We start from the raw sequence: 72089 nt of genomic DNA on the forward strand, positions 1-72089 counted from the left end.
TTATTTCTAATATTACAGGTAAAATACAAAAAACATGAATTGTTTCTTTTTCACCGAAATGTGCAATTAGTAACTAGTAAAATAGGTGAAGTACAAATCGTCTTAGAAAACAAGTTAAAAACTACCTTATTATTGTGCGTCACAGAACATGGTCTTGATGAGGACAAGTTACATATTGTGTCCCTACTTACTAGTTGGTGCTAGGTGGTTATTTATGTAGAATAATTCTTAAACATGGTGGCAGTTTGTATTCGTAAGAAATAATATAAACTTTGTAAATATAATACTTCCTGTTGGAATAATGAAGGAGAAAGATGTAGAGCTCTCAGGAGTTGAGATAGTGGACACTAAATTAGCCCTTATTTGATTATACAGAGCTCCAACTGGTTACATAAATATTTTTCTAAAATGTTTGGAATATTCACTTAACAGGCTAACAGAAAGAAACCGAGGTGTTATTCTATGTGGTGATATTAATACTGACAGAAAAAATGGATAAATGAATCTATTGCCAACTTTTAACATATAATCTACTGTAGAAACACCAACTGTCCTCACAATGACACCCTCTACCAGCAGATATTGGTAAACGTAGGAATAAAGTATCAAATAGAAACACTAAACACGGGCTTTGGGGATCACACAGCTTACAAAGTCTACTAAGGAATGGGAAGGATAGCATCATGATTGCAGCACAGTGGGTTGCGCATAGCTGCACTATAAAACCATGACATCTCCTTCAGTCAGAGTGGTGGACAGCTTGATGTCAACACCACATTCTTGTAGAACCCATAGTCTTTCATAAATGTAGAATTAATGCAAAAACCAAATACAGTGCTCCATGATTATGGGGATGGTCAGGACATACGGATATCGAAGTAAATGCTGGTAATTAGGTCAGAAGCTGAAGGACATTAAGTGTTTTGCTAGTCATCGTTCAGAACTACACTAGTGTATCATCTGATTTGAATAATTATTGGCACTCATTGGGCAGTTACAAAGCATTTATGTAGTATTATAGAATATTATTCAGAAGTCATTCATTACAGTAATTATTGGCATCATAAGTCATCTCATTACAGCAATTGTTGGCATCGTAAGTCATCTCATTACAGTAATTATCGGTACACATTGGCCAGTTACAAAGTAATTATTATGTATTATTCAGAAGTCATCATTCAAAACAGGAGTTACTGCGTGTAGCACCAAGCTCCTAGTGATTATATTTGATATTGTGCAAGTGACATAAGACAGATTTAAAATGTAAGACAGTGGAACCAGTACTCAAGGTGTTTAGTCCAATAATACATAAACATAATCGAATCAGTACATCAGAAACATTCGCATTATATTTAGGACGCTAAATATATCTTAAACTGATAGTATTATTCGGTTGTATACTGGTAATAGTTGGGAATGGTAATAATAGTTTTTGTTTGTGCTAGCAATGCATTGCATTGGGATCGGTAGTCAACTGCTGGGGCATGAAAATATTTGCTTTAGACTTATTGCTAGAAATAAGGATTAACAACATCATTCGTCATGAGTCAGCTGTAGCAAGGTTATGGAACAAGTAGAGTGTATGTGATTACATTAATGAATGATACACACAACTGGGTACAAGAATGCAAGTACTAGAACATGTTTAGTAACTAAGTGCTGGTAGCATATTATTATCATGAAAAGCTTCTCCTGGAAAGAATACAAAGTGTATTATTGACCTGAAAGAACAAATGTATATTATGCTGAAAACTAGCAAGCTTCGAATTAACAGGAAATGAAATGTGTACTTAATATGTATGTGCTCTAGCTGTCTTTCCCAAAACATTCAGTCTTTATACTATGTGACATACTACATACTGTCAAAAAGAACTGCAACAAATACTTAAATAACTACATAGCATCTATTAACTAATAGAAAATATATAAATTCATCATTATCATCATCTGCAAAAATTCTCAGTGTTTGTATTAACATATTATTCCTACAACTATTAATCATCATTTATTATCATCTGCAAAAATAGACATTGATTATTTATGTCATATTACCATTTTTCCTCATACAACTATTCATTATCATTCATTATATCATATATTAGAGAGTTTCTTACTTGTAGCATATTTCATTACAATAATTAACATGTGAAGTTTTGTCTGACAGCCTCCTACAATAACCTCGTATTCTGAAAGAAAAATAATTAGTCAAGACTGTGTATGGTATTTTCTTGTTAATGCTTGTTAATTGTGATCCATTTACTCTTCATGACATGATATTTCATTTTTTTCGTTCATTCCAATTGTGAAATTTCCATTTCATAGTAAAACACTGTGGTTGTTTAATTTATTTATTTTATAAGTAGGCTGTTTAGGTTTTTATATTGGTAACGCCATGTAGCGCTCTGTATGAAAATCACTGGCTGTGCTGTGGGCAGTCTGTGGCTGGGTGGCATTGTTGTAATATTCGATATTGTAGTGTTGGGCTGTTGGGTGTTAACAGTGCGTAGCGTTGGCAGTTGGAGGTGAGCCGCCAGCAGTGGTGGATGTGGGGAGAGAAATGGCAGAGTTTTGAAATTTGTAAGACTGGATGTCATGGACTGCTATATGTATTATGACTTTTGATGACTATTAAGGTAAATACATTGTTTGTTCTCTATTAAAATATTTCATTTGCTAACTATGCCTGTCAGTAGTTAGTGCCTTCAGTTGTTTGAATCTTTTATTTAGCTGGCAGTAGTGGCGCTTGCTGTATTGCAGTAGTTCGAGTAACGAAGATTTTTGTGAGGTAAGTGATTTGTGAAACGTATAGGTTACTGTTAGTCAGGGCTATTCATTTGTAGGGATTTTTGAAAGTCAGATCGCGTTGCGCCTAAAATATTGTGCGTCAGTTTCAGCACAGTCTTGTATAACATTTCTAAGGGGATGTTTCAATTTTACTCGGTATTGCTTTCTATACTCACTAAACCAAAACTTGTTTCTAGAGATATAACTAATCATAAGGCATAACATGACGGAAAATGAATTAGGTCAAAACCATTGACAATTTTCAACTGCAAAAATGTACACACAATATTATAATGTAGTAGCAAAAAATGTAAAATATCGAGATATTGAGATATCATAAGGCAAAACTGTCAAAGTCAATAGATTTTTGTTGTATGTTAAAGATTTCATAGTGCATAGAGAAAATTCTACTTTCGATAGGAAAGTTATCATATATACATAAAAAAATGAAAAATGTTCACGGTCTGAGGTATAACGACAAGAAAAGCGACCTGCTAACCTTACCTTGCCGGGAACTTGCCAAGAAAAAGTATGATTATCATCAGTAGGTGGTCATATAATATCAGAAAATGGCATTATAATGTGATATTATAAGGTATTTGACTGGTCAGGATAATTGCGGGTGGGCGTGAGGGTCTTAGGGCGAGCCGGTGATCGGCATTTGAACACGGTCGAATAATTTACTTTAACTTTTATTAAAAACTCGTTACAAACATACTCAGAAGCGGGCAGTGTCCTCGCAGCCTACCGACCCGAAGTCGACGCGGAAGCCCAGTGTCTGACGACGCAGCAGGGTGTCTGACGACAACAGCCGCCCGGCCGATAGAAAGACCCACTTTTATGCAGCGACCCGGCAATGCGGAACCAGCGGTGACGGGAATATGTGCACCACGCTGGAGGGTGAACTATCGCTTGCCATCTTCACCCGTTCCCTTACAATATATCATTAAGTATTTTTATTCAATAAAGGGTTTAATATTGGAAATATGGTGATTGCCCTTGGTTTTTCTGGTTCTCAAAGTTGGGACATGTACTACATTGGGGTGAGGAATGCTGCAAACTCTATATGGACCAGGGTATTGAAGCTCAAATTTACTGCATCTACCCTTTTCTCTGTTGCATAAATAGTGTGTGCTTACTAATATCTTCTGTCCTATGTGAAATTCACGGCTTGTACGAACCTGTTTTTGCTGTCTTCTTCGGCGCTTGAGGCACGTTTGATGTTGTTGAGCGCAATGTCAAATATTTTATGGTGTCGTAGTCGACGAGATGTAGGAAAAGATTCTAATTCTTTAATTTTGTTGGGTGGTTCAACATTTTTCAATATGACTTTCGGAGATAGCATAGTAGATTCATTTGGTATTGAGTTAATTACATCCTGGAATGAGAGTATGTGTGTGTCCCAATCAATATGTTTTTTATGGCAGTATATTCTACATAGTTTACCAATTTCTTTCATCAGCCGTTCAGAAGGGTTCAAAGAAGCGTTGTACCTTGATATATAGATCGGCGAAATGTTTTTAGCTCGTAACATACATGTCCATATCACAGACCAAAATTGTGGTCCATTGTCTGGAATTACTTTCAATACATGTCCTACATGGAATAAAAAATGTTTTACAAATGCTTTCGAAATAGATTTAGCAGTAGCTTTGCGTAACGGAGAGAAGGTAAACATTTTCTGGCTCCATAATGTGCGTAACTTAAATGAGTACGCCTAATTAATTTGGTAACAAGTTCGTGAGGAATACATAATAGTAACTAGTTGTTGCTGTCAGGGAGAGAGCGGCGAAACAGAATGTTATTGTGTACAGAGCAATGGTTTCTAATGGTAACGTTATTCCTATGTTGCTAAAGGTGCTTAATTTCTTTCCAGACGTTGTCTTTGTTCTGCTCTAGTGCTATGTCTCGTAATGACGACGAAATGAAATTTTCAAATGCAACTTGTTGAATATACATGAGGCTGAAGTTTGCTTGGCAGAAGTTGGTTGCGATGTCTTGTTCACTGTTGCTGAGAGAACGGGATAGTGCATCTTCTACAATATTTTGTATACCGGGAATGTGAACAATTGTAAAATTAAATTCCTGTAAATAAAGCTTCCGTCTGCTTAACCTGTCATGTGTAAATTTAACGGAAAGTAAAAACTGTATAACTCTATGATCTGTATAAACGGTAGTATGTCTTCCATAAAGAAAATGCCTAAATCTGGTAAATGCCTATACAACACACAGTGTTTCAAGTTCTGTTACAGAATAATTGCGTTCAGCAGGTGACAGAATTCGACTTGCAAAGGCGATGTTTTTAATTACTGTAGTACTGTCTTCTTCAATTTCCTGAAAAATGTGTACCCCTAAAGCGATGTAAGAACTGTCGGTGGCAATGGAAAAATTTCTGGTACGATCTGGATGTGATAAAAATGGTGCGTTCAACAAGGCATGTATCAGATTAACAAATTCAGACAGTGCTTGGCTATCCCAGGACCAAGAAGCGTTTTTACCCGTCAACTGGCATAATCTAGGGGTATCTAAAGAAGAGTAATGAATAAATTTACGGAAAAAGTTAATTAATTCCAGAAAGCCGCGTAGATGTTTCCTCGTCGTTAGGACAGTAATGTCACGTAAGGCTTGAAGTTTTTTGTCAGGCGTAATGCCTTCTGCTGACATTACATGTCCAAGAAATTTAATTGAAGTTTTGCCGAAGTGCGATTTGCTAAGATAAACTGTGAGTCCTTGTGCACGAAGAGTTTGCAACAATTGTTCAAGAATCAAACTGCGTTCAGACCAGTTAGCTTCTGCGATAAGGATGTGGTATACATACGTTGTGATTCTCTCTTTAAGTTCTGTCGGAAGTATAGTATCCAAACAGCGAATAAATGCTGCTGAAGAAATTGTTAAACCTAACGATAATTTGCAAAATTGATAACAATCATCAAAACAAAGAAATGCTGTGTACTTTCTGCAGTTCGGATGGAGCAGAATTGTCAAAATCCCGATTTCGAATCTAATGTGGAATAAATAGCGGTACCTAGAAATTTCTGTAGAAGTACTTCTAGAGTGTGTGGGCGGTCTGTTTCATTAATAATAAAGTCGTTGACATGATGCAAATCAAGTGCGAGGCGAAGGGAGCCATCCTTCCTCTTAACGATAAGGAGCGGGTTTATATAAGGACTGACAGCCGGTTCAATAATTCCTTGGCAGAGCATAGCTTGCAATTCCTTTTTGACTTGTTCTCTGTGGATATAAGGCATGGGATAATGTTTGGCTTTAAACGTGTCATGCTGTTTAACTTGAAATTCATACATAGAACCGGATATAGTACCAGGGATGTTGTCAAAAACTGGAAAAAACTGGAGCTTGCTGTAAAAGAATGTTGGTTAGTTGAGTACGTTCGCCATCTGCATTTGCGTTGCTCTGTTTTACTTTATCAGAAATCATTTGCATAACGTCATAGTCGGCTTCGTCTGGTGTATTGTAATTGTGTACATACGTATCCGTGAAGAATGTGGAATGACAGTCTATGTTATGTGATGTGGAAATGACCTCTGTCTGACTAACTGCTTGTTCTTCTGCAGATGAAGCGAGTTGAAATTCTGATGCCAGTTGTACCTTTTCATCCTTTAACATTAAATAGGAATTTTGAAGTCAATAACTGTGTCATGTTGTACCAATAAATTCGTACCTAAAATAACGTCTGTTGTCAATAAGGGAACATTCCAAAAATTTTAGTGGAACATATAATCTGCAAGAAAAAATAAGTGTGTATGTAATTTTACATCTACTCCTTCGCCAGATACTACTCCTTTTCCTTTCGTTTTGCCTAGTGATAACGTAGAATAGGTATTCTCTTTGTTACATTTGTTGAAATTTTCTTCATTTAAAACTGACATAGGTGATCCAGAATCGTTACTGCTGTAAATGTGGATGATCCAATCTTTACTTCAATAACAGGGTGGGAAATGGTATTTCGTATAACTGGTTTTTCATGCAAAAGTGTGTCTCGGATGTCGTCAAAAGTAATACATTTCCTGTGTATCAAAAGTATCGCTTACGTTGCTGGAAGATTCAACCTGTACTGTATCTAGTCAGATTCTTTCTGACATGCTGTTATTCGCAGGAGGATGCTGTGACATTTCAACTATCTGTACTGCTCTGTTACTTTGTCCTGACGTATTAGGTTCAGGATGATATCGACTGTCTGGTTCATTCATGATAATCTGTTGTTGTGGATGGCCGGCCGAAGTGGTCGAGCGGTTCTAGGCGCTACAGTCTGGAACGCAAGACCGCTACGGTCGCAGGTTCGGATCCTACCTAGGGCATGGATGTGTGTGATGTCCTTAGGTTAATTAGGTTTAAGTATTTCTAAGTTCTAGGGGACTGATGACCTCAGATGTTAAGTCCCATACTGCTCAGAGCAATTTGAACCATTTTGTTGTGGATGATTCTGCTGCTGATAAGATCCACTGTTATTAAATGTGCGCTGAAAACTGTGCTCATTACTTTTACGTCTGTCATGATAGTCATTACTATACGGCGCGTTTCTATAAGAGTTGAAATGATGTGTCTTCTGCACATAGTGATTTCCTTGTTGCTGTGTGTTACTATTTGGCGGAGCCGATGGTATATGTGTAGGCGGCGAAACATTAAAGCTTGGTTGACCTTGCACATTATATTGTTGGTTAGGTATGCTAACCGGCTGGTTTCGCTGCTGTTGTGGGGAAAAGCTTCTATTGTTGTCAAAATGTGTTTTCAGTTGGTGATAATTTTGATGATACTGATAATTAAATGTTTGTCTGTTATTAAAGTTCCTTTGGTTGTCATTCATGGAGCGTCTATCCCCTTTGCTATTAAAATAGCGTGGCGCATCGTAATTACCATATGCTTGTTGGCCTTGGTTATGATGTGAAAAATTTTTGTTTATGAAGGAATAATCTGATTGCTGAACTTCCAACAACTGTAACAGATCTCTAAAAGCCGAAATGTTTTCTTTTGCTGTGCTGTTAAAAGTGATACTCTTAACGATCGTGGTAATTTTGAAATACATAGTAGGATAAGTGCTGACTCACTGTACGGCTCACATAAATATTGGTTTTGTTGTACCATGTGTTCAAAAAATTGCGTGACAGTGAGAAAATTTGCATTCTCATAATTCGATAAGCTAATTAACTGATCATTGATTCTGCACTGTGTCGTCTTCGACCAATACGCTAACAGAAAAGCATTCTGAAATTCTTCTACCGAGTAACATTGTCTCGCGATCGGTCTCATACGAGTTGCTGGTTCGCCTTCCAAAAAACTGCAAATAAATTCGAGTTTGTGTTATGGGCCAAGTTAGTGGAAAAGCAGAGCTAAATTGTTGTATCCAATCCAAGGGGTGAATCTGTGTTCTATCATTTATAAATACCTTAAATTTCCTAACGGATAGAAAGTGCTTATAATCAAAATTATCGTCTCTGAATGTCTGAGCAAGTTCAGGATTGTATGATAAACTGTTTGTCTATGAGTGTTCGGAATCTAAGTCCCATACTCTCTGTAAATTACCTAAGTTATTTTGGCTGTCTGAGTGTGACAAATATTCAGGATGTGGAATATGCTGTGACGTGTTAGAGGCTGAAATATTTTTCATTTGTCACTTCTTGCTGTAAAGATGACAGTTCTCTACAATAATATAATATTGGACGAACCTGTCTCACTAATTGTTTGCTACATGTTTTCTAATTCAGGTGTTTGAACTAAACTGGTGACGTATCGTATCATTTGGTGTCATTCTTATTTTCGATAAGGTCAATACGACCGGCCAACTCATCATATTTTTCAGTCAATGGTTTTACCTGATGACCATTTTTAGTGTCACATGCCTTAATTGGTTTTTGCGTTTTACGTGTGGTTTTGTTCAATTTCTTAACGTCTGCTTTAATGGCATATGGATCCTGTATTAATTCTACTTGTTCGAGTCTGTTGGTCACTGTCTGAAAGTCTACTGTGTACTTATTTTCCAAAGTCTGAATATCAGGGTTTGTTTCTGTTGTTAGATCAGAGATTTCACCATGCAATTCAGTGTTCAACTGTTTGATAGTTCTGATTTCGTCTGATACTGTAGCAATGTTGTTGTCTAAGAATTTTTTTGCTTTCGTAAACAACTTACGCTTGTCTTCCTGTCTTTGTGTAGTAGTTGTTTGATGACTTCTTTCTTTACGTTGTTCTGTTCCAGTATAAATTTGCGGTAATGCGTTTCATTATTTTGTCGATGGTGATTAAAACGTTCGTCAATTTGGCTGTTCTGTTGTTCAAATTCTCGTCTACTTTAGCATCCAGTGTGCGTGAAAGTGCTGCTGACATTAATTTAAACCCGTCTCGTAAATGTGTTGCATTTTCTGAACATTGTTTAGCAACTGCACTGATTTCATCTCTAAGTAGTTTTGTTGTGTCTGCATGTGTATTACGTAATTCTTGTGCAACGGATCTAATTTCTTCACTACTCTTCCTACCAACAGCCTTAATTTCCTCATGTAACTGTTCTTTAGTATCATGACATTGCACGGCAATGGCTGTAATCTGTTCACTAACTTGTTTGTAACTCTTGTCTTGTTTTTCGTTAAGTTGTCTGTAATTGTTGTCTTGTTTTTCATTAATTTGTTTGAAATTGTGTCTTGTTTTTCATTCGACTGTTTGAAATTTTCATTTATTTGTTTATAATTGTTGTCTTGTTTTTAGTTCGACTGTTTGTGATTTTTTTGAAGTTGTAGCAATACTGCCATAACTTGATCCATGCCAAAATTAGCGACTCCATTTTTTGTGCTTTGTGGTGGTGTATGTGCATGTGACACGTGTTCTCTAACCATTGTGTCATTGTCTGATTCACGGAAAGGTTTCCTAATTGGATGTACACTGTTGGTCACTACATTGTAATCAAATCAAATTTGAAATATTTTGAGTACATTGTTCATCTTCGTTAGAAACATTTGTCTGTTCACTGTGTAAATTTTTCAAATCAGGTGTGTCAAACTGGGCAACGTTCATTGTATCGGAACGTGCCGTGTCATGATTTGTTAAATTCACTGTGGACCTAATTCAATTTGTTTGCTCATCATTTAGATTAAAATCATTGCTGGTGGTCGGTACGCACTGATTGTCTGTAATTGGAGGATTATCGTTATGATACTGAGTGTCGCTAATATTATCAGTCAAATTATTCAAGTCGGATTTTTCACTCATCATGCATCGCAATGTACTGTTAGCAGTTTTTGGCGGCATTTTCAAAAGTCAAAGGTAGGCACAACATCAAAGAAAAAGTAAAAACGGAACAAATAGGATAACAACAAAGAACAATAAATTGCCGATGATCTGTGAAAGAAGGAATGACAAATTAGTAAATGCGTTGCGCCAGATGCAAACTACATTTAACATTAGGTAGATAAGAACTGATGTATAACTCACTGCTTCTCAGAAATTCACAAAAAATTCGATCCTGGCCGGTTGTCGACAAGAGTAACCTCCCAACAGAAAAAATATGTATAAAATTATACATATAATTATAACATTCACATTTAGTGTAGCCTCCCAACAGTATATTATTACGTAATCTCGCAAAAATGACGTGACTAACCTCTTAATAAAAAAATAAGTGACGAATATATAACCTTTCAAAAATTACCTGACTGTGAATCTAAACTGGTAAATTTGGACGTCAGCAGTGCTGCGTCATGGCCCTGAAAGATCATTCTGAATAAATCGAAAATTCTTACTTCAATGAAGTCGCCGTATAACGCGTATTAGGATTTTTTTTGGCACAGACCAGTGCAATGCTGGCCGCTAGATTTTTCACGTATGAAAAGAAACAACTGATTTTTCTTTACGATAATCGGGATGACCATGGATTGCAGAAATTAGTAAATTCTTTAAATTCAGATGAATGATTGTCAAAAAGTTAATTTTATAAAAAAAGGTTATTATAAAAAGATTTTTAAAACGTTTACATGGGACTTGATATAACAATAATACAAATTGAGTTGTAACAAATTAGAAATGCGCGGCTGTTTTTACCTTATACTACATCGCTCAGGCACGACCTGCCCAACCGCGCGACTGTGAGCAACCACCACTACTACCGACACAGCTCCTACTGCAGTCGACACTGCTCTCTGCAGACGACACTGCTCTCAGGTCAGCGATTCTCGTATAGCTTACATATCGCAGACAGCGCGTGAGCAGTCCATCGAAATTACATCTGCTCGAGTTCACTAGCAATAAATTCCTTAGTCATGGACGTCTTACTAACATAACCTACAAAAACTAAAAATAAATTTCCAGAAAGAGATTTTCACTCTGCAGCGGAGTGTGCGCTGATATGAAACTTCCTGGCAGATTAAAACTGTGTGCCCGACCGAGACTCGAACTCGGGACCTTTGCCTTTCGCGGGCAAGTGCTCTACCAACTGAGCTACCGAAGCACGACTCACGCCCGGTACTCACAGCTTTACTTCTGCCAGTACCTCGTCTCCTACCTTCCAAACTTTACAGAAGCTCTCCTGCGAACCTTGCAGAACTAGCACTCCTGAAAGAAAGGATATTGCAGAGACATGGCTTAGCCACAGCCTGGGGGATGTTTCCAGAATGAGATTTTCACTCTGCAGCGGAGTGTGCGCTGATATGAAACTTCCTGGCAGATTAAAACTGTGTGCCCGACCGAGTTCGAGTCTCGGTCGGGCACACAGTTTTAATCTGCCAGGAAGTTTCATAAAAATAAATTTAATTCCTACTTTATGTAGATAGCTGACCATCTTCAAAATATACCGTGTACATTCAGAAATCAAACCAGATGTACTGTAAATAATAAATCTATTTTTTTATACCCAACCTGTGAAAAGGTAATACATACTATAATTAAAGAACTGAAGCCCAAATTCTCTTTTGGGACTGACAGTATCTGTGACTATATCTTCAAGAAACTTGCTGTCCCCATAGTCAGGCCACTTGTCGACAACTGTAACTGTTCTCTTTCAGAAGGGATATTCCCAAAATTTTTTTAAAATACCAAAAGTAAAATCTGTATTCAAGAAAGGGACAAAACAGAAATATCAGACTACAAGCCTATTTCACTCCTATCTGGATATTCTAAAATAATTGAAAAATCTATTGTAAAAGACTAATCAGATTCACAGCAGAGGAATTACTCCTCAAACACACAACACGAATTCCGAAAAATCTAAATCTATTGAGACTGCTATTTTTGCATTCATAAATGAAGCTTTAAATGCAATAGACAGCAAAGAACATATCTGAGCCATATTTATAGACCTCTCTGTAGCATTCGATGTCATCAGTCACAACATTTTGCTGAAGAAACTTGAAGCTGTAGGTATTAGGGACTCAGCCTATGAATAGATAAAATTATATCTCCAAAATAGGGAGCAAGTAGTTGAGCTTGCTATCCAAGAAGCGAACAAGATAGAGTCCTACTGCTCCGAAAAGCAGAGCATTAAGTACAGTGTACCACAAGGCTCCATTCTATGACCAGTTCTGTTTCTACTATGTGTAAATGACTTGGAATCGACTAGTCCACGCCATAATTACGGAAAATTCGCAGGTGATTAAATTGAAGAATTACTGCATGAGACTAAAAAGTGTTCTCTGGAAAAAGATTAGTAATAAATACATAAAAATCAGTTACAATGCACTTATACACAGTGCAAAATAAATGCCCACACACCAGACAGTGTAGTTTACCAGAACTCTTGAAAATTTAAGCTCCACAAAATTTCTTGGCTTATGGATCCCAGGAGATCTAAGATGGATACAACATGCAAAATGCATGGCAAATAAATTAAATACTATTTGTTATACAATTAAAATTCTTTCTGATTGCACATTGAAAGAGACAGAATTTTTACTGTGATATGGCATAATCGGTTGGGGAAGTGGATCAGTCAACAAAAGTTGTTTTATATTCCAAAACAAAATCTGGAGAGCCATAGAAAATGTTGCCTCAAGAACCTCATGCAAGCCCTTATTTAAGAAACTTCACTACCATGTCTCTATATCTCACAAGTAATAACACTTTTTGGGAAAATCTTAGGAACCAGCAACAATCTTGTATCGTCTAACCAGAGTATCCATCTGTATAACACAAGAAGAAAGCACGATATACATGTTCAACATGCATATACAACAATAAAAGAGAGTGGACCACTGCAAACAAGAAACAGACTGTACGATGAGCTACCTAATAACATTAAAACAATAAAAGACATATCAAAATTAAAAACCTGTTGTCCATAAATATTTATTATAAAAGTTCTGTTGTAGTGTACATGAATATCTTGAAACATAACAATTTGTTGCGAAATACTGAATAGGAATGAATGAAACATTAATCAGAGGATTTACATTTAAAAAAAAGCTGATTCAATTACTTGTGTTAAATATTACGGATGAGAGCTGAATTTTCAGCTGTGATAATATTAACCCTAAATCAATGTAAATATTCTTGTATAATTTAAAAATATGTATTATAAATCACAGTGTCTAGTCCAGTATCATACTGTATGCCTTATACAACAAGTGACCAAAAAATACAATAAAAATGAAATGGAAAATTGATACGAACTAAAGAGATATCTCTATTCTTTGGTAGTGTTAAGCTAAATAAAGGCAGAGTGGTTTTCATGTTTCATAAAATAAGTACTTACAGTTTCGCTAGTCTCTTTGAGATGTGGATACTGGACGCACACGAATGGAAGAAAAGACGCCAAACAGGAGAAGCTTGTACCCACTGATAATAAAAGTATGCTGTTTTAGAATGGACAGCTCCTGCCAAATTCTTCTGTTTTTAATATTGTTCACTTGATAGTCCTCACTGCGATAACGCTTGGCTCATAGTAATATTCTTTAAGTTCAAGGGGATCTATATATTGTTTTACATATTAGTGATTTCTTTCCAGTGTTCTTTTAATTTTTAATTTCAGTTTTAATACTTCATGAATGCGTAGATGTCTTGATTTTCGAACACAGCAAGGAATATAGTCTTCGAAGTGTGCGTACTTGCACACAGCGGGTATTCCATGAGTAATATCTAACAACAACAAGAGAGCTTGAGTGTTAAAGCACAAATGGTAAGCTCAAACCGTAAATGAAATTTCGTTATTGCGTCATGTACAGCAGGACGATGATTTTACTAGGTGGAGTGGAAGACGCGGTTAAGTAACCTGTAAAATGTGCGTGGGCAGCATATTATTCGGATTTTCGAGCACACGTCCGTCGATTGCAATCGCTTGAGGAACAGGAGTAGCTGTCACTCCGTCCCACTTGCACAGTAACTGGTTCGAGGAGGTGGCGTATGCTATAGCCACCGTTATAACTTCACAAATAACGTGTTTCTCGAAATCCGTCGTTCACCGTGCTTTCGCCACAGAAACCTCCATTCACAATGAAAACAGTAAGCATTTGCTCATAGTGAGACAACACACTTTATTTTAAGTCACTTGTTGATACATGAAACGCGAGATAGTACAATAAATAAAACAGAAAGCAACATACCAAAAAATGAGGGAAGTCAGATACAGTACAATAGAAAGTATTTCACATTTCGAAGTTTATTTTATTGTTCGATTAGATGGGGCGCTCATAGTGAGACAACACACTTTATATTATCTCACTTGTTCATACATGAAACGCGAGACAGTACAATAAATAAAACAACAAGCAACATATTAGAAAATGCGGGAAGTCAGATACAGTACAACAGAAGGTATTTCACATTTCAAATGTTGTTTTAAGATTCGATTAGATGTGGCGCTCATAGTGAGACAACACACTTTACTTTTTAACTCACTTGTTGATACATCAAACGAAAGACAGTACAATAAATAAAACTGCAAGCAACATATCAATAATTGCGGGAAGTCAAATACAGTACAACAGAAGGTATTTCACACTTCAAAGGTTGTTTTAATGTTCGATTAGATGTGGCGCCACAATCGAGGTTCTAGATCGGTCAGGTGGATCAGGTCAGTATGCGAAAGACAAGATTTCTGGTTCGGGTCTCAGTCTAGCATACAGTTTTGATCGACCATGAACTTTCCCAGTTGTTGATCACTACACTAATAGCAAAGGGTAAGACTTCGTGGGCAGAAATGAAAAGTACACGGAGTATTGTTAGGTATTGCAATTTATTGTTGACAGAGAATCTCGTTTTACTTTAAAGGAAATTTTTTGTGTAATGTTATTGATATTGCGTCCAGGATGCACTCTTGAGTCCATCATAAGAGGTAGTAAACGTTTCCGCTGGGTACTATCAGGTATCGCAGCTGTACCTATCGCTGTCAACGTAGGTCATCGTCACACGCAGCTCTCCGGCCTCCGTCACGTACAGCGCATACGTCATAAAGCTGTAGTAGCTGTGTAGGTCCCGAGGTCCCATCATCTGCAAGCAGACAACCAGTATGGCACGCAACTGCATTTACAACTGTGTTGCACAACCTACCGTACAGTGCCATACTCAACCAGTCTCCTTTTGCCACCATCGTTCCCCATTCACACAGTAACACCGTCCGCACACTTCAATACGGGCTAGAATTTAATATCATCATCGACGTGTATTGGACAAAGTTGTGCTACTTGACGTTATTTGGAGATTGGGTTCTTGGGAATTTGTGACCAGGGCTCTTCGCAATGCATAACGTCTACCACCATTGTTCGTTGTGCATATGTACGACATTCTCACTTCGACGAACCGTGAAATCCTGGTTCACATCTTTACTATCTCTTCCAATAAGTCAAACAAGGTAAGCGTCCCATCCTTAAGATAGCCCGTCACAACAAAGCCTCCTCTTGACGTGCAAGATATCCGCGCTTACGTTAAGATGCATGTAATAACCTCAATTCCAAAGACGGCATGTGCTGATAAGTGTGAATGTTACGGGAAGATCGCAATAAGTCATGATTACAAAACACTTACAAGAATTATTTACAGAAGAACGGAAAAGCTAATAGAATCCTATTTCGGGGAATGCCAATTTGTTTCCCGTAGAAACGTAAGAAAAAGCTAGGTAAAAACTGACCCTACAACCTATCCGAGCAGATAGGATCAAGAAAGGCAAACTTACGTTTATAGGATTAATAGATTTCGACACAGCTTTTGAGAATGTTGCTTGCAACACACCGTTTTAAGTTCTGGTTATTTATTTTCTTTTTTTGAGTAAATGATCAGTCTAGTCACAGGTTTGATGACGTCCGCTATGAATTCCTTTCCTGTGTCAGACTTTTCATCTCAGAGTGACACCTCCACCCAATATCCTCATTTATTTCGTGGATGTATTTCAGTCTCTGTTTTCCTCCACAGTTTTTACAGCTGCCTCTGGCAAAGCTGAAGTTATACCATGATGTTTTAAATGTCCTACCTTCTTGTCACTTTTTCTTGTCAGTATTTTCCATATGTTCTTTCCCTCGACGATTCTCCAGAGAACATCCGCAGTCTTTATCCGATAATTTTCAATAATATCCTGTTGCACCACATCTCAGATGCTTCGTCTCTCTTCTGTTTCGGTTTTCGCATAGTCCACGTATCACGACTATACAACGCTGTGCTCCAAATGTACATTCTCCGGAATTTCTCCCTCCTGTGGTTGACACTAGTACACTTCTCTTGGCCAGGAAAGCCCTTTTTGCCAGTGGTAGTTCATTATGTCCTTCTTGTACAATACGTCCGCAGCCACGGCTGCAAAGTACTAACACGAATTCTTTATAGACGAATGAAAAAATAGGTAGAAGCCGACCTCGAGATAGATCAATTTGGGTTCCGTGGAAATTTTGGAACACGTGAGGCAATACTGACCCTTCGACGTATCTTAGAAAATAGATTAAGGAAAGGCAAATCTACGTTTCTAGCATTTGTAGACTTAGAGAAAGCTTTTGATAACGTTGACTGGAGTACTCTCTTTCAAATTCTGAAGGTGGCAGGGGTAAAATACAGGGAACGAAAGGCTATTTACAATTTGTACAGAAACCAGATAGCAATTATAAGAGTCGAAAGGCACGAAAGGGAAGCAGTGGTTGGGAAGGGAGTGAGGCAGGGTTGTAGCCTATTCCCGATGTTATTCAATCTGTATACTGAGCAAGCAGTAAAGGCAACAAAAGAAAAATTCGGAGTAGGTATTAAAATCCATGGAGAAGAAATAAAAACTTTGAGGTTCGCCGATGACATTGTATATCTGCCAGAGACAGCAAAGGACCTGAAAGAGCAGCAGAACGGAATGGACAGTGTCTTGAAAGGAGGATATAGGATGAACATCAACAAAAGCAAAACGAGGATAGTGGAATATAGTCAAATTAAATCGGGTGATGGTGCGGGAATTAGATTAGGAAATGAGACGCTTAAAGTAGTAAATGTGTTTTGCTATTTGGGGAGCAAAATAACTGATGATGGTCGAAGTAGAGAGGATATAAAAAGTAGACTGGCAACGGCAAATAAAGCGTTTCTGAAGAAGAGAAATTTGTTAACATCGAGTATAGATTTAAGTGTCAGGAAGTCGTTTCTGAAAGTATTTGCACGGAGTGTAGCCTTGTATGGAAGAGAAACGTGGACGATATATAGTTTAGGCATGAAGAGAATAGAAGCTTTCGAAATGTGGTGTTAAAAAAGAATACTGAAGATTAGATGGGTAGATCGCATTACTAATGAGGAGGTATTGAACAGAATTGGAGAGAAGAGGAGTTTATGGCACAACTTGACTAGAAGAAGGGATCGGTTGGTAGGGCATATTCTGAGACATCAAGGGATCACCAATTTAGTATTGGAGGGAATCGTGGAGGGTAAAAATCGTAGAGGGAGCCCAGAGATGAATACACTGGACAGATTCAGAAGGATGTAGGTTGCAGTAGGTAGTGGGAGATGAAGAAGCTTGCACAGGACAGAGTAGCATGGAGAGCTGCGTCAAACCAGTCTCTGGACTGAAGTCCACAACAACAACAACGGAAATTAACAGACCTTTAACGCGGAATGGTAGCTGGAGCATGAACTATTCCATTTCCAAAATGCACAAACTCAAGAGTGTGTCGAGAACACCGAGTTTCAGGAATTATCTCTCACCACGGACAAAGCTGTAGCCGAAGGCCTTCACTTAAAGACAGAAATCAGCGGTGTTTTTTTAAAGTTGCCGGTGCTAACAAACAAGCAGCACTACCTGAAATAATGGCAGAAATCTACGTGGGACGCATGACGAAAGAATCCGTTATGACAATGGAGCGAAATTTGGCATTAGTAGATTATGGCAGCAGAACTCCGACGTGAGCGCCCTAGCTAACAGCACAACATCGCCTGTAGCGCTTCTCCTAGGCTTGTGACCATATCGATTAACCCTACATGGAAATCATGGCCAAATTGTGAACAAAGCACTGTGCAAGCTTCTGCTGCCTCCATGATGGTGTGGGCAGTGTCTACGTGGAACGCGATGGGTCCTCTCGTTACATTGGCCACTTGGAGTCCATGCAGCAATCATGGACTTCATGTCCAAACCAACGACGGTGTTTTTATGGACAACGATTCACCGTGTCACCGGGGCACAATTGTTCGTGACTTGTTTGAATAACACTGCGGACAATTCGAGCGAATGACATGGCTACCCACATCGACCGGCATGAAACTCACCGAACATTTATGCAACATAATCCAGATGTCACTTCATGCACAAAATTATGCATCGGAAACGCTTTCGAATTTATGGACGGCTGTAGAGGCAGCATAGCTCGATAGTTTTGCGGGGACATCCAGCGATTTGTTGAGTCCATGCAACGCTGAGTTTAACAAATGCAGTGGAATTACTAGTGGCTGCGACCACAGTTTGCCTGTATTGGTTTGCCTGCAGAAAAGTTGGTTAACCTCAAGAATCAATAAGATACGTTCCTGAGACGACAGCTACATACAGGCGACTGGATCCGCCAAACGACCTGTCGTCTCGGCGTTTTTGGAATATTGACGTTGACAATGTTGGTTCTGAACACTGTTTCTGTGGTTGACTTGGTGGAGGTTGTCTTTAGATGATGACTGAGAAGTAGAACACGTTCCCATCTCACAGCGACTGGTCGTGTGCACAACCGGAATCTGTTTAGGTTTTCACAAGCGGAAATACATTTTCCAGCTGGTTAAATCTTTGTTAACCCATCGAGGACAGTAAGACAGCAGCCGGACATGTAGTGCTTGAATTATGATGATTAAAACCAACAGCTTTATCGGAAACCAACGTCTTTTATTCAAAAGATGCTACCAATTTCGACGCCAAAAAGAGTCATCTTCAGGCCCAAGCTTAACTTGCCATCAACGCACGAACCACAATGACAAAGACAAACGAAGGCTTCAAATGTAAACAGTCAACTTATTAAGTTCGTATGCCAGCATGTGCAAGCAACAAAGTCGTGTGCAGCGGGGCCTAAACCACCTTGATTCAGTATCTTCGTAGCAGTAATAATCCCAGCAACGGTGAGATGATTGATAAGTAACATGTTTTGCATAACGACGTTGGTTTCTGCTACAGCTGTTGGTTTTAATAATCATTATTCAAGTACTTGTTACTCATTGTTTGAACCGAAAATTTTACCAAAATCAATTGCGCAAAGGTTTTTTTACTTCGCGGTGTGCGTTTCGTCTACTGTTATCTGTCTCTAGTCAGCGACACTGCTGTAGTTTCGTTGAACTGCCGCTGCAGAGCGTTCAAGTGATACTGGAAAGCGTGGATTTCTTCAGCCAAAATGGCTCTGAGCACTATGGGACTTAACAACTGCGGTCATCAGTCCCTAAGAACTTAGAACTACTTAAACCTAACTAACCTAAGGACATCACACACATCCATGCCCGAGGCAGGGTTTGAACCTGCGACCGTAGCGGTCACGCGGTTCCAGACTGAAGCGCCTAGAACCGCACGGCCACAACGACCGGCTTCCTTCAGTCATCGGGTGCTGATAACCTCTAGTAGTGTCATGAGCTACTGTTTCCGCTGCACCATTACGAATATGAGGATATCCACTCGAACAGTCATTTAACAAAATATTTTGCACTTGATCAGCTACATGCAAACTGTTAACACAAGTCTCCCGGTTACTCGAAGTCGCAGCAGTTTTATTAGCGAAAGGCAACTGGTTCAGATACATTTGTCCTAATGCAGCATCTGGAACTTCAGACTACGTCACTAGTGATCGTAGCTGCCACCAAATTTCTGATGGCAATTTATCACCAATAACAGAGCGCAGTGGCAACCCATTTTCATCCGACCTGACTTACAATTATCGTCACAGCATACTGCTTATGTTAACTAAATTAGCTAAGTATATATTAATCTATATACCGATCTCTGCAAAGTATTTGAGTGAACGCGGGGATAAAGTGTCAATCGTACCGTGTCTGCTAATAGAATCTGAAGTTTAGATAGCATGAAATGAAACTGAAATTGAAAAACACTAAAAGTAAAAAAAATATGTATTTCCCCATAAGTTTAATATAAGTAGTACTACTCTGATCAACTCATCATCGCGTCGGGTGACCGCTAAGTAACTAAAATGAAAACAGAATATATGAAACATGAAATTGAAATTGAAGTAACCTACCTAAGTAACTTAGGCAATTGTCAAAGTAGCAGTATCAAATCGTTGTCTAAGGCTTCATTTACTCCGAAATATTTGCATTAGAGATATAACCGTCAACGACGCCTGACCTTACGCGAATGACCCAGCGAGGTGGCGCTGTGGTTAGCACACTTGACTTTATTCGGGAGTACGACGGCTCAGTCCCGCATCCGGCCATCTTGATTTAGATTTTCCGTGATTTCCCTAAATCGCTCCAGGCAAATGCCGGGATGTTTCCTTTGAAAGGACATCCTTCCCCATCCTTTCCTAATCCGATGAGACCGATGACCTCGCTGTCTGGTCTCCAACCCCAAACAACCTTACGCGAATGGCCGTTCGGGTCGCCACAGTCGGTCACGGGCGGCGCGCCGCATACAGCAAACCGCGCGACCCCTTGCTAGCGGTTTAATGAAGTGTGAGTTACTATGTTATCAGCAAACCACTGTGAGACACAGTCCTCGTAATACAGACCAATGCTTGAAACTAAGTTCCTACCTAATTATGTTTTCTATGCAATCAAGAATTTAAAGGTAAGATGTGAGAGACAAGATGGCATCTAGGTTAAAAATTCGATGTGTAGCTCCGCGAAATAATGTGAATTATTCTGTTATAAAGAAAAACTGTGAAAGCTGTAAGGACGAAATAACAAAGCTCAAAGAACGTATGTCAAGTTTACGGTTTATTATCAGTTCATTGAAATTGGGTATTAAGAAACTTAATGAAGAATAAAGTTTATTGAACACGACAAAATCGCGGAATGGAAGTCGGGGAACTGGGTGGAAGGTAAAGTTCAAAGAGATAAAACAGGGTGTAGAGAAATGTGAAGGAAACATAAATCTAGTGTACGAAAATCACTTTCAAGTTCTTCCTATTGTGGAATGTGCCAGTGTTGTCAACAGTCCGAATGTACCACTGGTAAAACAAAACAACTTTGTTTATGAGGTAGAACATGGAATATTTCAGTCGTATTTAAGAATCATATGCGAAAGTGGTCTCAAAATATTTCCACTGATAAGCTGTTAGCCAGAGAAATTATCGACTTGTTTTAGGAAAAACGACAAAATAAATACTACCAAACAAGACGTCGCGCACAGCAAAAGTAGGCAGAAAATCGGTACGCTCCGAACAGCAGGTACATGTAAAATTTGAACTGCTTGGAGACATGCAAGGGCGAAATATAGCCACCGAATTTCGGTGGACAAGCAGTCAGAAATTTAATTGCGTAGTAAAGCCAGGAGCGGAATTCATTGCTGCTACGTCAATGAGTCAGCAAAAATTTTCTCTTTGAGCAGAAAGGACTTCTCTGTCTTCCTGGTGGGATCAAACGATGTCGCAAGGAATGAAAAACGGACCTCTTAATCTCGTTAAAAAGAAAATTGTATGAGCTGAGACTAACAAACGTTACTGTTTCATTAGCGCCACCTCTTTATGACTTGATAGAATGATCATGTGTAAACAAAGAAACTGCAATTGCAAATTCGGAAATGCAAAATATTTGCAGGTGGTTTGGAAATGTAACAAATTTTAACATAAGCAGTTTAGGGCAAAGATTCCACACAACACACGGCTTTCATCTAAATAAACTTGGGGACAACGGTATACAAACCAAACGTTTAGATGCAGTAAATAATATCTCAAATGAGCATTGTGACATCTCATGGAAAAGAAATGTGTGTGTTACCCGGAGACTCAAATCTGAAATCTGCTGTCAGGGAAGCTACAACCCTCCAAGACAAATGTGAGATTTTGCTAACGCAAGTGAACACACCAAATGCAAGCAACTCACAGAACAGCGTAGTAGATATGGAAGAGTAAACACCAGAAATAAGTGAAACAGCAGCAACACCATCATCAGAAGCAGTAGCAGTAACAGCAGCTGCAACAACAACAACAGTAGCAGTAGCAGAACCAACAACAACTGGAGAAGCAGTACAGCACACCTTAAGGAAGAACCACAGACAAAATACATCTGTGTCACTCAATGACAATTTGTTTTGGTTTCAAGCCAGGAAAAAATTAAAAATACGAAAAATCAGTGTGCCAACTGGCAGATAAATCTCAGTACCATCTTATTTCCAAACTCGCAGGGAAAGTACAAAAAATATGAGATGGTTTTCTTTGACCTAAATGTGCAATGACTAACTAGCAAAATAAGTGAAGTCCAAATCGTCTTTGAAAACAAGTTAAAAACTACCTTACTATTGTGCCTCATAGAACATTGGCTTGATGAGGACAAGTTACATATTGTGTGCCTATTTACAACTTGATGCTAGGTGGTTATTTATGTGGAAAATTTCTTAAACATGGTAGCAATTGTATATACGTAAGAAATAATGTAAACTTTGTAAATGTAATATTTCCTGTTGGAATAATGAAGGAGAAAGATGTAGAGCTATTAGGAGTTGAGGCAGTAGACAATAAACTAGAAATATTTTTGTTTATACAAAGCTCCAACTGGTTACATAAATATTTTTCTAAAATGTTTGGAATATTCACTTAAATGCTAACAGAAACAAACCGAGGAGTTATTATATGTGGTGATATGAATATATAAACAAAAAAACAATGAATTACTGAATCTATTGCAAACCTTTAACATGAAATCTACTGTAGAAGCACCAACTGTTCTCACAAAGACGTCCTCTACCACCTGATATTAGCAAATGTAGAAATTAAGTACAAGATAGAAACACTAAACACGAGCTTTGGGGATCACGCAGCTCAAAAAGTCTCTCAGAGTAAAGAAACCGAGCAGAAATTTAAAACCACCAGTAGAAACTACAGTAATGAAAATATAAATTTGCTTTCTGCGTTACTTAAGCAAAGTAAACTGGAAAGAATTTTATAACCGAAAAACACACAGATGGAAAATATAATAACTTCGTCAGTAATTTTTCCGACTGTTTTGAACTGTGCTTCCCTCCAACGCACAGGAAAATAAACACAACAAAAACAAAAAAATAAATGGATCACTGCTGGGATTCTGGTACCTTCAAGCAAAGAAAGATTATCCATACAGCTCACGTCACCAGAATTTGATACTTATTACAAAACTTATAAAAAGAACTTCAAAAACGTTGTCTAACTAGTTAAAATAATGCCAACTGACACACACATAAAAAATTCCACCAAAATGACGAAAGACATATGGAATACTGTAAGGAAAGAAATTTCAGCAGAACGGAAAGCTTTCCATAAAATTAACTGCCTAATGGAGAAGTCAGCTGTGATATCTGAACCTAAAACAATTTCAAATGAATTTAATTCCTACCTTACGCAGATAGCTGACTATCTTATAAATCAAAATATACCATGTACATTCAGAAACCAAACCAGGTATACTGTAAATAATAAATCTATTTATATACCCCACCAACGAAAAGGTAATACACTCCTGGAAATGGAAAAAAGAACACATTGAGACCGGTGTGTCAGACCCACCATACTTGCTCCTGACACTGCGAGAGGGCTGTACGAGCAATGATCACACGCACGGCACAGCGGACACACCAGGAACCGCGGTGTTGGCCGTCGAATGGCGCTAGCTGCGCAGCATTTGTGCACCGCCGCCGTCAGTGTCAGCCAGTTTGCCGTGGCATACGGAGCTCCATCGCAGTCTTTAACACTGGTAGCATGCCGCGACAGCGTGGACGTGAACCGTATCTGCAGTTGACGGACTTTGAGCGAGGGCGTATAGTGGGCATGCGGGAGGCCGGGTGGACGTACCGCCGAATTGCTCAACACGTGGGGCGTGAGGTCTCCACAGTACATCGATGTTGTCGCCAGTGGTCGGCGGAAGGTGCACGTGCCCGTCGACCTGGGACCGGACCGCAGCGACGCACGGATGCACGCCAAGACCGTAGGATTCTACGCAGTGCCGTAGGGGACCGCACCGCCACTTCCCAGCAAATTAGGGACACTGTTGCTCCTGGGGTATCGGCGAGGACCATTCGCAACCGTCTCCATGAAGCTGGGCTACGGTCCCGCACACCGTTAGGCCGTCTTCCGCTCATGCCCCAACATCGTGCAGCCCGCCTCCAGTGGTGTCGCGACAGGCGTGAATGGAGGGACGAATGGAGACGTGTCGTCTTCAGCGATGAGAGTCGCTTCTGCCTTGGTGCCAATGATGTTCGTATGCGTGTTTGGCGCCGTGCAGGTGAGCGCCACAATCAGGACTGCATACGACCGAGGCACACAGGGCCAACACCCGGCATCATGGTGTGGGGAGCGATCTCCCACACTGGCCGTACACCACTGGTGATCGTCGAGGGGACACTGAATAGTGCACGGTACATCCAAACCGTCATCGAACCCATCGTTCTACCATTCCTAGACCGGCAAGGGAACTTGCTGTTCCAACAGGACAATGCACGTCCGCATGTATCCCGTGCCACCCAACGTGTTCTAGAAGGTGTAAGTCAACTACCCTGGCCAGCAAGATCTCCGGATCTGTCCCCCATTGAGCATGTTTGGGACTGGATGAAGCGTCGTCTCACGCGGTCTGCACGTCCAGCACGAACGCTGGTCCAACTGAGGCGCCAGGTGGAAATGGCATGGCAAGCCGTTCCACAGGACTACATCCAGCATCTCTACGATCGTCTCGATGGGAGAATAGCAGCCTGCATTGCTGCGAAAGGTGGATATACACTGTACTAGTGCCGACATTGTGCATGCTCTGTTGCCTGTGTCTATGTGCCTGTGGTTCTGTCAGTGTGATCATGTGATGTATCTGACCCCAGGAATGTGTCAATAAAGTTTCCCCTTCCTGGGACAATGAATTCACGGTGTTCTTATTTCAATTTCCAGGAGTGTACTTGTTATAATTAAAGAACTGAAGCCCAAATTCTCTTTTGGTACTGACAACTTGAAGAAACTTGCTCCCCTCATAGGCGCTTGCGACATCTGTAACTGTTCTCTTTCAGATGGGATGTTCCCAAAAATATTTAAGCTACCAAAAGTAAAATCTCTATTCAAGAAAGGGACAAAACAGAAGTATCAGCTACAAGGCTGTTCCACTAGTACCTGGATTTTCAAAAATTATTGAAAAATCTGTTGTAAAAGACTAATCAGTTTCACAGCAAAGGAATTACTTCTCAAACACACAACACGGATTCCGAAAATCTAAATCTACTGAGAATGCTATTTTTGCATTCCTAAATGAAGCTTGGAATGCAATAGACAGCAAAGAACATATCTCAGCCATATTTATAGACCTCTCTGAAGCATTAGATGTCATCAAACACAACATATTGCTCAAGAAACTTGAAGCTGTAGGTATTAGGGGCCCAGCATATGAATATATAAAATCATATCTCCAAAACAGAGAGCAAGTAGTTGAGCTTGCTAACCAAGAAGTGAATAAGATAGAGTCCTACTGCTCCGAAAAGCATAGCATTAAGTATAATATTCCGCAAGGCTCCATTCTACGACAAATTCTGTTTCTACTTTGTGTACATGAGTTGGAACAGTCTATTCCACTCCATAATTATGTAAAATTTGCAGGTTACACAAATGTGATTGTAACAGGTGGGAGCAGAAAAGAACAGCTGCATTAGACTAAAAAGTGTATGACCAACATTACAGACTGGTTTTCTGGAAACAATTTAGTAATTAATACCGAAGAAACAGTTACGAAACACTTACACACAGTGCAAAATAAATGACCTCACACCAGACAGTAATGTTCACCAGAACCTTTGAAAATTTAAGCTCCACAAAATTTCTTCGCTTACAGATCCCAGAAGATCTAAGATGGATACAACATGCAAAATGCATGGCAAATAAATTGAATACTATTTGTTATACTATCAAAATTCTTTCTGGTTGCACATTGAAAGACACAGAATCATTATTGTGATATGGCATAATCGGTTGGGGATATCCATCTGCAAGCAAGAGTTGTTTTATATTCCAAAAGAAATTTTTGAGAGCCATAGAAAATGTAGCCTCAGGAAGCTCATGCAGGCCCTTATTTATGAAACTATACATCCTTCCACTACCATGTCTATATAGGAGAAAGCAGGATATACATAATAAACATGGATACACAACACTAACACAGAATGGATCACTGCCAACAGGAAACAGCCTATGCGATAAGTTACCTAACTACATTAAAACAATAAAGGACGTATCAAAATTTAAAACTGTTGTTCATAAATATTTATTTTAACAGTACTCTTGTGGTATAAGTGAATATCTTGAAACAGAAAAATTTATTGCCAAATACTGAAAAAAGTATGAATGAAATGTTAATCATAATTTTTACATAAAAAAATTGATTGAATTGCTTGTGTTAAATATTATGTATGAAAGCTGTATTTTCAGTTGTGATAATATTAAACCTAAATCAATGTAAATATTCTTGTATAATTTAAAAATGTGTATTGTAAATCACAGTGACTTGTCCAATAACATACTGTATGCCTTATACAACAAATGGCTAAAAAATACAATAAAAAATGAAGTGAAAAATTGACACAAACTAAGGAGATATATCTATTCTTTAGAAGTGTTAAGCCAATTAAAGGCAGATTTGTTTTCATATGTATACAATAAGTAATTACAGCGTCGCTACTCACTTAGATTGAAATGTGGATACTGGACCCACATGAGTAGAAGAAATGACTCTTGTGCCCACCTATATTAAAAGTATGCTCTTCTAGAATGGACAGCTCCTGCTAAATTCTTTTTTTATTAATATTGTTCACCTGATGGTCCACACTGCGATAACTCTTCGCTCATAGCACTATTCCTTAAATTAAACTTAAAAGGGGAATATATATTTTTTGATTTATTAAAGTTTTTTTCCGGGGTTCTTTTAAATTTTTAATTTCAGTTTTAATGCTTCCTCAATGCGTAGATCTCATGCTTTTCGAACACGGCAAAGCACATAGTCTTCCAAGTGTGGTTACTTGCACACGGCGAGTATGCCATGAATAATATCTAACAATATGAAAAGAGATTGAGTGTTTAAAGCACAAATGGTAAGCTCAAACTGTAAATGAAATTTCCTTATCGCGTCATGTACAGCGTTCGATGATTTGTTAGATTGGGGTGGAAGACGCGGTTAAGTAACCTGTAAAATGTGCGTGCGCAGCATATTATCCGGATTTTCAAGCAAAAGTGCGTCGATTTTAAGCGCTTCCGGAACTAGAGTAGCTGTCACTCCGTCACAATTGCGCAGTAACTGGTTCGACGAGGTGGCTTATGCTATAGCCACCAAATAACGCGCTTCTCGAAAATCGTGGTTCTCCGTGTTTTCGCCACAGAAACCACCATCCACAATGAGTACCGTAAATATATGCTCATAGTGAGAAAACACACTTTATTTTAACTCACTTGTTGATACATGAAAAGCGAGAGAGTACAACAAATAAATCAGCAAGCAACATATCAAAAAATGCGGGAAGTCAGATACAGAACAAAAGAAGGTATTTCACATTTCAAAGGTTGTTTTAACGTTCGATTAGATGTGGTGCCACAAATGAGATTATAGATCGGTAATGGGGATCAGGTCAGTATGAGAAAGACAAGATTTCTGGTTCGGGTCTCAGTCTAGCATACACTTTTGATCGACCACGAATTTTCCCAGTTGTCGATCCCAACAATAATCGCAAAGGGTAAGACATCGTGGGCACAATTGAAGAGTACACGAAGTATTGTAAGGAATTGCAATTTATTGTTGACAGAGAATCTCGTTTTACGTTATAGGAAATTTTTTGTGTGATGTTATTATTGTTGCGTCCAGGAGACACACTTGAGTCCATCGAAAGAGGTTGTAAACGTTTCCGCCGGGGACTATGAGGCATCGCAGCTGTACCTATTGACGACGCCGTGGGTCATCGTCACACGCAGCTCGCCGTCCTCCGTCACGTACAGCGCATACGTCATAGAGCTGTAGTAGCCGTATAGGTCCCGAGGTTCAATCATCTGCAAGCAGACAACCGGTATAGCACACAACTGCATTTACAACCGTGCTCCACAAGCTACCGTACAGTGTACATACTCAACCAGTCTCCTTTTGCCACCAGCCTACCCCATTCACACAGTAACACTGTCCGCACACTTCAACATGGGCCAGAATTTAATTTCATCATCGACGTGTATTGGACAAAGTTGTGGTACTCGACGTTATTTGCAGATTGTGTTCTTGGGAATTTGTGACCAGGGCTCCTCACAATGCATAACGTCTACCGCCATTGTTCGTTGAGCATTTTTGTGACATTCTCACTTTGACGAACCGTGAAATCCTGGTTTGAATCTTTACTATCTCTTCCATTAAGCCAAACACGGTAAGCGTCCCATCCTTAAGAGAGCCAGTCACAACTAAACCATTAATCTTGACGTGCAAGATATACGCGATTACGTTAAGAAGCATGTAATAACCTCAATTCCAAAGACGGCCCGTGCTGATAAGTGCGAATGTTATGGGAAGATCATAATAAGTCGTGATTGCAATATACTTACACGAATTATTTACAGAAGATTGGAAAAGCTAATAGAACCCGATTTCGAGGAATGCCAATTTGTTTCAGGTAGAAATGTAAGAACACAGTAGGTAAAAACTGACCCTACAACCTATCCGAGCAGATAGGTTAAAGAAAGGCAATCGGTTATAGGATCTATAGATTTTGTGACAGCTTTGGAAAATGTTGCTTGCAACACACAATTTTGAGTTTTGATCATTTATTTATTTTCTTTTTTTGAGTGAATGATCAGTCGAGTGACAGGTTTGATGTGGCCCGCTATGAATTCCTTTCCTGTGTCAGACTCTTCTTCTCAGAATGACACTTCCAGCCAATATCCTCATTTATTTGCTGGATGCATTACAATCTCTGTTTTCCTCTACAGTTTTTACAGCTGCCTCTGGCATCGTGAAAGTTATTCCATGATGTCTTCACGAATGTCCTACCTTCTTGTCACTGTTTCTTGTCAGTGTTTTCCATATATTCTCTCCCTCGTCGATTCTCCAGAGAACCTCCTCAGTCTTTATCCTATAGTTTTCAATAATCTTCTGTTGCACTACGTCTCAGATGTTTCGTCTCTCTTCTGTTCCGATTTTCGCATAGTCCGTGTTTCATTACTATCCAACGCTGTGCTCCAAATGTACATTCTCAGGAATTACTACCTTCAATTAAGGCCTGTGGTTGACACTAGTACACTTCTCTTGGCCAGGAAAGCCCTTTTTGCCAGTGGTAGTTTACTTTTTATGTTCTTCTTGTACAATCCGTCCTGGGTTAATTTGCTTCTTAGGTACCAGAATTACTTCATTTCATCTTCTTCCTGATGTTATGTTTCTCGCTCTTCTCATTTCCGCCGGTACTCATTACTTTTGTCTTTCTTCGATATATCAGTACACATTTTGTATTCTTTAGACTGTTCGTTCCATTCAGCAGACCCTGTAAATTCTTCTTCACTTTCACTGAGAATTGCAGTCTTACCATTCATATCCCTTAACCCAGAATTTTAAATCCCCTCTTGAACCTTTCATTTATTTGCGTCATTGCGTCTTCGATGTATCGAATGAACGGTAGGAGAGAAATACCATATCGATGTCCTACACCATTTTGATTCGAGCATTTCGTTCTTTGTCTTCTGCTGTTACTGTTTTACCTGAGATCTTGTTAATTTATCTGTTACCTGTCTTTCCCTATAGCTTTCACATGTTTTCTTCAGAATTTAAACATCTCACCCCATTCTACATTGTCTATTGCTTTTTCCAGGTCCTGTCACTTTACATGATGATTTTAGAAATTCCAGTGGAATGTTATCTATTCCTTCTGCCTTATTCGTCTTTTAGTCTTCCAAGGCTCTTTTAAGTTCTGATTCTAATACTAGACTCCCTTTTTTCTTCTATACTGGCTCCTGAGTCTTCATCTATCACGTCATCGAGCATGTCTTCCTCCTCATACTGGCCCTTCAATAAACTCCTTCCGCCTCTCCGCTCTCTCCTCTGCCTTTAACAGTGGATTTCTATTGCACTCTTAATGTTATCACCCTTGCTTTTAATATCACCGAAGGTTGTTTGGAGTCTTCTATATAGTGAGTCAGTCCTTCCGACAATCATTTCTTTTCCGAGCTCTTCACATTCTTCACGCAACCACTTCGCCTTGGCTTCCCAGCACTTATTATTTATTTCATTTTTAAGTGACTTGTGTATTTCTATTACTGAATTTCCGTGAATATTTTTGTTCTTCTATCTTTCGTCGATAAACTGAAGTATTCCTTCCGTTAGCCATGATTTCTTTGAAGTTACCTTTTTTGTGCCTGTGTTTTTCTTTCCAAATTCTGTGATTTCCCTGTTTGGAAATGTCCATCTTCCTTCAACTGAAATGCTTACTGAGCTAGAGCCTTAGAGCACTTCAAGTCCATCTCTTAGTTCTTCAGTACATCCATGTTCGATTTGTTTGCGCGTTCAATCTTCCTGACTAGTCTCTTAAACTTCGGACTACTCTTCATCAGTACCAATATAGGATTTGGGTCTATCTCTGCTCCTGGGCATACGTTACAATCCAGCATCTGATTTCGGGGTCTCTGCGTGACCATGATGAAGTCTACCTGAAATCTTCTCATATCTCACTCCCTTCTCCCACTACACCACCTCCTCTTGTAATTCTTGGACGGAGTATTCGCTGTTACTAGCTGAATTTGTTGCTAACCCAGTGAGTCTTCTTTTCTCGTACTCCTACTTCGAAGCCCATATTTTCTCCTAACCCTTTCTTTTACTCCTTCCCCTACAATCTCATTCCAATCCCCCTATTAAATTTTTATCTCACTTTACCTACTGAATTACCCTTTCAATATCCTCATATACCTTTTGTCTCTCTTCATCTTTGGTTTGCGACGTCGCCATATGTACCTGAACTGTTCTTGTTGGTGTTTATTTGCTGTCGATTCCAATGAAAAGAACCGTATCACTGAACTGTTAAGAGTTATTCACTCCCAGCCCTATCTTCCTATTTATGACGAATCCTACTCTCTTTGTACCATTTTCTGTTGTTGTTGATATTACCTTCCACTCATCTGACCAGAAATCTTATCTTCTGTCCACTTCACTTCACCGACCCCCACTATATCTAGACTGAGCTTCAGCATTTCACTATACACATATTCTAACTTCCCTACCAGGTTACAACTTCTGATGTTGCACGTCTACATCTACATCTACATTTATACTCCGCAAGCCACCCAACGGTTTGTGGCGGAGGGCACTTTACGTGTCACTGTCATTACCTCCCTTTCCTGTTCCAGTCGCGTATGGTTCGCGGGAAGAACAACTGTCTGAAAGCCTCCGTGCGCGCTCGAATCTCTCTAATTTTACATTCGTGATCTCCTCGGGAGGTATAAGTAGGGGGAAGCAATATATTCGATACCTCATCCAGAAACGCACCCTCTCGAAACCTGGACAGCAAGCTACACCGCGATGCAGAGCGCCTCTCTTGCAGAGTCTGCCACTTGAGTTTGTTAAACATCTCCGTAACGCTATCACGGTTACCAAATAGCCCTGTGACGAAACGCGCCGCTCTTCTTTGGATCTTCTCTATCTCCTCCGTCAACCCGATCTGGTACGGATCCCACACTGATGAGCAATACTCAAGTATAGGTCGAACGAGTGTTTTGTAAGCCACCTCCTTTGTTGATGGACTACATTTTCTAAGCACTCTCCCAATGAATCTCAACCTGGTACCTGCCTTACCAACAATTCATTTTATATGATCATTCCACTTCAAATCGTTCCGCACGCATACTCCCAGATATTTTACAGAAGCAACTGCTACCAGTGTTTGTTCCGCTATCATATAATCATACAATAAAGGATCCTTCTTTCTATGTATTCGCAATACATTACATTTGTCTATGTTAAGGGTCAGTTGCCACTCCCTGCACCAAGTGCCTATCCGCTGCAGATCTTCCTGCATTTCGCTACAATTTTCTAATGCTGCAACTTCTCTGTGTACTACAGCATCATCCGCGCAAAGCCGCATGGAACTTCCGACACTATCTACTAGGTCATTTATATATATTGTGAAAAGCAATGGTCCCATAACACTCCCCTGTGGCACGCCAGAGCTTACTTTAACGTCTGTAGACGTCTCTCCATTGATAACAACATGCTGTGTTCTGTTTGCTAAAATCTCTTGAAACCAGCCACACAGCTGGTCTGATATTCCGTAGGCTCTTACTTTGTTTATCAGGCGACAGTGCGGAACTGTATCGAACGCCTTCCGGAAGTCAAGAAAAATAGCATCTACCTGGGAGCCTCTATCTAATATTTTCTGGGTCTCATGAACAAATAAAGCGAGTTGGGTCTCACACGATCGCTGTTTCCGGAATCCATGTTGATTCCTACATAGTAGATTCTGGGTTTCCAAAAACGACATGATACTCAAGCAAAAAACATATTCTAAAATTCTACAACAGATCGACGTCAGAGATATAGGTCTATAGTTTTGCGCATCTGCTCGACGACCCTTCTTGAAGTCTGGGGCTACCTGTGCTCTTTTCCAATCATTTGGAACCTTCCGTTCCTCTAGAGACTTGCGGTACACGGCTGTTAGAAGGGGGGCAAGTTCTTTCGCGTACTCTGTGTAGAATCGAATTGGTATCCCGTCAGGTCCAGTGGACTTTCCTCTGTTGAGTGATTCCCAGTTGCTTTTCTATTCCTTGGACACTTATTTCGATGTCAGCCATTTTTTCGTTTGTGCGAGGATTTAGTGAAGGAACTGCAGTGCGGTCTTCCTCTGTGAAACAGCTTTGGAAAAAGGTGTTTAGTATTTCAGCTTTACGCGTGTCATCCTCTGTTTCAATGCCATCATCATCCCGGAGTGTCTGGATATGCTGTTTCGGGCCACTTACTGATTTAACGTAATACCAGAACTTCCTAGGATTTTCTGTCAAGTCGGTACATAGAATTTTACTTTCGAATTCACTGAACGCTTCACGCATAGCCCTCCTTACGCTAACTTTGACATCGTTTAGCTTCTGTTTGTCTGAGAGGTTTTGGCTGCGTTTAAACTTAGAGTGAAGCTCTCTTTGCTTTCGCAGTAGTTTCCTAACTTTGTTGTTGTACCACGGTGGGTTTTTCCCGTCCGTCACAGTTTTACTCGGCACGTACCTGTCTAAAACGCATTTTACGATTGCCTTGAACTTTTTCCATAAAGACTCAACATTGTCAGTGTCGGAACAGAAATTTTCGTTTTGATCTGTTAGGTAGTCTGAAATCTGCCCTCTATTACTCTTGCTAAACAGATAAACCTTCCTCCCGTTTTTTATATTCCTACTAACTTCCATATTCAGGGATGCTGCAACGGCCTTATGATCACTGATTCCCTGTTCAGCACATACAGAGTCGAAAAGTTCGGGTCTGTTTGTTATCAGTAGGTCCAAGATGTTATCTCCACGAGTCGGTTCTGTGCTTAATTGCTCTTAGAACGTTGCCTTTTCATTGGTTATTCAATATTTTTCTGGTGGTCACCATTCACTTGCTAGTCTCCTCCCGGAGATCTGAACGGGTGACTTCTCCAGAATCTTCTGTCACTGGAGAGATCGTCATGAGACTTTTTCAGATGCGCATCACATGTCCTGTGGATACATGTTATGTATCATTAATGCAGTGGTTCCCATAGCCTTCTGCATCCTCATGCTATTGATCATTGCCGTTTAGGAGCAGTTTTCCACCCCAAGGGCAAAACGGTGCCCTAAATATCTGTCCACTCCTCAGCCGCTAGCTGAGTGAGTGTGACTTCCTATTTCTGAAGTTTTCGGCCACTATTTCTGATGATTTTTATTGAAAATATGAGCGGTGGCGCGCATCCTACCCAGGAGAAAGGAAATTTTGATTACTAATCAATGACGCTACCCATAGAGCAGCAGAGAAAAAATACAATGAGTTTAGGCTATTTATAACCAGCACAGAAACGGAAATGCAGTTATACAAGTCGAAGACATGAAACGCAAGCCGTACTGAAAAGGAAGTAGGGGGATCGGGTATGGTAGTCACACATGTTGCTTCTCCCATAGTTAATAACTCGGTCACCAGATATCACACTATACTGGAATTACATTCTTGAGAGCGGCTGCACTTCTACATTTGTTGCGTGAAGTTTCAGTTGTTTCTGTGGAGTGAGTGAGGAGCTGTTCACACCTTTCTGTTACTAGTGTTCGTGAGTAAAACTTAGTGCATTATTATCGTTCTATTTAACTACAAACCTTTTTGTTGTACTGATGATCGCCTTCTACAGTCATGTAGAATATAATTCAATACATATTCAATATATTACGTGCGGTGTTCCTAAATCGTTATGACACACACAAAACTGAATAGCGGCTACAGTTTTGAAAATGACTCCTCGGTTTGCTTGTGACACAACCAACGGATTTGCCTGTCGCGTGGGATAACCATCTCCACGAAACTGTTTGCTTTTCTGGTTACATCCTCTCAATTTGCGTTTTCACTATCAAGATGCCTAGAAATTTTGAAAGGAAAGTAGATAAAGGTCTAACATCCGCAGACACTATGCTGAAAGCGGCTCGAATGGTGAAATTGGAAAATAAATCCATAAGCCCTGTTGTCAAAGATTACAATACAAGTTATCGGACATTGGCTCGTTAGTGTCAAAAGTTTTCTGATGAGCATTCAAGAAGTGATGTAACCTGCCATTCACTGCGTGTAGGCTACTATCCTAATAGACGTATGCTTACAGTTACTCTTGAAAATGAACTGGCAGAGTATATAAAAGCTGCGTCTGATACGTACTTCGGTCTTAGTCCAAAAGAAATTTGAAAATTTGGTTAAAGGCGCTGCAGTCTGGAACCGCAAGACCGCTACGGTCGCAGGTTCGAATCCTGCCTCGGGCATGGATGTTTGTGATGTCCTTAGGTTAGTTAGGTTTAACTAGTTCTAAGTTCTAGGGGACTAATGACCTCAGCAGTTGAGTCCCATAGTGCTCAGAGCCATTTGAACCATTTTTCTGAAAGTTTGGTTATAAATTAGCTTTTCTAATGAGCTAAATGTATCTGTAAAATCGACTGAATCTCGACAAGATGGGAATGACTGGTTTTCTGGGTTCATGAAAAGACCCAGATTTGGCAGTTACTACTCCTGAAGCTAACAACCTAGACCGATCCTCTAGCTTCAATAATACGAACGTTGGCGCTATTTCGATAACCTAGCTACTGTAATGAAGCGATACAACTTTGAGCCGAAATATATTTGAAACATGGGCGAGAATGGCATTGAAACAATAAAAAAGCCAAATCCAAGTGTGTCACGAAAAGATTTAAAGCAAGTGGTGTCGATCACATCTGGAGAACGTGGTAGCCTAATTAAATTAACTGCTGCTGTTTCTGCTGCTAGGAACTGCATTCCACCAATCTTCATTTTTGCCTGATTGTACTCCAAAGAACATTTTATTCATAATGGGCCAGTGGGCTGCCGTGAAGCCAGTAACCCTTCTGGATGGATGATGGAAGAACATGTCTGCGAATTTTTGAAACACTTTGCAGCTAACTCAGAGTACTCTAAACATAGTCGACTTCCACTTCTCCTTGATAATCATGGTTCTCAGCTGTTGATTAGTGGGCTGAACTATGCTTAAGAGAACGGTACTGTTTTATTGTCACTTCGCCACTCACTGTTCCCATCAATTGCAACCCTTAGATCTAAACGTTGGAGAAGTACGTGAATACCGCAAGTAATTCGTGGATGTTATATCACCCATGTTCTATGATGACAATATGTGACATTCCAGGAGTAGTGACTTCGGGATATCCTCTTGCGTTTACGCCATCAAATATCCAAGCAGTATTCAAGACTTGTGTCATTTCCTCCTTCAGTAGAGACGTTTCTAACGACCATGGATTTGCTACAGGTTTAGTAGCAGACCGACTAGTTCCTGACGGGCCTACTGCTCTAAGTGCTGACACAATAGAAGAAGGAGACAGCCAAATTCAAGCATTGGAGATCTCCACGAACCATATTAATGACACAAGATAAGTGAGTCAAAATGTTCTTGCAGGAGCTTGGATAATGTTCAGTCTAGGCCTACTATTGTGTCCCAGAAACACATCAGACCTTTTCTTAAATCTGGAGGAAGAATACAACGAAAGAGGGAAAAGAAGCGAAAGAAATACTCTGCTGTCCTCATGGACACTCCTACGTTCCAACGTAGCGTCCGCGGCTGACCGACCGCTTTCCACGAAGTGGGGCCGTGGGTGTTCCTCAGCTGAGTAACGTAGTTTGACGTGGTACCACGGTATTTTAGCTTTCTATGTTTGACCGTGACTTATTCTGGCATGTATTAGTTTATTTTATGCTTCTGAAGAAGGCTAGAGTTACCTGAAACCTCGGTAAAGACCAGTAACATTTCGCAACTGAGGCGGATTTTTAACATATTAATTTATTTTAGGGCCGCTATCAATGGACAGTTTCCACTGTAGGCTGCTGTTGTAGGCCCACGATATTAGATTTTAAGTCATTTTTTTCTTGTGTATGTTGAATTACTGAACTTTTTATGTAGAATGAGTAGAATCATCAGAATTATTTTGTTTGTCTTTACGTTACTAATCTTAAACAGGATAGTTATCCTATAAGTTATCCTACAGCATAGCTATCATAGGGGATAGTTATTCCTTTTTCTTGAAGTAGTTTAACTTGTCGCAAAATTGAAGTAGATACTTCTTTTGAGTAAGTGACGGCAGAGGTCATTGTTGGCAACGGGAAAAAATTGTAATAGGATCCCTTTACCGACCTCCCAATTCAGATGATACAGCTGCTAAACGTTCAAATAAAACTTAAGTTTGATTTCGAAAAGGTACCCGACTCATACAATAATAGTTGGTGGTGACTTTAATTTACCCTCGATGTATTGGCGAAAATATACGTTTAATTCCGGAGGTACACATAAAATATCATCCGAAATTGTGCTAAACGCATTCTCTGAAAATTATCTCGAGCAGTTAGTTCATGAGCCCACGCGAATAGTAAACGGTTGTGAAAACACACTTGACGTCATAGCAACAAATAATCCTGAGATAATAATGAAATCAAAACCGATTCAGGGATTAGTGAACACAGGGTTGTCGTAGCGAGATTGAATATTGTAATCCCCAAATCCTCGAAAATTTGTGAAAAATATACCCATTCAAAAAAGTAGATAAAAATTCACTTGACGCTTTCCTGAGAGACAATCTCCACTCATTTCAAATTAATAAGTGTAGATCAGATGTGGCTTAAATTCAAAGAAATAGTATCGGAAGCAATTGAGAGATTTATACCAAATAAATTAACAAACGACGGAGCATATCCTCCTTGGCACACAAAACGCGTTAGAACACTGTTGCAGAAACAGCGAAACAAACATGGCAGATTTAAACATACTAAAAATCCCCAAGATTGGCAAACTTTTACAGAAGCTCGAAATTTTAGCGCACTTCAATGCGAGATGCTTATAATAGTTCCCACAGCGAAACTTTTTCTCGAAACTTGGCAGAAAATCCAAAAGGATTCCGGTCGTATGTGAAGTATGTTAGCAGCAAGAAACAATCAATGCCTTGTCTGCGCGATAGTAATGGAGATACTATCGAAGACAGTGCTGCCGAAACAGGGTTACTAAACACAGCGTTCCGAAATGCCTTCACAAAGGAAGACGAAGTAAATATTCCAGAATTCGAATCGAGAACACCTGCCAACATGAGTAACGTAGAAATAAATATCCTTGGATTAGTGATGTAACTTATATCACTTAATAAAAGCAAGCCTTCTAGTCCAGACTGTAATCCAATTAGGTTCCTTTCGGAGTATGCTGATGCATTAGCTCCATACTTAACAATCACAAACAACCGTTCGCTCGACGAAAGATCCGTACCCAAAGACTGGAAAGTTGCACAGGAAAGGTAGTAGGAGTAATTCACTAGATTACAGGCCCACATCGTTAACGTTGCCTTTCTCCCCCCCCCCCCCCTCCCCCACTCATGAACCATGGACCTTGCCGTTGGTGAGGAGGCTTGCTTGCCTCAGCGATACACATAAGCGTACCGTGGGTGCAACCACAACGGAGGGGTATTTTTGAGAGGCCAGACAAACGTGTGGTTCGTGAAGAGGGGCAGCAGCCTTTTCAGTAGTTGTAGGGCTAACAGTTTCGATGATTGACTGATCTGGCCCTGAACACTAACCAAAACGGCCCTGCTGTGCTCGTACTGCGATCGGCTGAAAGTAAAGGGAAACTATAGCCGTTTTTTTCCCCGAGGACATGCAGCTTATTGTATGGTTAAATGATGATGGCGTCCTTTTGGGTAAAATATTCCGGAGGTAAAATAGTCCCATATTCGGATCTCCGTATGATTTGTATCACGTTCTGCCAAATTGTCGTTTGTAAGCTACGGAGGTTGTGATAGCTCCATAACAATTGGTTAACGTGAAAAGTGGCACATAACTCTCAGATTCCATTCACTGTTATCTTTTGATTTTAAGTACAAATTACTGATTTCTTTTCACTTAGCTAAGCACTTACAAATTTGCGTCGGCGTAGTTCATCAACAATGCAGAATGTTGTTTGCACGTACTTCTCCGCTTCAGATTTGGTGCTTCTGTTCTGATTGGCGCAGGCGTCGACCTACAAAAGAAAGCAAACACATAATAAAATATGAAGAAAGCTGTATCAGAAATGTTCATAATTTCACAAAAACAGTAACTGTTCACAGACTACAGCCTACGCGTTCATCCAACTGACTGTTCGCCACACTTACCAGCTGCAACATGTCCCACTTCCTAACGCACACTTCAAAATCGCAGAATACAGGCGACTGTCCATCCTCATTCACTTCAGCATCCCAGATCTGAAAATGGAAGGAAAAATGGAATGCAGAATTCGCTTTACATACTCAGAAATTATTGATGTAAAATAATATTAAAATACGTTGCTCTCTGAAGTTACTGCTCGCAGGAAACCGTTTATGCCTGAATCGGCCATAGCGTGCCAAACCACAGGGATGAAGATGAGCGGGATACGTGCGGCCGAAGGTCGGCCTGTCCCAGCTTTGTTCGATAATTATCGGAAATACACGGCACATCGCGACATTTCATTTAGTACTGTGATGCGACAGTTCTCTCTCTGCACTATTTTCCTCACTTCGGCAGAACCGTGGTGTCAATGCTGTTTACTGTTCGTTATCTGTTCGTAGTATAAGGAAAGCCCACAGGTCCCAGCCTTTTGCACAAAATGTAGTCTTGCGGTCCATCGTCACAAGCTTTTACAAATAATTAGGAATTAATGGCCAGGATAAGAATTCTTAATATCAATTATGCGATGTACAGTCGCATAATGGAGGGTACCGCAGATTTGTTATGAAACGACGTTACAAAACCACGCAGAAAGAATTTAAGATTTACCTGAATATGAGACAACAGAAAATGAAAACGATCAACAGACGCAGGATTCATTGTTTTGCACATCAAGAAACACTTTGTGGTAAACTTGGAGGCATCGAGCGCATGATGAAATTGGTGGTACCGATAGTAAAGCTGCTGAAATCACACGCGTTATTCAGCTGTCAGTTGCAACAATTTTTGATGGTACTGAACGAAGAGTTTTCGATGTAAGCCCATCGTTACTGAATTCATGAAGAAAAATATAGCGTTTCAGATATCGCACATGAAGTGGTACAAAATGGCTCTCAGCAATATGGGACTTAGAAGTTAAGTCATTAGTCCCCTATAACTTAGAACTGCGTAAACCGAACGAACCTAAGGACATCACACACATCAATGCCCGAGGCAGGATTCGAACCTGCGACCGTAGTGATCGCGTGGGCGCATGAAGTGCGCTTGACTGCAACGACCACTGAAAGACATTAGAAGCTGAGAATCAAATCATTTCTGATTTCATGGGGATGCACTTAAAAAGAAAATAACAATGAGAACGAACGTATTCTCACATAGAGAAGTGTACATTTCCCTAGGCACACTGGTGTTAATGAAAACGAGAGCTCTGAAGGATTCGTTGTGACCTTAAAAGAGTCACAATAATATTTTTCCATACTTTTTGAAGACACCGACAATGCTACGCCTCGTTTGAAACTGTTTTCGAGAGCGTTTATTGTCTTCACTTCAAAACGCCTTAGCAGATGGAACTGGTTGATAAGCAATGTAATTTACGTTCATTAGATCAGACGGAGTGCTAATTGATGTTATCCTATACTCATTTGACCAGAAATACTTGTCTTGTTTCCATATAACTTCACTGACCCCTACTGTATCTACAATGAGCCTTTCCATTTCCCTTTTCAGATTTTCTAGTTTCCCTACCATGTTCCAGCGTCTGACCTTCCACGCTTCGACTCGTACAAAGTTATCCTTTTGTTGATTATTGAATCTTTTTCTCATGGTCACTGCTCTCTTTACAGCCCCTCCCGGAGATCCGAATGGGGGACTATTCCGGAATCTTTTGCCAATAGGGAGATCATCATGACACTTCTTGAAATACAGGCCACGTGTCCTGTGGATACACGTTACGTGTCTTTAATGCAGTGGTTTCCATTGCCTTCTGCATCCTCATGCCGTTGATCATTGCTGATTCTTCCGCCTTTATGGGCAGTTTCCCACCCCTAGGACAAGAGAGTGCCCTGAACCTCTGTTCGCTTCTCCGACCTCTTTGACAAGGCCCTTGGCAGAATGAAGGTGACTTCTTATGTAGGAAGTTTTCCGCCGTCAACGCTGATTATTAATCAAAATTTAAGCAGTGACGGGTTTCGAACCCGGGGGATCGAGGACGTTTCCATTACTAATCAAAGACCCTACCCCCATCTCACGGGTGCATGAAGTTAGCTCTTACCTTAGAGCTCATTGGGAAGCCTACGTTTTCTTCTTCAGAGAGAATTTCCTCGTCTACATAATAAGATTGCAAGTGATAAAATATTTCAATCAAAACATATCTATGAAAGGACTTTTCTGGTTATGAAAGTAAGTGATTCCCGATTGCGCAGAAACCTGAGTGCGAAAATCTGTGAACATGTATGTCTACATCTGTCCGTATTCCTACAGTTTTTAGTTGATAAAAATGACGTCTTTAGCGCACCAAAGACAATTTATGAAACTACAAGATTTCTGGATCTGTTTTGTTGCGAAATATGGGATGAGAAATCAGGCTGTATGCAGAGCGACAGCATTGTCACTTAAATGGGCGCTTTCGCGGTTTCCCCTCTTCCCCGTCGATATGCTCGGACAGCGTGGTGTGGCGGTTGGGGATATGTGCAGCCAGGTGAGAGAGATTTCGTATGTGAGCAAAAGCACTGGTGGTGAGCTGAATTCTTGGCCATCCCCGAATTAAATGGTTCACCGTTCTAGATCAGTACCTACTAAGTATCTCGAATGCATATGGGTGACTCTGGAGTGATAAAAAATGACTGTTTTCTTATGTGTTGACAAATTTGGTCCTCTGTACCATGAAAGGTACATTTGTGCCTAATTTCATTGCCACAAGCATTTTTTCCAAGATTTAACAAGATTAAACCTCAAACTAACTCCATCCGGACAGGCCTTGGAAGGCTCAACAGTACTGACCGACCGGCGTGACATTCTCAGTCGACAGACGTCATTGGATGCGGATATGAAGGGGCCTGTGATCAGCACACCGCTCTTCCAGCCGTTGTCAGTTTTCGTAACCGGAGCGGCTACTTCCCAGCACGTAGCTTCTGAACTGGTCTCACACAGGCTTAGTGCGACCCACTTACCAACGGCGCTCAGAAGATCCAGATAGTCACCTATCCAAGTGCTTGCCAAGCCCCCGCCACCAATTAACTACTGTGGTGTGATGGGAACCGGCTTTAACATTGTTTACGAATAGTTCGAAATTCAAACCTTGCAATCGACTAAATTTATAAAACGCTCAAAGCAAAGCAAAGCAGAAAATAATTTGCGTAATGGAGCATGGACTGAACAGCGCTTTGGAACTGTCTCACTGTGGCTGTATTCTGAGTATAAGCTCACTATGGTGCAATGAAAGTTATGTACTGTCATCACTAAGTAAATTATTTGTTGACTCACCACTGCCTGACACTGTGCGAATGACGTACCATTCAGATACTTTCTCGCGCACTTTTTTAGTTCTTCATATGCATCCGGAGCCTGTAAATGAAAACGTACTTGTAGTTCTGCTCTGAAAAGATGATAAAAAATTTGGATATTTGTTATAAGGTCTTATGGGACCAAACTGCTGAGGTCATCGGTCCCTAAGCTTACGCACTACTTAACCTAAGTTACACTAAGGACGACACATACACCCACGCGCGAAGGAGGAGTCGAACCTCCAAGGGGGGAACCGCGCGGACCGTGACAAGACGACCTAGAGCGCGCGGCTACCCCGCACGGTTGAAAATATGATAGAGCAAAGATGTTTACACTAAAATACTTTTTAAGGAAATATAATTTCTCTCTTTCGGGTCAGGCAGAAGGAAGAGAAACGAAAACGTAAAATTCTGAACTAAGTGTCTCGAGCCAGAATGGTTCATACGGTCGAAAATTTCCGTGACCCGGAAGAAGAAAAAGAAGATTTACTCAGCTACAGCAAAGAAGGTTGTTAGTACTGAATAGAGTAGCTGGAATGTACTTCATGTTCAGGGAGCTCAGAAAGCTTTAACGCAATTTGTTTCTCTGCTGGACCGATGTCTGTAGTTTCAGTGTTTGTTGTATGTCCGACTGTTGGAAGGTTGGCATCGTCCTTTGGTACAATGAAACACATTTTCATGATACAGTTGACAATAGAAGATACGCTTCGTCTATAAAAGTAACCTATGGGGACAGCGGAGGAGCTGGAAAATGAGCTTTCCTTTTAACCTGTCTTTTTATATTGACAACTATCTGATTTATGCACCGTTGTTGTAATGGATGGACTGCGTTCATGTGACTATGTTCATTAATGCAACTTCCTGACAGATTAAAACTGTGTGCCCGACCGAGACTCGAACTCGGGACCTTTGCCTTTCGCGGGCAGGTGCTCCACCATCTGAGCTACCGAAGCACGACTCACGCCCGGTACTCACAGCTTTACTTCTGCCAGTACTTCGTTTCCTACCTTCCAAACTTTACAGAAGCTCTCCTGCGAACCTTTTCTTTCAGGAGTGCTAGTTCTGCAAGGTTCGCAGGAGAGCTCCTGTAAAGTTTGGAAGGTAGGAGACGAGGTACTGGCAGAAGTAAAGCTGTGAGTACCGGGCGTGAGTCGTGCTTCGGTAGCTCAGATGGTAGAGCATCTGCCCGCGAAAGGCAAAGGTCCCGAGTTCGAGTCTCGGTCGGGCACACAGTCTTAATCTGCCAGGAAGTTTCATATCAGCGCACACTCCGCTGCAGAGTGAAAATCTCATTCAGGATTCATCAATGCAGTTTTAAATGTCACAATGCAGAAGTGATGTACCGTAGCAGTGCTACATTTGTAAATAAAATTCAGAAAAAGGAAAGATCAGGTAAGGCAAATTCTATTATTATTAGCAGACTGTTAGATTTTATGTGTTATTAGATAACGTACACACATAAAGAAAAAAGTTTTTCATCACCTCCGTGCCGAAAGTTACTGACCCTGTACAAAAGAATTGGAATAGAGATCAACATAAAATCATTTCCCCCATTTTTATTGCTCATGAAAACATTGCATGTTGTACCACCATACAGCAAGACATACAGAGGTGGTGGTCCAGATTGCTGTACACACCGGTACCTCTAATACCAAGCAGCACGTCCTCTTTCGTTGATGCATTCCTGTATTCGTCGTGCCATACTATCCACACGTTTATCAAAGTACTGTTGGTCCAGATTGTCCCATTCCTTAACGATGATATGGTGTAGATCCCTAAGAGTGGTTGGGTCACGTGGTCCATAAACAGCCCTTTTCAGTCTGTCAGAGGCGTGTTCGATAGGGTTCATGCTAGCCGCTGTATTCGAGCGATGTAGTTATCCTGAAGGAAGTCATTCACGAGATGTGCACGATGGGAGCGCGAATTGTCGTCCATGAAGAAGAATGCTTCGCCAATATGCTGCAGATATGGTTGCCCTATCGGTCGGAGGAGGGCATTCACGTATCGTACAGCCGTTACGGCGCCTTCCATGACCAACAGCGGCGTACGTTGGGCCCATACAATGCCAACCCAAAGCATCAGGGAACCTCGTCTTGCTACACTCTTTGGACAGTGTATCTGGGTTGCCTCCAATCAACGTCTCCGATGATTGCCTGGTTGAAGGCATATGCGACACTCATCGGTGAAGAGAACGTGATGAAAATCCTGAGCCGTCCTTTCGGCATGTTATTGGGCCCATCTGGAGCGCGCTGCATGGTGTCGTGGTTGCAAAGATGGACCTCGCCATGGACGTCGGGATTTGCGCATCATGCAGCCTTTTGTGCACGGTTTGAGTCGTAACACGACGACCCGTGGCTGCACGAAAAGCAATCTTGAACATGTTGGCGTTACTGTCAGAGTTCCTCCGAGCCATAATCCGTAGGTATCGGTCATTCACTGCAGTTGTAGCCCTTGGGCGGCGTGAGCGAGGCATGTCATCGATAGTTCCTATCTCTCTGCATCTCCTTCATGTCCAAACAACATCGATTTGGTACATTCCGAGAAGCCGGGACACTTCCCTTGAAAACACTTCCTAGCAAAAAGTAACAATACGGGCGCTATCGAACCGCGGTACTGAGCGTCTAGGCATGGTTGAACTATAGGCAGCAATAGCCGTATACCTCCTTGTTGGTGAAATGACTCGAACTGATCGGCTGTCGGAGCCCTTCCGTCTAAGAGGCGCTGCTTATGCGTGGTTGTTTACATCTTTGGGCGGGTTTAGTGACATCTCTGAACACTCAAAGTGACTGTGGCTGTGACACAATATCCACAGTCAAAGTCTATCTTCGGGAGTTCTGGGAACGGGGGTGATGCAAAACTTTTTTTTATGTATGTACTTTAGCAACATTTGTTTGTCAGGGAACCAATGACAACTCTGAAGTTAAGCAGAGCAATTAATTCGTATTTGCACTTGACGTACTCAAAGGACTTTGCTGATACCAGGACGCATTAGAATTAGGAATTGTAATTTAGTTTCATACAAATTTTAGTGATAAATTATGCTGCAATTTATGTAGCAACGGAGCTGTTCAAGATTTTCAGTAGTAACTTTCTTCTATCCGCAATGTTTCCGCAGTGTCTAGAAAGCTAACGGAAAATAAATAGTAAGGTAAGCAAATAAGTGTTGGTGAAAATACAAATGTCAATTAACTATTTGTAGTTTGAATTATTGTCTCTTGAAGGACAGTTTATAATGATTTACTTCCTGTCAAAAAATTGTTTTGTTTGTATTTCATATGATATCTCTTTTCTTCTGACAGGTTGGAATATTTTTTGTGTCTGCCAAGCTATGCACGCTACCTGAACCATCATGCCGTAGCGCGTGAAGCAGCCGTAGCACGCGTCGTCGGTCGAGGATTCTGCGCACAGCGGCTGCACCAGGTGGTCAAACAGGTCGCTGACAACACACAAGCGTAGCGTCAGCCACGTCACGCACTTTGTTGGCCACTTCCACAGACGTGCAGTAAAGGACACTGAAACTTCTCGCATACGACAGGCTTGTAGAGATGGAAACAAGTTAGGGAAGAAAATATTTTGCTCTTCACTGACCACCACCAAGACAGTAAAGCTGGCCGTATTTGACACCTAAAGTTCGAAGCAACTTTAGATGTAAATAGTGCGTCAGTAGAGATCAAAGCAGCAAAAAACGCCTGCAAGCTGAAACCTTACCCTACTGCAGTTCACCAACTCATCTGAAGCCAGCACCGAACGTACGTCACTCGGCGGTTATTGAACAATTGCTTATCGAATGGCGTGGTGTCGAGGACTACTCGCCGAATGGCGAGCGCTTTGATGCAAGTATACCCACGTTATCGTGTATCGATTTACTCTCGGAACTACGAAAATTCGTCGTTACGTAGTTCTACGAGATGGATATCTATTCAGAACTCGTTATAAGTACAGCTGACTTCTCAGTGCGGTCATATGGAATTATGTTTAAGACAGAAGATGAAAACAAGAAGAGGATTGTTGATTGTGTCGCTTACTTAAAAGCAAGGCGCGTAGGTACTAGTCAGTTAAAAGTAATTTTTTCCATAATATACTTTTTAAAATTTAAATATACAGTATAATTTGCAAATTATGGGTATTTGATATAGCTGTTGAGATTTTTTGTTAATGGTGTATGGATTGTGGCACACACTTATTGGCAGACTTACTAACAGAGCAATGTGAAAAATTCGAAAATTTCTGCAGGATGTCTAATGAAGATTTCAACTACCTTGTTTCTGAAGTGCCATCAATGAAAGTAAAAATGGAAAAAAATGCTTAATGTTAGAGATTTTACCGAGTGCAACTGCGCTTCAGCAATAAAAATTCAAGGCTAAGTCAACAGGATTTTAAGCAGGAAATCTGCTGCAAACACTAATAGTCTTCAGCAGCTGTAAAATCTTCTTTACTAAAATAAAATTTTCGTAAGAAAATCGATCCAGTATCAGTATCAGTATCACAGAAAACATCCCCCTTAGTGAAATACTACAAGGATGATGGAAATGCCGTTCGGTCTCACTTCAGACCAATAGTTTTGTTAGAATATTCTAGTTTCAACTTTTCTCGGAATTGTTTATGTAACTGAACAGAGTGACTGACAGCACATTTTCGTCGGTCCATGTATGACTAAGGATACAACAGGGAGCACCCTTCATCATGCAATGGCTTCCTCAGTATTTATATGCAGAAATAGATAAGAGATAGAAGGGAATCATTGGGACCGGAACATCATTAATGATAATTTCAGAATTTAAAGAATTTACCAGTGGCAGAAAATAACAAACACAGAAAACAAACTAACATTAAAAGCGCATGTTGTTTCACAAATATATTGTTTATACTCTCACGAGAAATTTACTAACGACACACCATCCGCTGCTGGCGCGCCGCCACGTTGCGTAACCCTGTAGTGGGCAATGGCGGGGTCAAAGGTCAAGCGATAAGAACTTTAACATGGAACATGCTGTTGCCTCCTTGAGCCCCCGGTTCGTGATGTACCCTTGTCCGGTTCTCAGCTACGCTACAGATCACTTTATTTATGGAAATACAAAGTACAGTTTCCAACAAATTTTACATATTCACACACTCCTTTACCTTTTAATCAAAATAAATACAGACTCATTTACAGATATTTTTCTCTTGCTACGAGTATACAATGACAATGCAGAAGGTGACATATACACAGATTTACCAAAGTCTTTACTAGCAAGTTCTCCAATGTGATAGGTACGGTAGGCAATAATGTCTCTGTCTACAAAACTTTCAAGGCCAGGCACGTTAGGAACTCCAGTACCACCTCGTACAATAGCTACTGTAAGCCAACCATTACCATGTGTAAAAGAATCGTTAATGTCAATGCTAAAATTAAGTCTGCATCCACAGAACAGACATGGTCCATCGACAAGTGCAGTGGCAGCAGTATTCTTCAAAGTATTCTTCTTCTTGTCCGCAGCAGATGTTGTGAATTCGATGTTCTCAATTGTTTTGTAAATTGTCTGTTTAGAACGATAAGCTGGCTGCTCTGGCCGAGCGGATCTAGGCGCTTAATTCCGGAACTGCGCTGGTGCTACGGTCGCAGGTTCGAAACCTGCCTCGGGCATGGATGTGTGTGATGTCCTTAAGTTAGTTAGGTTTAATTAGTTCTAAGTCTAGGGGACTGATGACCTCAGATGTTAAGTCCCATAGTGCTTAGAACCATTTTTTTTTTTTTTTTTTGTTGCCAATAGACTCGACGTGAGGACAGCATTCACGGGCATATCTAGCTGAATATTAGTTGACTTTGTCGTAGCACCAAAAAACAACACTCTGCAGAAAACAGCGAGCATCAAACGTGAGTGGAAGTTGAAGGTAGTTTTCAGGACAGTTCAAGGTGACCTGACGCTGTCAGTATCACGCTAGTCCGATTTCCCACCCCCCTTCAAGGTCACAATTTATGTTCACGCTACCCATCCCCCTAAAGGTCACCTTAGCCCCTCTCCCTCCAAGTTTCCCATACCCATTCGTCTCCCATACTCGCATCCTCTCTCCCATCTACTATGGAGCGTTCCTGTACTTGTTTCAAGCGCACTGAAGCTACATAATAAATTGTAGAAGATCGAAGTAATTCAGTTATAATGGCGGAATCGGTGGTTAATATGAACTTGTAGTACATGATTTATGAGCTATTATGTTGGGGCGCCTACCGGAGTGACCGAGCGGTTCTAGGCGCTACAGTCTGGAACCACGCGACCGCTACGGTTGCAGGTTCGAATCCTGCCTCGGGCATGGATGTGTGTGATGTCCTTAGGTTACTTAGGTTTATGTAGTTCTACGTTCCAGGCGACTGATGACCTCAGAAGTTAAGTTCCATAGTGCTCAGAGCCATTTCAACCGTTTTCCTTTATGCTGGGGCAGAGGCATCGACACTACCTGAGAAGGGCATCAGTGACGGAGCAGGCATCATCCACTAGCGAAGTACACGGACTGAGAGATCTCTATCGACTGTGCCCGTGTTTGGAGTGAGCAGAGCCGCCAGGTGGCCAGCTAGGTGGAGCACAGGAGATCCGCACTGGCTACTGCTGCCAGGTAGGTGGAGGGGACCAAAGCTGTAGTGGCCTTGTGAGGTAAGTAGAAGAGACCACGCCTGTGGTACCACCATTTTTGGGACAATTTTGTTGGATGATGTGCGACTGTGTCATAATTGTGAGTGAAGCACACCTGCCCGAGCTGAAAAGAAGAGCCACACCTCGAACACGCTGGAAGGAAGAGCTCCACCGCTATTTTTTTTTACACTCAATTAGCTGAGCTGGAAAAAAGACCCACTCCCACATTTTGCCACTTTCTGCCACCTAAGATGAGAAGAAGAACGGCATATTGCAGGGTGGCCACGTTTGTTGCATGTGTCAGTGTAGGGACATAAAAAATGAGCCACGTGTGATCCTGAGGTGCCTAGTTGTGCCGGATTGTTACACATTAATCAGACGTCCATTCTGTATAGAAGTTAAACACATTCCTCTAGGTAAATCCTTACTCTCTACCGGAATACCATGGGTTCTTTCAACTGAGATTGATAGTAAAATGAACAGAGCGTATAAGAGAATTATGTTATCTTTGTAATGGAGACTCTGAGTATTACTTCTTCCTGTTTCCCTGATACGTTCTACAGGAAAGCTGGGTTCGTTCCAAGTAATGAGGTATGGCTGTCAACTTCTTCAGTTTACAGAGATTACGAATGGTAAACATATTATGCAGTTACATATTATAACTGTATTTATTGTTATTCAACTCTTTTAATTTCATTTCTGTGATGATGTTAGGTGGATCTATAATGTGTGCCAAATAGTTCAAATCACTCTGAGCACTATGTGACTGAACATCTGAGGTCATCAGCCCCATAGAACTTAGAACTACTGAAACCTAACTAACCTAAGGACATCAAACACATCCAAGCCCGAGGCAGGATTCGAACCTGCGTCCGTAGCAGTCACGCGGTTCCGGACTGAAGCGCCTAGAATCGCTCGGCTACCGCGGACGCCAACGTGTGCCAATTTCTTCGTTTTTAACTTCAGTAGTTCAAAGTTATGATGGTCATTGTATGTATGGGGGTCCTGCCCACATGTTACGTATAGGGTGCTTAGGGAATGTTGCGTTCTCGGAATGCTATACAACAGTTCAAGCAAATAATATTAGTAGTTTTATTTCAATACAGCAGATTGACCATTATTAACTTTGAAATAACAATGGTGTCGCAAGCGATGGGCGACACGCAACATAAATCCGAGTCCTCTGCTATATATCATGTTCATGCACGTTTGACACACAGTTTGTGGATCACTAATAAATGTTTTTTTTTTTTTGTCATCAGTCTACTGACTGGTTTGATGCGGCCCGCCACGAATTCCTTTCCTTTGCTAACCTCTTCATCTCAGAGTAGCACTTGCAACCTACGTCCTCAATTATTTGCTTGACGTATTCCAATCTCTGTCTTCCTCTACAGTTTTTGCCCTCTACAGCTCCCTCTAGTACCATGGAAGTCATTCCCTCATGTCTTAGCAGATGTCCTATCATCCTGTCCCCTCTCCTTATCAGTGTTTTGCACATATTCCTTTCCTCTCCGATTCTGCGTAGAACCTCCTCATTCCTTACCTTATCAGTCCAACTAATTTTCAACATTCGTCTATAGCACCACATCTCAAATGCTTCGATTCTCTTCTGTTCCGGTTTTCCCACAGTCCATGTTTCACTACCATACTATGCCGTACTCCAGACGTACATCCTCAGAAATTTCTTCGTCAAATTAAGGCCGGTATTTGATATTAGTAGACTTCTCTTGGCCAGAAATGCCTTTTTTGCCATAGCGAGTCTGCTTTTGATGTCCTCCTTGCTCCGCCCGTCATTGGTTATTTTACTGCCTAGGTAGCAGAACTCCTTAACTTAATTGACTTCGTGACCATCAATCCTGATGTTAAGTTCCTCGCTGTTCTCATTTCTACTACTTCTCATTACCTTCGTCTTTCTCCGATTTACTCTCAAACCATACTGTCTACTCATTAGACTGTTCATTCCGTTCAGCAGATCATTTAATTCTTTCACTCAGGATAGCAATGTCATCAGCGAATCGTATCATTGATATCCTTTCACCTTGTATTTTAATTCCACTCCTGAACCTTTCTTTTATTTCCATCATTGCTTCCTCGATGTACAGATTGAAGAGTAGGGGCGAAAGGCTACAGCCTTGTCTTACACCCTTCTTAATACGAGCACTTCGTTCATGATCGTCCACTCTTATTATTCCCTCTTGGTTGTTGTACATATTCTATATGACCCGTCTCTCCCTATAGCTTATCCCTACTTTTTTCAGAATTTCGAACAGCTTGCACCATTTTATATTGTCGAACGCTTTTTCCAGGTCGACAAATCCTATGAAAGTGTCTTGATTTTTCTTTAGCCTTGCTTCCATTATTAGCCGTAACGTCAGAATTGCCTCTCTCGTCCCTTTTACTTTTCATAAAGCCAAACTGATCGTCACCTAGCGCTTTCTCAATTTTCTTTTCCATTCTTCTGTATATTATTCTTGTAAGCAGCTTCGATGCATGAGCTGTTAAGCTGATTGTGCGATAATTCTCGCACTTGTCAGCTCTTGCCGTCTTCGGAATTGTGTGGATGATGCTTTTCCGAAAGTCATATTGTATATAGCCAGTCTCATATATTCCACACACCAATGTGAATAGTCGTTTTGTTACCACTTCCCCCAATGATTTTAGAAATTCTGATGGAATGTTATCTATCCCTTCTGACTTATTTGACCGTAAGTCCTCCAAAGCTTTTTTAAATTCCGATTCTAATACTGGATCCCCTATCTCTTCTAAATCGACTCCTGTTTCTTCTTCTATCACACCAGACAAATTTTCACCCTCATAGAGGCTTTCAATGTATTCTTTCCACCTATCTGCTCTCTCCTCTGCATTTAACAGTGGAATTCCTGTTGCACTCTTAATGTTACCACCGTTGCTTTTAATGTCACCAAAGGTTGTTTTGACTTTCCTGTATGCTGAGTCTGTCCTTCCGACAATCATATCTTTTTCGATGTCTTCACATTTTTCCTGCAGCCATTTCGTCTTAGCTTCCCTGCACTTCCTATTTATTTCATTCCTCAGCGACTTGTATTCCTGTATTCCTGATTTTCCCGGAACATGTTTGTACTTCCTCCTTTCATAAATCAACTGAAGTATTTCTTCTGTTACCCGAGGTTTCTTCGAAGCTACCTTCTTTGTACCTATGTTTTCCTTCCCAACTTCTGTGATGGCCCTTTTTAGAGATGTCCATTCCTCTTCAACTGTACTGCCTACTGCGCTATTCCTTAATGCTGTATCTATAGCGTTAGAGAACTTCAAACGTATCTCGTCATTCTTTAGTACTTCCGTATCCCACTTCTTTGCGTATTGATTCTTCCTGACTAATGTCTTGAACTTCAGCCTACTCTTCATCACTACAATATTGTGATCTGAGTCTATATCTGCTCCTTGGTACGCCGTACAATCCAGTATCAGATTTCGGAATCTCTGTCTGACCATGATGTAATCTAATTGAAATCTTCCCGTATCTCCCGGCCTTTTCCAAGTATACCCGCTCCTCTTGTGATTCTTGAACAGGGTATTCGCTATTACTAGCTGAAACTTGTTACAGAACTCAATTAGTGTTTCTCCTCTTTCATTCCTTGTCCCAAGCCCATATTCTCCTGTAACCTTTTCTTCTTCTTCGAGTCGCCCATGTCTATTAGATTTTCGTCCCCCTTTACATACTGCATTACCCTTTGAATATCCTCATACAGTTTCTCTATCTGTTCATCTTCAGCTTGCGACGTCGGCATGTATACCCAAACTATCGTTGTCGGTGTTGGTCTGCTGTCGATTCTGATTAGAACAACCCGGTCACTGAACTGTTCACAGTAACACACCCTACCTTCCTATTCATAACGAATCCTACACCTGTTATACCATTTTCTGCTGCTGTTGATATTACCCGATACTCATCTGACCAGAAATCCTTGTCTTCCTTCCACTTAACTTCACTGACCCCTACTATATCTAGATTGAGCCTTTGCATTTCCCTTTTCAGATTTTCTAGTTTTCCTACCACGTTCAAGTTTCTGACATTCCACGCCCCGACTCGTAGAACGTTATCCTTTCGTTGATTATCCAATCTTTTTCTCATGGTAACCTCCCCCTTGGCAGTCCCCTCCCGGAGATCCGAATGGGGGACCATTCCGGAATCTTTTGCCAATAGAGAGATCATCATGACACTTCTTGAAATACAGGCCACATGTCCTGTGGATACACGTTACGTGTCTTTAATGCGGTGGTTTCCATTGCCTTCTGCGTCCTCATGTCGTTGATCATTGCTGATTCTTCCGCTTTTATGGGCAATTTCCCACCCCCAGGACAAGAGAGTGCCCTGAACCTCTATCCGCTCCTCCGCCCTCTTTGACAAGGCCGTTGGGAGAATGAGGCTGACTCCTTACGCCGGAAGTCTTCGGCCACCAATGCTGATTATTTATCCAAATTTGGCAGTGGCGGGGATCGAACCCGGGACCGAAGACGTTTTGATTATGAATCAAAGACGCTATCCCTAGACCACGGGTCATATATAAATGTTCTAGTAGCCCTATCTATTAGGCCGTGCTGCTACTCTGCGAATACTGTCTACTAACGTTCGGCCGAGTCTGGCAGGAGCGGCCCTTACAATCACTTCGGCCAGTTGCTGCTTCTTTCCTGGTGACGTCCTTGTCAGCGGGCTATTGGCCGACGTCGTCTCACCTCCTTCTCTGGTCTTGCGTTCTTCTTCTTTGTTCCGGCGCTTGTAGTTACGCCAGAACAGTATGCAACAGAAAGATATTCTAAGTTTAATGAACAAATGTGCAACTGACCGAGGAATGCTACACACGTCGAGATAATCGAGCGAAGTGGCGCATTGGTTGTCATACTGGACTCGTATTCGGGAGGACGACAGTTCAAACTCTGATTTAGGTTTTCCATGATTTCCCTAAATCGTTTCAGGCAAATGAGGTATGGTTGCTTTGAAAGGGCACGGCCGACTTCCTTCTCCATCCTTCCCTAACCCAATGGGAGCGATGACTTCTCTGTTTGGTCCCCTCTCAAAATCAACAATCAACGGCAAAATATGAAAAGAATGTATAAAAACTGAGGCAGGTGACAAAACAACGTAGTCAGATGTATGCTAATATTTACAGAAAGGGTTAGCATTCAACATTGGGGCCAGTCGACCAAAAAACAATGCAGAGATCAGCAAATACAGGGTGATTCAAAAAGAATACCACAACTTTAGGAATTTAAAACTCTGCAACGACAAAACGCAGAGCTAAGCACTATCTGTCGGCGAATTAAGGGAGCTATAAAGTTTCATTTAGTTGTACATTTGTTCGCCATTTCAGCCAATAAAGTTTTTGGTCCCTTTTTCTTCGAAGGTGCTACTGTAACTGGACTACAGTATCTGGAGATGTTAGAGAATTGGCTGTTCCCTCAGCTCCAACAAGAAGCACAACAATTCATATTTCAGCAGGATGGAGCGCCACCACATTGCCACTTATCTGTCCGTAACTACCTGAACGTCAACTACCCGAGGCGATGGATCGGCCGCCAGGAAGCCCGTGACAGAGCACTTCATCACTGGCCTCCAAGAAGCCCTGATCTTACCCCCTGCGATTTTTTCTTATGGGGGTATGTTAAGGATATGGTGTTTCGGCCACCTCTCCAGCCACCATTGAAGATTTGAAACGAGAAATAACAGCAGCTATCCAAACTGTTACGTCTGATATGCTACAGAGAGTGTGGAACGAGTTGGAGTATCGGGTTGATATTGCTCGTGTGTCTGGAGGGGGCCATTTTGAACATCTCTGAATCTGTTTTTGAGTGAAAAAAAAACCTTTTTAAATACTCTTTGTAATGATGTATAACAGAAGGTTATATTATGTTTCTTTCATTAAATACACATTTTTAAAGTTGTGGTATTCTTTTTGAATCACCCTGTATTATAGTAGTTATCATAGATTATTGAAGATTGTACGTATGATAAGAAGGAATGAAGAAATAGAATGACACCAAAATAGTGGCGCCTCCAAGTCAAACTACAAGATCCGGAGTCATATTCTAGTGCCATAATGCAAAACCGGTCACCTTACCCTAGGGCTTTTTTTCACTTCAGGAGACTGAGATTGTGAAGACGGGGGGTCAGTACTACATGTTTCTAAGGCCTGGTCGTAAGGGAAAAGAGGAAGGTGTGTGCGTTCAGCTGAAGAGTGACGGAGCCAAAGCCTTGTAACAGAAGTATGAGTGCCTTAGGGCTAGCAGCGTGTTTCCCTGTAGAGGACCGCCGGCGGAGTTCCTCCGGAAAGAATAGCCAACGAAGCCTTGTGGTTACATCGCATTGACGGTGCAGGCCTCGTATCACCAAAACTCGGGTGCGACGAGAGAGACTGCAAAATTTTACCTCCATGCTACTGTTTTACTGTGGACACACTTATATATAGTATAGAAAGAAGCCTTCCTTGCTAATAACGAGGACTGACTGACGCTAAAAAGAAAATTTTGTATAGTAACAATACATGAAGGCATGACCATTAATAGGAGAAGGAAATCTGTATTCAAAGCTGCTTAAAACAAGCAAGTGACAGTCTCAGCTTCCGTAAAGTGTACCCGACCTAGTGTAAACATCAGTACTGGCGGCAGAAAGACAAGAAGCATCGGCACAGACAATAACGCACTACCTGTTGCTGGACTCGATGACTCTACACAATAATCGAGGCCTAGTGGTGGAACACCGATACAGACAGAAGCTCAAAAAAGAGCTAAGGACTGTAGAAACTACTGCAAAAGTATAAAAAAGATTTCGATGTTGTTACGAATGTTTTGATTCGGTACTGACGATGAAAACAAATAAAAATGATTCATCGCCCTAATATCAAGCGATCCTGAGCGAGCACTTACCTGCATACCTTTACTTTACAAGATAGCGTTCATAAATATACTGTATATTTACATTTTAATTGTAAATATTCTCGAAAGGTCAAGCAGATCCGAAAGCAATGATTCTGAAGGTGAGCGGTGGTTATAAACTTACACACAGTGTGACAACAGATTCAAGATGGTATTTTTTATAATTTCGGGTTACACAGAAGTTGAGCTCATGTGCTTTCTGTTACTAATGGGCTGTTTGATTTAAAAACACATTCATTTGTCATTACAAATTGTCGTCGGGTTGCATACTATAGCTTGAAAAGCTGAGGAAACCTTAGTTTCTGAGTCTCCACCTTTAAACATTATCCCACGTCCGGCTTCAGCACAAGCAGAAATATTTTGATGTATAATGTGTGGGCTACACTACAAAAAGTTGTAGACACATTTTTAATGTGTGGCAAAGGGTAGGTTATGTTACGGCGTGTACTGAAGTTCTGGAGTGTGAGAACAACGTCTGCTTACAGGCATCTGTGTAATTCATTGCTGTCTTCTCACTCCACAAAGAAACCACATAACGGAACTAAGCACAATTTGTTAAATTGTCCTTGTTAATGGCGGCTGAGCTCCGTGGCTGTGGATTAAGTTGCATGAATAAATATTGAAACCATGTACTTACTTATGCCATGAGTCGTTTCGAATTTTAATCCAGGTAAAGATGTGGGTGTAGACGCAGGAATGATAATTTGGCAAGGATGACACATTACATTCTTCTGAATGTGGTCTACGACACAGCAAATGCTTTGGTGTCCAGGAATGTGTAGGATAGTAGAATCACTACGAGAGATAGTTTTACCTGGGAACACATTTTAGAATTTGACTTCTAGCCAGCCCAATGTAAGAAGTTTAATATATTTTCTTATTCCATTCTGAGAAGATAGAATTCGCTTTTTGTGGGCTGCATTCTATATCTGAAATTAAAAAATTTATTCCAGAAAACTAAGATTTTTCCAAATTTGGAAATCTTGTCAGTGCCGTATTTAATAGGATATTTGTTACATTGTTGTTACACTACACATCAGTTATAAGAAAGTGACACGAAGTAGAAATGTTATAAAAACACTACTGCAGTCTAACACAAATTTAAATTTGTCAGGATGGTAAAATTCCGAAGACATTAATGAATTTAATTTAATACGCAAATATCGTATGTCCCATGGCATAAGACTTGTTCCGTTTTATACTATAATATGGCGCATGACCGACAAAGTGTAGCTTACCCGTCCACACAAGATGTAATTCGTAGTTTTAAAATAATAGAGAATATTCCACTGTAAATAAAGAATTGACAATTTCTTCCACATACTTTATATATATTATACAGCACTCGAAGTGTTGAAGTGCTGGGAAGCCAAGGTAAAATGGTTGCTGGAGTCGATGTCGCAGGCATACGACATCCAGTATTAGTGTCAGAATCAGAAGAACGTTGGAAGACTTGAAATCAAATAAAGCAGAAGGGGCTGACAACATTCCGCCGGATTTTCTAAAATCATTAGGGGAAGTGAACATCAAGCGACGACTCGAATTGGTATGTATAATATAACAGACTGGCGATATGAGATCCGACTTTCGGGGAATAATTTTCCACACAAATTCGATATAGCTAGGTCAGATAAGTGTGAGAACTATCGAAAACTCAGGTTATCCACTATGCATCCAAGCAGTTGACAATAATACGCACAAAAGTGGAAAAAATTATTTTGACTTTAGGAACGATGAAGCCACATTGAAGTAATTCTAAAGGTGCGGTCGATAACGGAAGAACGGCTGAAGAAAAATGAAGACACACATAGAATTCGTCGTCCTGGACAAACCATTCGATGATGTAGAATGGTGTAAGATGTTCGAAATTTCGTGAAAAACAGGAGTAACCTGTAGGGAAAGACGGGTAGTACACAATATGTACAAGAACCGTAATTTAACAGATTTCTTTCAGTACTAATGTGGATGACGTTACGCTTTTCCCTCGTCAGAGAGAATTGACAGTTTTCGCACATACAGATGTCACGACTATTTTAAATTTGTTTTGATCATCCGATTACTTGACTAGGCGTTAACTGACACGCATCATCTGCAAACAGTTTAAGATGGCTGTTTGGTTTCTCCACTCAGTCATTACAGAGATACTACTTCCCGTAATACCCGTCAGTTATTGCTTACTGCGAACTTTCTGATAGGAAAGCAGGAATCCTGTCGCATAAAAGAAACGATACGCCATTGTCAAGCATTTTGATTAGAAGCTGCTTGCGAGAAACGATGTTAAAAGCCTCCTGGAAATTTTGAAGTATCACTTTGAGATACTCTTCATATGGCACTGGGGAAGAATAAGGAAATAGTCGTGTTTCACAAGAACGGTATCTCCTGATTCCGTGCTACGTATCAATAGCTCGATTTTTTCGAGGTAATTGGAACACAATATATTTTCCAAAATCCTACTATAAATATACGTCAGTCATTTGCGTCCGTAATTAAGGGTAGTGTTCCTATTTCGTTTTTTGAGTATTGGTGTGACCTGTACAGCTTTACAGCCTTTAGGTATGGATCGCTTTAGGTGTTTGATCGTTAAGTGTGGAGCTCTTGTATCAGCATCTTCGCCGGATATTGGTTGAATGATTTTTCTGTCATTTCACGAGAACAAGTGGCTGGAGTTGTCAAAGAGTCACACTCTATTGTGGGCCGCCTGCAATGCAGCCAGCAGTGCGGGCGAATCGTCAGAAAAATAATTGAACAAGTGTCTTAAAAGACGCTGAGATGAAAGTAAACAGACAACGCGCCACTGGAGAGTTTGTACGAGCAATCAAAATGGAGCATGGGAGTCAGTTCACGGAGTCCGTAAACGTAGTGATCGTGTGGAGCCGTAACCTATATGTACCTGGTGGTGTAGTTGAACTTCTGGCCGGCGTGCGCGCTGTTGAAAGCGGCGAGCAGAGCCAGCGCGGCGCTGAGCACCGCAGACACGGCTGCCATGGCTGCGACAGTGCGATGCTCCCCCAGCGGCCGCGGCTATATACCGCCGCCCGCACCCGGATGAGCAGCCTGCAGGTTGTGCCCTGACGTCACGGCTTTCGGAGATAACACAACGCGCCGCGCGCTCCGTTGCTTGCACTTACACGGCCGAGCCTCGTGTTCCCCGCGCTACTCGCTGCTCGTCACCGCCTTGTTTACCTTCAGGCTTTTCATACTGCAGCCCAAAAGATTGAATAACGTAGAAGCATCGGGAATGAGAGGCGCAGTTAATGACAAGTTCAGATTATACCAAGCAGATAGGATACAAACAGTAAAGATAACATGCACTGATCAGCCAAATCATTATGGCTACCTACCTAACAGCCGGTATGTCCATTTTTGGCACGGATAACAGCGGTGACGCGTAGTGGCATGGAAGAATGAGAGAGCTGGCACTACATCTGCACACACAGATAATTCCCGTAAATTCCGGGAAGAGAGCGATGAGCTCTGACGCTATGTTCAATCACATACCGGATGTGTTCGATCGAGATCAGATCTGGTGAGCTGGGGGGCCAACACATCAAATGGGACGCGTCAACGTGTTCCTAGAATCGCTCCGTCACACTGCTGGCCCTATCGCACGGCGCATTAGGTTGCTGAAAAACGCCACTACCGTCGGGAAAGATGATCATCACGAAGGGGTGTACGTGGCCTGCAACCAGTTTACAATACTCCCCGGCCGTCATTGTGCCATGTACCAACTCCGCTGGACCAACTGATGCCCACGTGGACGCTTCCTAGAGCATAACGGAGCCGCCGACAGCTTGTCTCCCTCCCTCAGTTCAGATGTCAAGGAGCTGTTCCCCTGGAAGACGACGGCATGATGAAGAAGGTATCTGGATTCGTAAGACCATGCAACGCTCTGCCAATGCGCCAGCGTCCAGTGCCAATGGCCACTTGCCCATTTCAGTCGTAGTTGTCAATGTCGTTGTGTGAACATTGGCACATGCTTGAGTCGTTGGCTGCGGAGGCCCATCGTTAGGCGTCTTCTGTGGACGATGTATTGAGACCCAGTTGTACTCTCCCCAGTGTAACGTCTGATGTTAGTTCCCTTCGCTACCTGTCCTGTTTTAGCATTCTGTCCAGCCTAAGACGTCCGACATCTTTAATGAGCTGTGACCGCCCAACCCCGCGACGTCTGGAAGCGGTTTCATCTTGGTTTCGCCACGTGTTGAACACACTTACCAACACTCTTCGGACACCCGCCAACTCATCGTTTACGAAATTCTCGTGACGAGCCTCTAAGACATCGCAGTCTGCCTTCGGTCAAACTCAGATGGATCGCGCGCCTATCCCGTTCTACAAACGGACAGCATGCTCACTACTATAAGCACCGTGCGTGTGTTTGACTAACAGCCATTCCTCTTCAGGTGACGCTACTTTCACCTGGAAGGGTTTGTATAGATAGTTCTGGCTGATTAGTGTATACTACATGTTCTAGGAATAAACATCGATTCTCATTTGAAATGGTGTGAGCACTCGAGGTCACTATATTATACCCTTTGAATACTGTCATGAGTTCAAATGGTTCAAATGGCTCTGCCGGCCGAAGTGGCCGTGCGGTTCTAGGCGCTGCAGTCTGGAACTGCGAGACCGCTACGCTCGCAGGTTAGAAATCCTGCCTCGAGCATGGATGTGTGTAATGTCCTTAGCTTAGTTAGGTTTAACTAGTTCTAAGTTCTAGGGGACTAATGACCTCAGAAGTTGAGTCCCATAGTGCTCAGAGCCATTTGAACCATTTTTTCAATCTGAGGTGATCAGTCCCCGAGACTTACAACTACTTAAATCTAACTAACCTAAGGACATCACACACATCGGTGCCCAAGGCAGGACTCGAACCTGCGACCATAACAGCAGCGTGGTTCCGTACTGAAGCGCCTAGAACCGCTCGGCCACAACAGCCGGCTACTGTCATCAGTGTGTGACAGGCAGTGTCTTTTAGTTACATACTACTGAAAAGTACATTCAGTTCTTAGCAATGGTACTTTTTTTTCTGGGTAGCAAATGAACTCAATATGAACACAGATTTCAAACTATAGAAAATCGCCATAACAGTAGTATTCAGGAGTAGCAGTGTATGTAATGATAGAACAAGATCTAGGCTAAATCTACCAAAGAATAAAACTGCATAACAAACTATCCAAGAAAATCAAAGAGATTATTAAAACAATATTATTTAAAAAAGACAGTCAAAAAGCACCCGTTGAGTAGCACATTCTATACAGTGCGCAATACTTAGATAACGCTGAGTAGGAGTTTACCACATACAGCACACCCCATTATAACAACATCTGCCACCAGTTTTAAGCCACTACAGGGAATGGTCGGACTGGGCTGAGCTGTGAGTGGTCTATTACCCTTCGAATTTATAATCAATTGATTCTCAAAATATATTTTACAAGTACTCAGTAAACTGAACATATTAAATCTGCACCATACAACGTAATGTCCTTAACTGTTCAAACTGAGGTGAGTGACAATAAATTTTCACAAGTTAAAAAAGAAGATCGAAATTCCCAGTTCAGAAGAAAAAACAAGTATACACCCTTGGTATGCCAAAACAGTCTTAAAATAAAATAAAAATTCCTTGAATATCTTTACAAATTCTTGAATGATGAAAATTGCTGAATGGGAGTCAGCAAAGATACACATAGTGAAATCTCTTGAACTGCGCATAGCAATAGACACAGCAAGGTTTAACAATAACAGTAATTATTACTCTTACATGCAACTTATTTCAAAAATTATTCAGCAGATTCTAGTAATAAATTTTGCAAATTAAACATTACAGTTGCACAATACTCAGACTGAGGAGAGTAAAAATCAAATTTCACAATTTAAAAAACAATATCAAAATTCACAGTAAAGAAGTAAAACGAAGTAATACACCCCTGGTATCCGAAAACAATTTTGAATACCAAAACAACATTTCCTTGAACAAAGTTACAGATTCTTGAGTGATGAAACTTGTTGAATGAGAGCAAAAATACAGTTAGTGAAATCTTTTGAAAGGCGCATAGCAATAGACAGCACCAGGATTAATTACTGTTCAGTAATTACTCTTACTTAGTTCAAAAATATTGCACAGTGCCACTAAGTCAAATTCAACCAAACGACCATCTGACCAGATGATGCAGGTACCTAAACACTCCCAGGTAAACAACTCTAGAAATTTTAAAACTCTTCAGGTAACTTAAAATTTATTTTCGGGGCACATTCATTGGAACACATTAAAGAAAGAAACGATCTTGTGACATAGCTATATGAGAAGGAATACACTCAAGACACTTGGCCTATGTGTGCAGATACCAAGATAAAAAGTACGAGACATGTGTAGTGCACCTAATACTACTCCAATAATTCACCAATAATTTTGCATATAGGCAACGTGACTTCATATTCAATCTGTAGAACTTACAGTGTTTAGAGATCTGCCTAGTATCGGCAAGAAATTTTGCACCTAGAGACCACTGTGCTCTCTGCAGTCGAATGCACTACTGATTATGTTGGGAAGAGGGCTAACCACCACCAGTCACAGACAGTTAGAACAACGCTACCTAATCACTCAGTCACACAGGTGAAGGCACTGTCTCCAATGTTATCTTGCAGGAACAGGCCTGAGAAAGAGCTATAAAGCAAAGTGTGCCCAACATAACGTATTACAACTTTTCACCCATCCCACTCTCTTTCATGCCAGCCCATTCAACGATGGCTGTCCAGATGTACATACAGCCTACTTCTCTGGCAGTCTCCCCAGGTTCCTCCTTCATGTTTCTCATTCTGGTGACTCCTGCGCTCCTGCTAGCTGGTCTCACCTGGCTCCATGTGGTGGCACCTTTGTTGTAGCACATCACCAACAACCCCTTAAGATGTCGTCTGGTGGTGGGCGCAGAGCCGCCAGTGCAGTTTTTGAATAGATGTGGCCCAGTGATGTCTTATGATGACACGTTTATCTGACTTCAAAATCGTATGGCGTAACAAACCAAGTTCACGACTGGTTGAGGATTTCTTGGTATTGAGGAAACATTGTATGGAGAGCCTTCAACAACTGTAGAAGTAAATCCAGGCATGCCATAGGTGCGTCCCCTTGGTGTACACTAATGAACTGGCAGGCGATGTAGTATCTTCAGAGATTTTGCAGATGGTGCAGTTATCTATAACAACGAATAACATGAGAGGAACAGCTCCTCAGGTATCATCCCATTTTCTGATAATATCTCAAAGTGTTGCAAAGACTTCTAACTTTTTTTAAAATGTTCGTAAGTGTATGATTGTGGACTCTACAAAAGAAAGAACGCTGATTATATGACTAGGATGTCGGTAACTTACAACTGCAATCAGTCGACTCACACCAGTAAAAATTTATGGAGATACGAAATGGAATTCCAGTATAGTGGTTTGATTCATTCGTAGTCAGTCAGTCAACAAAGAACATCGCTTGCAAAACAGTCCTGTTACCCATCTTAAACTGTTGCTGAGGTGCGTGGAAACCATTCCACACTGGGCAACAGGAATTATTTAATTTATTCAGGGAAGGGCTGCTAAAATAGTCATAGGTCTGTTTGAGTCTTGGAAGAATGTCATGGAAATGCTGAAGAAAGTGGAATGGAAAACCCTTAGATACATAGGCCAACTACTCCATGAAGGCAAGCTTACATAATTACAAGAACCAGTATTAAGAGAAGAACGTAGTAAAGTATTGAAGCCACTTCAGCACGTCTCTTTGAGGATCATAATGTTAACGTGAGCTTAATTACAGTACACCAAGGTATTTAAGCGGTCATTTCCCCTTTTACTGTACGTGAATGAATGTCTAGAGTATAGTTTTATGGCGTTAAAAAAAACAACCAATCACTTCCCAGTATTTTAATGGAGATTAAAACAGCCAATCTCTATGTTCTCTGTACCTCCGACTTGTCAATGAGCATAGCTCAATCTTTGTTCCACACTTGGTGGAATATAGATATTTGGATATGTGGTACTCCTTCGACCACAAATCCTTGTCCTCTTTCCACTGCAGTTTCGAAGGAATCGCTAAGTTCCATACTAACAATATCAACACCAGCATAAAATATAATAACTGGAGTAGGACTTAGTATGAATAGATGGTCAGGCCCTACCGACCTCGCAAGTCGAGAATGAAGAGAAAGAGAAAGTATATGAGAACACTGAATGGGTTAAATCAGTATGCAACGGGAGTTGAAATTTTAAAAGTCATGGGGAATCGGAATGTGGTTGTTGGGGAAGGAGCAGAAGGAAGCGTTACGGGAGTACATGGGCTTGGTACGAGGAATGAGAGAGGGTCCGCAAACAACTTTAACCGTTAGCTGCAAATATTCTGTTCAAGAGTCGCAATAGGAGTAGGTATACTTGGGAAGGCTGGGAGATACATAAGATTACATCACGGTCAAGCACAGATACTGAAATCAGATACTGGATTACAAGGTATGCACAGGAGCAGATAAGGATTCAGATCAAAATGGTTCAAATGGCACTAAGCACTATGGGACTTAACATCTGAGGTCATCAGTCCCTTGACTTAGAACTACTTAAACCTAACTAACCTAAGGACATCACACACATCCATACCCGAGGTAGGATTCAAACCTGCGACCGTAGCAGCTGCGCGGCTCCGGACTGAATCGCCTAGAACCGCTCGGTCACAGCGGGCGGCGGACTCATAGCACATATAAATAGCGATAGAGAGTAGATTGAAGCTTAAGAAACTAGTTAGGAAGAATCAATGAACAAAGTTGAGGGGTACAGAAGTACTAAGGTATGAAGATATACGATTGAAGATCTCTGAGGTCATTGATACCGTGGTAAGGAACAGCTCAGTAGGGATTTCAGTTGAAAAGGAATAGACATATAAAGAGTAATCACGGAAGTTAGAAACAACCACATATGTACAAGGAACGGAACTTAGAAGAAACATTTGGTAATAGAAGAAATAGTTCAATTGATCGACGAAAGAATTAAGTACAAAAATGTTCGGGGAAATTCAAGAGTACAGAAGTACAAGTCATTAAGAATGCATTAAATAGGAAGTGCAAAGAAGCTGAGGTGAAATGGCTGCAAGAGAAACGTGAAGAAATCGAAGAAGAAATCACTGTCGGAAGGACTGATCCACCATATAGAAAAGTCAAAAGAATCATCGGCGAAATTAAAAGCAAGGGTGGTAACATTAAAAGTGGAGTGTTAAATGAGAGGAGAGAGCGGTATGTGGAAAAAAGTATTGTGATGGCCTGTATGTAGCGGAAAACTTGTTTGATGACTTCATAGAAGAAAGAACAGAAGTCGATGCAGAATAGATAGAAAAGATCTTTGTAAGACCTAACATCAAATAATGCAGAAGGGCTTGATCACTATCCATCAGAATGTCTAAAATCATTCGGGAACTGACAACAAGACAACTATTTACTTTGGTTATTCAATGTATACTTTTGGTGAAGTACCATCTGAATTTTGGAAAAAATCATCCACACAATTCCGTAGATTGCAAGAGACGACAAGTGAGAGAATTATAGCACAATTAGCTTAACACCTCATGTATCCAAATTTCACACAAGAATAATATAAATAAGAATGCAAAAGAAAACTGAAAATTAGATAACGATCAGTTTGGCTTAGTGTAAGGTAGAGGCACCATAGAGACAATTCTCACGTAGTGGAAACAAGACTAACGGAAAATCAAGATACTTTCATTTTTTTTTTTCTGGTCATCAGTCTACTGACTGGTTTGATGCGGCCCGCCGCGAATACCTTCCCTGTGGTAACCTCTTCATCTCAGAGTAGCACTTGCAACCTACGTCCTCAATTATTTGCTTGACGTATTCCAATCTCTGTCTTCCTCTACAGTTTTCGCCCTCTACAGCTCCCTCTAGTACCATGAAAGTCATTCCCTCATGTCTTAGCAGATGTCCTATCATCCTGTCCCTCGTCCTTATCAGTGTTTTCCACATATTCCTTTCCTCTCCGATTCTGCGTAGAACCTCCTCATTCCTTACCTTATCAGTCCACCTAATTTTCAACATTCGTCTATAGCACCACATCTCAAATCCTTCCATTCTCTTCTGTTCCGGTTTTCCCACTGTCCATGTTTCACTACCATTCAATGGTGTACACCAGACGTACATCCTCAGAAATTTTTCCTCAAATTAAGGCCGGTATTTGATATTAGTAGACTTATCTTGGCCAGAAATGCCTTTTTGGCCATAGCGAATCTGCTTTTGATGTCCTCCATGGTCCGTCCGTCATTGGTTATTTTACTGCCTAGGTAGCAGAATTCCTTAACTTCATTGACTTCGTGACCATCAATCCTGAAGTTAATTTTCTCTCTGTTCTCATTTCTACCACTTCTCATTACCTTCGTCTTTCTCCGATTTACTCTCAAACCATACTGTGTACTCATTAGACTGTTCATTCCGTTCAGCAGATCATTTAATTCTTTCACTCAGGATAGCAATGTCATCAGCGAATCGTATAATTGATATCCTTTCACCTCGTATTTTAATTCCACTCCTGAACTTTTCTTTTATTTCCATCATTGCTTCCTCGATGTACAGATTGAAGAGTAGGGGCGAAAGGCTACAGCCTTTTCTTACACCCTTCTTAATACGAGCACTTCGTTCTTGATCGTCCACTCTTATTATTCCCTCTTGGTTGTTGTACATATTGTATATGACCCGTCTCTGCTTATAGCTTACCCCTACTTATTTCAGAATCTCGAACAGCTTGCACCATTTTATATTGTCGAACGCTTTTTGCAGGTCGACAAATCCTATGAAAGTGTCTCGATATTTCTTTAGCCTTGCTTCCATTATTAGCCGTAACGTCAGAATTGCCTCTCTCGTCCCTTTACTTTCCCTAAAGCCAAACTGACCGTCACCTATCGCATTCTCAGTTTTCTTTTCCATTCTCCTGTATATTATTCTTGTAAGCAGCTTCGATGCATGAGCTGTTAAGCTGATTGTGCGATAATTCTCGCACTTGTTAGCTCTTGCCGTCTTCGGAATTGTGTGGATGTTGCTTTTCCGAAAGTCATATGGTATATCGCCAGACTCATACAGGGTGTTTCAAAAATGACCGGTATATTTGAAACGGCAATAAAAACTAAACGAGCAGCGATAGAAATACACCGTTTGTTGCAATATGCTTGGGACAACAGTACATTTTCAGGCGGACAAACTTTCGAAATTACAGTAGTTACAATTTTCAACAACAGATGGCGCTGCAAGTGATGTGAAAGATATAGAAGACAACGCAGTCTGTGGGTGCGCCATTCTGTACGTCGTCTTTCTGCTGTAAGCGTGTGCTGTTCACAACGCGCAAGTGTGCTGTAGACAACATGGTTTATTCCTTAGAACAGAGGATATTTCTGGTGTTGGAATTCCACCGCCTAGAACACAGTGTTGTTGCAACAAGACGGAGTTTTCAACGGAGGTTTAATGTAACCAAAGGACCGAAAAGCGATACAATAAAGGATCTGTTTGTAAAATTTCAACGGAATGGGAACGTGACGGATGAACGTGCTGGAAAAGTAGGGCGACCACATACGGCAACCACAGAGGGCAACGCACAGCTAGTGCAGCAGGTGATCCAACAGCGGCCTCGGGTTTCCGTTCGCCGTGTTGCAGCTGCGGTCCAAATGGCGCCAACGCCCACGTATCGTCTCATGCGCCAGAGTTTACACCTCTATCCATACAAAATTCAAACGCGGCAACCCCTCAGCGCCGCTACCATTGCTGCACGAGAGACATTCACTAACGATATAGTGCACAGGATTGATGATGGCGATATGCATGTGGGCAGCATTTGGTTTACTGACGAAGCTTATTTTTACCTGGACGGCTTCGTCAATAAACAGAACTGGCGCATATGGGGAACCGAAAAGCCCCATGTTGCAGTCCCATCGTCCCTGCATCCTCAAAAAGTACTGGTCTGGGCCGCCATTTCTTCCAAAGGAATCATTGGCCCATTTTTCAGATCCGAAACGATTACTGCATCACGCTATCTGGACATTCTTCGTGAATTTGTGGCGGTACAAACTGCCTTAGACGACACTGCGAACACCTCGTGGTTTATGCAAGATGGTGCCCGGACACATCGCACGGCCGACGTCTTTAATTTCCTGAATGAATATTTCGATGATTGTGTGATTGCTTTGGGCTATCCGAAACATACAGGAGGCGGTGTGGATTGGCCTCCCTATTCGCCAGACATAAACCCCTGTGACTTCTTTCTGTGGGGACACTTGAAAGACCAGGTGTACCGCCAGAATCCAGAAACAATTGAACAGCTGAAGCAGTACATCTCATCTGCATGTGAAGCCATTCCGCCAGACATGTTGTCAAAGGTTTCGGGTAATTTCATTCAGAGACTACGCCATATTATTGCTACGCATGGTGGATATGTGGAAAATATCGTACTATAGAGTTTCCCAGACCGCAGCGCCATCTGTTGTTGAAAATTGTAACTACTGTAATTTCGAAAGTTTGCCTGAAAATGTACTGTTGTCCCAAGCATATTGCAACAAACGGTGTATTTCTATCGTTGCTCGTTTAGTTTTTATTGCCGTTTCAAATACAGCGCTCATTTTTGAAACACCCTGTATATTCTACACACCAACGTGAATAGTCGTTTTGTTGCCACTTCCCCCAATTATTTTTGAAATTCTGATGGAATGTTATCTATCCCTTCTGCCTTATTTGACCGTAAGTCCTCCGAAGCTCTTTTAAATTCCGATTCTAATACTGCATCCCCTATCTCTTCTAAATCGACTCCTGTTTCTTCTTCTATCACATCAGACAAATCCTCACCCTCATAGAGGCTTTCAGTGTATTCTTTCCACCTATCTACTCTCTCCTCTGCATTTAACAGTGGAATTCCCGTTGCACTCTTAATGTTACCACCGTTGCTTTTAATGTCACCAAAGGTTGTTTTGACTTTCCTGTATGCTGAGTCTGTCCTTCGGACAATCATATCTTTTTCGATGTCTTCACATTTTTCCTGCAGCCATTTCGTCTTAGTTTCCCTGCACTTCCTATTTATTTCATTCCTCAGCGACTTGTATTCCTGTATTCCTGATTTTTCCGGAACATGTTTGTACTTCCTCCTTTCATCAATCAACTGGGTTTTTTCTCCTGTTACCCATGGTTTCTTCGAAGCTACCTTCTTTGTATCTATGTTTTCCTTCCTAACTTCTGTGATGGCCCTTTTTAGAGATGTCCATTCCTCTTCAACTGTACTGCCTACTGCGCTATTCCTTATTGCTGTATCTGTAACGTTAGAGAACTTCACATGTATCTCGTCATTCTTTAGTACTTCCGTATCCCACTTCTTTGCGTATTGTTCTTCCTGACTAATGTCTTGAACTTCACGCTACTCTTCATCACTACTATATTGTGATCTGAGTCTATATCTGCTCTTGGGTACGCCTTACAATCCAGTATCTGATTTCCGAATCTCTGTTTGACCATGAGGTAATCTAATTGAAATCTTCCCGTATCTCCCGGCCTTTTCCAAGTATACCTGCTCCTCCTGTGATTCCTGAACAGGGTATTCGCTATTACTAGCTGAAACGTGTTACAGAACTCAATTAGTCTTTCTCCTCTTTCATTCCTTGTCCCAAGCCCATATTCTCCTGTAACCTTTTCTTCTACTCCTTGCCCTACAACTGCATTCCAGTCGCCCATGACTATTAGATTTTCGTCCCCCTTTACATACTGCATTACCCTTTGAATATCGTCATACAGTTTCTGTATCTGTTCATCTTCAGCTTGCGACGTCGGCATGTATACCTGAAGTATCGTTGTCGGTGTTGGCCTGCTGTCGATTCTGATTAGAACAACCCGGTCACTGAACTGTTCACAGTGACACACCCTCTGCCCTACACTCTCATACAATATGTTTATCTGGAAAGAAGCGTTCTACAACGTCAGAGGGTGCAAGATGTGCCAAATGTTGTGAAAAGTAGAGGTAAGCTATAGGGGAAGACGAGTGTTATACAGTATGTGCAAGAGCCAGAAGGGAACACTAAGAGTGGAAGACAAAGGAAGAAATACTAGAATTAAAAAGGGTGTAAGACGGGGAGGTAGACCTTCACCCCTACTGTTGAAACTATTCGTCGGAAAAGTTATGTCGGAGATAAAAGGAAGGCTGAAGAGCAGAATTTAAATATACGATCAAGGGATATCAATGATAAGATTCGCTGATGACATTATTTTAAATGAGATTGAAAAAGAATTACCGGATTTACTGAGTGGAATGAACGGTCTAATGGGTACAGTATATGGATTAAGATAAATTGAAGAAAGGCGCACGTTTTGAGAAGTAGCTGAAGTGAGGACAGGGAGAAACTTAATATCAGGATTTATGTTAACGAAGTAGACGAAGTTAAGGATTTCTACTACCTAGGCAGAAAAATAATCAGAGACATTAATGGCAGACTAGCACTGACAAAAAGGGCATTCCTGACCAAAAGTCTCTTAATATTAATGTACTCCTTAATCTAAGGAAGAATTTTCTGATAATATGCGTTTGGAGCACAGCACTGTATGGTGTTGAACATGGATTGTAGGGAACTTGAAACAGGAAAGAACAGAAGCATTTGTGGTGTGGTGATGCACAGCTTTGGAAGTTAGGTGGACTGATAAGGTATGGAATGAGGAGGATATCTGTTAAGACGTCATGGAGCACCAAACCAGTCAGTAGACTGATGATTGAAAGAAAAGTACACACATAACTTACTGTCTTGTAAAATTCCCAGACGTGTTGTATGTGGGACAAATCTGAGACCAGGTAAGCCAACAGAAGGTGTGAACAAATCTCACTAAGCTTCTGATGTTAGATGCATTGTGGGGTCTTACAGTATCTTGCTGAAATGCGCCATTTAGTATCTTCAACATGAATAGTACGATAACAAGGTGCAAAATTTTTGTCAAAAGCTGGAGATCATGCACCCTGCCTTCAACAATTACCGCATTAGTCATGTTGTCATGTTCAATAGAACCCAAATCATGAGTCCAGGAGCAGAAAAGCTATCGACGATCGCCGATTCTTGTGACCTTCCACAAGGTGATATATGGAAACGTTGGCGTCGATCCGACCACAACAAACAGAAGTGATACTCGTCGCTGAACAACAGGAAAAGGCACTCATTGTCCCTCCAGGCTCAGACTCTACACATATAAGTTTCCGTTGTCTGTGGTATGCTGTCAGCGGAGAACAACGCCTTGCGACTCGAGATGTCAGCCCAGTTTCCAGTAATATGTTATCGACAGGTAATGGTGTCTGCGATCTACGCCAGGAATGTAGGTGTCGTCGTCCTTCTATTGGACAAAACCACTGCAATATCTCTCATATCTTCTCATGCTGCAGTCCTTCTGAGAGGTCGTATTTTGTATAGGTTAATTTCCGTCCACAGCAACTTTAATAAAAGCTAAGGCCGGTAGTTGCCCGTGCAACTGCTGAAAAAGGAGACCGATAAACAAACATGGTCATACTTGAATTACAAGTCAAAACTTTTGCACGAAACTACTGGTGGATTTGGCTCGTACGAGCAATCAAGACACGTATGAAAGAATTTAAAGAAGGCTTAGATCACTGACATACTTATTTAATAGTTTGGTGCACAGCTTCCCAAATAATCTGTCCCTTGATGTAAGTTTTCAAACGTTATGAAATGATTGCAACCCATAATATTGTCTTATATATTACGACGATGTACACTGAGGAGCGGAAATATTCTGACCGTCTCCTTAATTGCAAGTTGGTCCTCCTTCGGAATCAGAAACAGCAGCTGTCCTCCGTAATTTGTATTTGGTAAGTCTTTCGGCAGGTTTCCGGCGGAATGTAGCATCAGATATCTGCGCGCAGGTCGCGTAATTCCCATACGTTATGGATCGCTGGTTTGTGGCTACGGAGCCAGTGACCGATCGCGTCCCAGATTCGTTCCATCGCTTTCAGATTAAGAGAATCTGTTGGCCAAGAAATCATTGTGCGTTCACTATCGAGATTATAGATTAGATTAGATTAGTTTTTCGTTCCATAGATCCGTGCTGAGGAGATCCTCGTGGATGTGGAACATGTCATT

At 41.0% G+C, this 72089-nt stretch overlaps 1 protein-coding gene across 1 annotated transcript; it reads right to left on the reverse strand.

The window, feature by feature from the left end:
* Positions 1 to 28190: 28190 nt before the first annotated feature.
* LOC126419192 (uncharacterized) lies at positions 28191 to 58954 on the reverse strand. Its single transcript, XM_050086364.1, has 6 exons — positions 58860 to 58954; positions 45792 to 45888; positions 42433 to 42513; positions 39138 to 39227; positions 38903 to 39004; positions 28191 to 28322 (listed from the first exon to the last, which is right to left on the reverse strand). Exons 1-6 carry the CDS (start codon positions 58952 to 58954, stop codon positions 28191 to 28193), a joined length of 597 nt encoding a protein of 198 aa, XP_049942321.1.
* Between the last annotated feature and the right edge of the window lie 13135 nt (positions 58955 to 72089).

This window comes from Schistocerca serialis, chromosome 1 (genome assembly GCF_023864345.2).
Source record: "Schistocerca serialis cubense isolate TAMUIC-IGC-003099 chromosome 1, iqSchSeri2.2, whole genome shotgun sequence".
NCBI lineage: Eukaryota > Metazoa > Arthropoda > Insecta > Orthoptera > Acrididae > Schistocerca > Schistocerca serialis.

Excerpts from the sequence above, each read along its gene's own strand:
- LOC126419192 (XM_050086364.1), bottom strand. The coding sequence starts at position 58,954 with ATGGCAGCCGTGTCTGCGGTGCTCAGCGCCGCGCTGGCTCTGCTCGCC. Across the intron at positions 45,889-58,859 it reads AAGTTCAACTACACCACCAG|CGACCTGTTTGACCACCTGG; the intron begins GTACATATAGGT and ends GTGTGTTGTCAG. Across the intron at positions 42,514-45,791 it reads GCTACGGCATGATGGTTCAG|GCTCCGGATGCATATGAAGA; the intron begins GTAGCGTGCATA and ends TTTCATTTACAG.